This window comes from Crinia signifera, chromosome 7, assembly GCF_055691185.1.
Source record: "Crinia signifera chromosome 7, ASM5569118v1, whole genome shotgun sequence".
Classification (NCBI taxonomy): domain Eukaryota; kingdom Metazoa; phylum Chordata; class Amphibia; order Anura; family Myobatrachidae; genus Crinia; species Crinia signifera.
In genome coordinates this window covers 53,879,770-53,943,220 of record NC_139223.1, presented here as the reverse complement: position 1 = coordinate 53,943,220, position 63,451 = coordinate 53,879,770, and the positions used below count along the sequence as shown (strand labels likewise).

Here is a 63,451-nt window from a genome sequence, read left to right as displayed (position 1 = left end):
ATTGGCCACTAAATCGCATCCGATTTTTGCATGCAATTTGTGGCCTATTTGCGGCCAATTTCGCGGGTGCCGTGATAATACACAAGTACCCAAGTACCTAAATTTGACTTCTATTTCTTAATTCTTTAGTACTCTTGTAGATATTTTCAAGTAACTTCCTTTCATACTCATCTAAATTGACATACTATATTGTGAAGGGATTGAGGGGGAAATTTACTAAGAATACGAATACAAGAGGGGTGTGGCTTAGCCAAGCAAGAGAGCGGACGCAGGGTGCGGGTGCTCCGTTAAAATCCGGCTAAATATCCTTACCACTGCAGTTTGGGCACCCCAGCCCTGCTCCTACGCACCCCTGTTGCTCCTCTGCATTTGTGGCGCTGATTTGGGACCTGGTGATACTGCGGTGACCCGTCCTGCTTGGTGTGCGCTGTCCCCTGGACTGCTCTGTACCGGTGAGCGGGTGCCACTTCCCCGGCCGCCTCCCTTTTCTTTCTCCTGGGTGCCCCTGCTCTCCCTTTGTGCCTGAGGTGTTGGCCGGTGCCCACCTGGAGGACCCAGCGCTCCTGTGGGGGCTCCCCCGGCCTGGTGCGTCTTGCTGGGCTCTGGTGTGCTCGCTGGCGGGCGCCATCTTGGGAGCTGCATCCGGAGGTGCGCTCCCCCAGCCGCTGCCCTGTTTACACAAGCCTGCCAGCGATCAACTCCTGGATGGACAGACAGGTGATATCCTGCTGCTGCTACCGCCCGTCGCGGCTCCGGGCAGCTAAACTGCTGTCCTGCGTCATCCTGCCCTGCCAAGTCATCTGCTCCGGCTGCCTGCTCCGCTCCCTGGACCCTGGTACACGTGCATTGTGGTAGTGAGTAGGAGGCCGTGACCGTCTCGACCTGGGGGGCCCCAGTGTAACAGGCACCATTACATTTATTTCAGCTGCTCAGGCCTGGGACTGCCCACCTCTTATGTATATAGCGGTGTTGAATATGAGTCTGCACTCACATTAGAAGGGACACATTACCTCAATAGCCAAGAGTTCCTACTTACTCACTGTTAACTGCATTGCCATTGACAATCTGCACAGGTGCAGCTATTCAATTACTAAAAAGGCTACATTGCATAAGTATAATTTATCTATGTTCAACGGCTGTGTCTCTCTCCCTGACGTGCTGGCCGGGATTCGCGTCATTCTATACTCTTCTGTTTCACAATAGTGGTGAGTTCTGGTGGCGTGCTAGCCGCTGCCACCTCGCTACTGACCTGCTGCTTAGATTGAATTTGGGTCACATCTTTCCAGCCCTATGAAGAGCCATATACAACAAATCCTGTTTGCCATAACAGCCTCGACCCAGAGGCTTCTCCAGCTGTTTGACACTATTACACCAAGTTGGCTGGATGGGCAGTGCAGTGATGGGATTGTCCTGGACTTACACTCAACGTCTGACTCTGTTAAGCTAACTACGTCTGCGGATAAATATGCTTTCAGTCCTCCGCTTTCTATGCCTGTGCTTATAGATGAGTCTCTTTGCTGTTACTATCCTAAATGTCCTGATGAAGCCGCAGTCCCTTTAAAAAATCTTTTTTGATTGTACCTAATCCATACGAGCTGTTCACTATATGTGCTGGATACCCTCCCGCTTATTTTAATGCAAGGTGGGGGTCATGCTGCCTTTCTGACATTTTTCTTTAACGATACAGAATATTGGCCAGAAATAGTCGTACCTACCTACCTGACACACGCTGACACTTGGCCGGACTAAACTAAATGAATATGCTAAACATTCTTGCCGAACTGAAGCAGAGTTTAAATTCTGTTTCACCTATTTTATTTTTATTTTTTTCTGGTATCCTACAGTATGTAATGCTTATCGCATTGTTTTTGTGTCTGTTGGGTTCAGAGGAGCTGCTTAAAGTAATTTGATCCTGCCTTATATTGCCTCTGTCAGGCATTTGTTCTGTTTATCCTTCCTATATTTGGGGGGAGGGGGTTTAGATAGATATTATAGTGTAGAGGGTAATTGGGTTAGCAAGAGAGGTAGGTTAGTATTTTGCATGGCTAGGTTAGCTACTATAGTTGGATCTAGGGGGTAGGTGTGTACTTGCGCTGCTGACAATTTATTTGAAGAATTTAACACTCTTTTTTTGCCAGACAATTGTGCAGAGAAATGAATGGAGGACACACTGCTTGAATGGTACAAAGTTTTATATATGAAAAAGATAAAAAAAAGCTTACAGTACACAATACATAAAATAATTTCACATATAGAAATAAGCAAAAATAAGAAAATAAAAATATATAAATATATGAAGACAACAATAAGATTAATATCAATATAGTGGGCTTGTTGGAATTAACACCGTATAATAGGGTTTTGAGAATAGAACTGGACGTATAGTTTGGGGGCTCCGCTTTTTGAATATATTTCAAATGCGTTTATAGCAGCAATTGTAAGAGTCCAAAAGTTTATTGTATGGTGATGAATTAGTGGATTAGTATCCAGATAAAGTTATTGTTAGTAATATGAGTAGTTGATAAGCTGGATGAATGGTCGAATTTAGCATGTGAATTTACATGCATCCAGAGGTAAATAGTCAAGCAATGATGGTAATTGCGATGATATAATAATACAGAGCGGGGCTCTGGTTGTATCTCACCCCTTGTAGACAAGTCGTCAGCTGGTTGCTCCTGATCGAGGGGGCGGCTGGAGTAGGTATCGTGCAGGGCGCTTCAATGCGCCGTCAGCCAGCGCTAACTCCTCCGGCAGCAGGAGCGTCCAAGTAGTGCAGACGCTGTGGATGATGTTAGGGCGTGAGCCCTGCAGGGTGAACGGGGTAAACGAGAGCTGGAGATGCACAGCGATCTTGTATGCGGCAGCCTGTAGCCCAAGTGCGTCCGTGGTCTGATGACGTCAATGCGTTTCGTCTCCTGAATCAAATGGAGACTTTCTCAAGACGGATAACTTGCTGGTAATCCAGGTGCTTATTTATAGGTTGGAAGCCTAAGTTAATTAGTCCATTGGTTTCCATTTGCCCAATTAATCAACCAAAAATTATAAATAGATTTATAAAGAAATAACAAATGTATATATCTGAAGCTTAGATAAATATATTAATTCAGTTTATAACAGAGATAAGCAGTGTGTCCAAGAACTTATTTCATATTTAGTCTAGAGGTATATTATCAGAGATAAAGGGGGAAATTTACTAAAGGAAATTTGTAAAAAATAGGTGTATTTGTATCCAGAAATACACTTATTTTTTACATTTACTATCCCGAAAATACGGCAATTCGTAGTCGTATTGATGTGCTATCAATACGAATAGCCGTATTTTCGGGATAGTAAATGTCAAAAATAAGTGTATTTCTGGATACAAATACACCTATTTTTTACAAATTTCCTTTAGTAAATTTCCCCCAAATACTCTATTAATTACTTAATTGGAAGATTTTCTTTATACTTGTATCGTTATTCAGAGAGGTTGTGTCTAGTATTTATATGTATCCATGAGGGTGTACAAATTGCTGTCTACTAGGCGGTCTTATATAACAGCATAATTCTGCAGAAGAGTGTGAGATAATCAGCAGTAGCCATTTATAGTATTTTTATGATCCTTCAAATTCATAATGAAAAATAGGAAAAAGAATATATATATATATATATATATATATATACACTGGTAGAGAAATAAATGAATATAATACATGTATAGAGCACCAGACTCCAGTATATATTATGTCGCATTCCAGATTGATCAGACATAGTGCATCATGCGCCTTATGTATGCAGACTTATTTATACAGGACTAACAATAATAATAATAACAGTAAAATATACCAAGAATAAGAGAAATTATGAAAAAGGTTAAATAAATAAATAAAAAATAAATAAATAAAAAGATATAGAGGACTATATATAAAAAATACGTAATAAGGGTAGTGAGAATTATATGTATATAGATACACAGAAGCATGTATGTCTAAGAGAATTTGTATGACCATGCAGACCATTGGTCTGACTGACCTTAAATTTATAAATATAGTCAATGCTTCTGTATTTTTATTATTATTATTCGCACGTGGAAAAAATCCAGATAGAAGAATTTATTTCTGTGTCGACCCCTTCAGACAACTATTTCAGTATTGAATTCTATGAAATACATATTTTCATGTGCGATAGGTATTCCCAAAAAAAGGGGGAGGGGGGGGAGGGGGGAGGGGTACTTGTGGTGGTGAGAGAGAGATCTGCAAACCCATCCTGTCACACACTGCGCAGAATGGGTAGATCCCTGTCTCCTCACCCCATATATAGTAGGTTAGCTACTATATCTATAGGCCACTAGTCTGCCTTGTCCTGTAACCTATATTAGATAGTGGGGGGGGGGGGGATATCTTTAGGGATCCAGGTACGCCTAAGTTGGGGATGGGTTGTACAGGGTGGGAGGTTTTCTGGGCGGTTTGATTTGGCTTATGGGGGGGTGGGTTTAATTATGTTATTAGAGTTAGTGGGCTTAGGTCTCCCGACAGCTGACCAAAACTTTGTTACGCTTCTCATGTATAGTCTGGTAGTACCATTTATAATATTAGCCTGCGATTATGACCCATCATTTTTTATTGATGTGTGTGCCCGGATGGCGCCTTCGGGCCACTGTACTATATCCTTAGCAGCAAAAGGGGATCAGTTTTGCCTAACTTAATTATACTCATATATTATCCTGTAATTGTTCAAAATACTACTTAGTACTATGCAGTATTTAATTCCTACGTCTCTGTCGGGATTTTGTACCTTGCTTATGTGTGTTATGTTATGAAAATGCAATAAAAACTACTTAATTTAAAAAGAATACGAATACAAAAAATTGTATTCGTATTCTTGATACGAATGAATACGACTGCATACGTCGTATGCAAAGTTGTGTTACGGAGGGGAATTTACAAAGCAGTCAAATACGACTGCTTTGTAACCCTCCGATGTCGTTTTAATTCGTATTAACGGCCGTATATACGGCCGCTAATACGAATTCCTACAGGCAGGGCCACTGCGCAAACGCCTTGGTAACTATCACAGTCGCAGAGGCGTTCACACTGGTAGGGGGCTAGTGTTTTATGGGCGTCCCCATGAAAATGTTGGGAACGCAGATGGGTTGATGCCTGCTCAGGATTGGTGGCTGTGGTCAAATGACGTCAGCCCCCGCCCCATCTTTGGCGATCTGCAGAGGAAATAAAAGACAGTTTAGACTGACTTTTATTTCCGAACGCTTCAATCGTACTCGCTAAAATAAAGAAAAGATTTGCAAAAAATTGTTGAGCCCAACCATTTTATCTATGTACACTAAACTCCCATACACACTAGGGGGGTTATTCCAGTTGATTCGCAAGGCCTGGCCGCCACACATTTGCAGCTTGTGTTCACACGCACTGGCTGCGAATGAATGTTTGACACGCACATTGTCACAACTGAAGGGCTGGATGAAGTCGTGTGGTGTGTAGCAACCAGAGGCGGACCAGAGGAGGAAGGATTAAATCGTGCAGGTTTAATAATAGAATTCATCAATGGAAACAATACACACTTGAATACTTTCTTTAAGTGGCAGTTAGTGGTAAATAATACTTGAGCCAGCAAGGCACTTTTAGAAGAAGAAAGTTCATTTGAATAATGACAGTTCAATAGCACAGGACGACATGCAGGAGTCTTAAAGAATAAGAGGATCCGGAAAGAGAATGTACTTGATGGTAAATGAAGGATCCTTGAAGACTGGAAGAAGATGAATGATGAAATGAAGATTGCAGAATTGCTTGGAAGCAGGAGACTTGAAGAGCTAGGCCAGGAAGCTCAGGGATACAGGCAGAGGCCAGACTGTGGAGAGAACTGGCAGCGATGGGGTTAAGCAGTAGCCTAGACCAGCACAGAGCACGAGCAAGGCACCAAGGTCAGGAGAGGTGAGTCAGAGAGCCGGAGTCAGCTGGGAGCTGTGAACGCCTCGGGAGACTCTTTGTACTGACACTGAACAGCCCTAGGCAGATCCCCTATATCCCAAGAGGGCGGCTGCCATTGGCTGTCAGGTCAGTATGGGCGGAAACCTCAGACCTGGGCCAATCTGCTATTTGACCTTAACCAAGATGGCGGCGCCGGCCTCCCGACGCCATTACAGCACACACTGCTACGCCTGTCGGCGTCCCACGCTGCCTGCTGCCCACCAGACTGCCGCTGCCCGCTGCCGCTGACCCGGAAACCACTACACGCTAGCCGACGGCGGGCGCGAACGGGTGAGTAATATGCCCGCCGCGCACCGCCGCGGCTGCGTGTGACAGTACCCCCCTTTTTCTGGGTGCCCCTAGGGCACCTACGCACCTTGTGTGGGTTCCTTTGGAAGAATTGCCTCACCAGACGGGGAGCATGAAGATCTGCAGCATCAACCCAGGAGTTCTCTTCAGGACCGAATCCAAGCCATTCTACCAGATACTGCAGATGGGCATTGCGACAATGTGAGTCGATGATGTGCCTCACCTCGAACTCTGTCTCTCTCTCTGAGCCAATCTTGGGCGGTTTGGGCACCTTCTTCTGATATAAGTTCAATCTCAAGGGCTTTAGAAGAGACACATGAAAAGAATTTGAGATCTTCAGGGAAGAAGGAAGCTGTAGTCTGTAGGCGACAGGGTTAATAACTTGAGTAATTGGGAATGGCCCGATGAACCGGGGACCCAGCTTCATAGATGGTAACCGAAGGCGTATGTGGCGGGTAGACAGCCACACTCGATCTCCAACCTTCAATTTGGGAGCCGCTCTTCTTTTCCTGTCCGCCATCCTTTTGTATCGAGCGGATGCTTTGAGGAGAGCGGTATGAACGTCTGACCAGATTTTCGCAAACCGTTGTAAGGAAGCAGCAGCTGCAGGAACATCGGAAGAAGATAAGTCTGAGAAATCTGGAGATCGGGGATGTTTGCCAAAAACAGTAAAAAAGGGAGTGGTGCCGGAGGATGAATGATAAGAGTTATTGTGCGCATATTCCGCCCAAGGCAGAAGGTCTACCCAGTCGTCTTGAGAAGAAGAGATGAATAAGTGAATGAAGGCTTCCAAGTCTTGGTTGACGCGTTCCGTCTGCCCGTTGGTTTGTGGGTGGAAAGCGGTGGAGAATTTGAGTTTGACTTGTACAGCGGAACAGAGGGCCCTCCAAAACTTTGCAACAAACTGCACTCCACGGTCAGATATAATCTCTTTGGGCAACCCATGAAGTTTGAAGATTGTGGAAATGAAGAGCTGAGCCAAAACTGGAGCGGATGGGAGGCCTTTCAATGGGAAGAAGTGCACCATTTTTGAGAACCGGTCAACTACCACCCAGATTACCGTATGCCCTTTGGAGGGAGGAAGTTCGCAGATAAAGTCCATAGACAAGTGGGACCATGGTTCTGTGGGTATGGCTAGAGGTAGAAGAGGACCGGCAAGAGACGTTCTGGAGGACTTATGCTGGGCGCACTTTACACAGGAGGCGACAAAGCTGGTTACATCTCGACGAATGGTGGGCCACCAATATGAACGTAATAGAAACATTAGGGTCTTCTGTGCACCAGTATGTCCTGCGAAACGGGAAGCGTGTGCCCAGGACAGCACTCTCTTGCGAAGATTGAGGGGAACAAAGGTTTTGCCCGGAGGTGAAGGTTGGACCGTAACTTGAGCAAAAACCAGAGGATCGAGGATTGGTCGAGGAGGAGTCTCAAGGTCTGCCGGAGTCTCGAAAGAGCGTGAAAGAGCATCGGCCTTGGCATTCATCGACCCGGGTCTGAATCTGATCTGGAAATCAAATCGTTCGAAGAACATGGCCCAGCGGGCTTGACGAGCAGTAAGGCATTGGGCGTGCTTGAGAAAAGAGAGATTCTTATGGTCAAAGTATACAGTGATCTTATGTCGTGCCCCTCCAGGAGGTACCGCCACTCCTCCAACGCTGACTTGACTGCCAGTAACTCTTGCTCCCCAATGGGGTAATTCTTCTCTGCTGGAAAAAAACTTCTTGGAGTAGAAGGCACAAGGGTGAAGTTCCTGGTCCTCCTCTTTCTGCGACAAGATTGCCCCGACTCCCTCTGAGGATGCGTCCACCTCGAGAATGAAGGGTTTGTCGAGATTTGGCTGAAGAAGAATTGGAGCGGAGACAAACGCATTCTTTAGTTGTTGGAAGGCTAGAGAGGCCACTGACTTGGATCTACTCCCTTACGGGTTAGAGCAGTAAGAAGTGCAGCAAGGGTGGAGAAGTCCCGGATGAAGCGACGATAATAATTTGAGAAGCCCAGGAACCTCTTGATGCCTTTGAGCGTGGTAGGCGCTGTCCAGTCAAGGATGGCTCTTACTTTCTCTGGGTCCATCTCTATCCCAGTGCTGGTGAGGATGTGGCCAAGGAATGGAATGGAAGTGACCTCGAAAACGCACTTGTCTAGCTTGCAGAATAATTGATTTTGGCGTAGACGCCGCAGGACTTCAGAGACGGTTTGACGATGGAGATGGAGGTTAGGGGAGAAGATGAGGATATCATCGAGATACACCACGACGGAATGATACAGTAAGTCCCGAAATATGTCGTTTACAAACTGTTGGAAGACGGCCGGGGCATTGCAAAGACCAAATGGCATCACCAGGTATTCGTAGTGGCCATCTCGGGTGTTGAAAGCCGTTTTACACTCGTCACCGGAACGAATTCGGATCAAGTTGTACGCCCCTCTCAGATCCAGTTTGGTAAAAATAGAAGCCCCTCTGATCTTATCGAAGAGTTCGGTGATGAGGGGTAATGGGTAGCGGTTCTTGACAGTGATATCGTTTAGACCCCTATAGTCGATACATGGCCGGAGAGTTCCATCTTTCTTTTTTACGAAGAAAAACCCCGCTCCGGCTGGCGAAGTGGATGGACGAATGAAGCCTTTATTCAAGTTCTCACGAATGTAGTCAGACATAGCCTTGGTCTCGGGTAGAGATAAGGGGTAGATACGGCCCCGCGGTGGGAACTTCCCGGGTATCAACTCTATCGGACAGTCCCAAGGACGATGAGGGGGCAGAGTATCGGCACCTCCCTTGCTGAATACATCCGAAAAAGAATGGTATGGTGTGGGTATAGACATGGGTGAAGCTGGTGAAGATGGAAGACTGGGGCCTCCTTCTTGAGGATTAATTTGATTGAGTGGAAGGATACGAGGCATGCAAGTGGTTAGACAGTTCGTACCCCATGCTTTGATCTCCATGCTGGTCCAATCAATATGAGGATTGTGTTTAGCGAGCCATGGTAGGCCCAGGACCATCTGGTGTGATGACTGAGGAAGGACTAAAAACTCTAGAGTCTCTTGATGTAAAGCACCGACTAGCACTGTCACTGGATTGGTTTGAAGGGTGATTTGCCCACTACAAATACGACTCCCATCCACTGCAGTGAGAACCAGGGGATGGACCAAGGGTTGTACTGTCAAGGAGTGTTGAAAGACGAAGGATGAAGAAAGAAAGTTTCCTGCCGCTCCGGAATCCAATAGGGCCTGGACTTTGATTTTCCCTTGAGGATACACAAGGGTAACTGGAATGGTGGAAACAGTTGAGGAGGGAGATGAAAGCAGGACTCCTAACCGGGCCTCCCTCTGGGAGGTTAGGAGCGTCCGTTTCCCGGACGCAATGGACAAGAGGACAGCAAATGGGCGGAAGAACCGCAGTACATGCAAAGATTCTCCCGTCGTCTACGGGACTTTTCTTCCAAGGAGAGCCGAGAGCGATTGATCTGCATGGGTTCATCAGGGGGTGTAGTTGTGGAAGAACCTGATCTAGGAACGGGAACAACATTGGTGGTAAAGCGAGGGCGGAGGCGATCGGATCGGTTTCTCTCTAGTTGGCGCTCCTGCATCCGTAGATCTACTTTGTTGCACAGGGAGATGAGCTCGGCCAAGGTAGCAGGAAAGTCACGAGTAGCTAATTCATCCTTGATACGACCTGCCAGCCCATTCCAGAAGGCGGAGACGAGAGCCTCTTCGTTCCATTTTAATTCAGAGGACAGGGTCTGGAACTGCACAACATACTGTCCCACAGATTGGCTACCCTGGCGAATCCTCAGGATTTCAGTGGCAGCAGAAGACACTCTGCCAGGTTCGTCGAAGATGCGACCGAAAGAGGTAATGAAAGCTTCATAGTCATTGAGCAGGGGGTCAGAGCGTTCCCAGAGAGGGGACACCCAGTCCAGAGCTGACCCTGCCAGGAGAGACACAATATATGCCACCTTTGCCTTGGAGGTTGGGAAGTGAGACGACTGCAGGGTGAAATGAACATCGCATTGGTTCAGGAACCCACAGCATCCCTTTGGCGAACCATCAAACTTGCTGGGAGTTGGTAGTTGCATGTGATAAGGAACTACGGATCCTGGTGTGGAAACAGGAACTTGAATCACTGGTGCGGGAGCCACCGACACTGAGGGAGCCGCCTGGGGCGGGGACAAGGCCTGAAGAAATTGAGCCACTTGGCGTTGGGTAGTTTCCACTTGTTCAAGACGAGCCACGATGCTTTGAAAGACGTCCGCCATGGAAGCCTGTTCAACACCCGACTCCATCGGGTCAGTACAAACTGTCACAACTGAAGGGCTGGATGAAGTCGTGTGGTGTGTAGCAACCAGAGGCGGACCAGAGGAGGAAGGATTAAATCGTGCAGGTTTAATAATAGAATTCATCAATGGAAACAATACACACTTGAATACTTTCTTTAAGTGGCAGTTAGTGGTAAATAATACTTGAGCCAGCAAGGCACTTTTAGAAGAATTAAGTTCATTTGAATAATGACAGTTCAATAGCACAGGACGACATGCAGGAGTCTTGAAGAATAAGAGGATCCGGAAAGAGAATGTACTTGATGGTAAATGAAGGATCCTTGAAGACTGGAAGAAGATGAATGATGAAATGAAGATTGCAGAATTGCTTGGAAGCAGGAGACTTGAAGAGCTAGGCCAGGAAGCTCAGGGATACAGGCAGAGGCCAGACTGTGGAGAGAACTGGCAGCGATGGGGTTAAGCAGTAGCCTAGACCAGCACAGAGCACGAGCAAGGCACCAAGGTCAGGAGAGGTGAGTCAGAGAGCCGGAGTCAGCTGGGAGCTGTGAACGCCTCGGGAGACTCTTTGTACTGACACTGAACAGCCCTAGGCAGATCCCCTATATCCCAAGAGGGCGGCTGCCATTGGCTGTCAGGTCAGTATGGGCGGAAACCTCAGACCTGGGCCAATCTGCTATTTGCCCTTAACCAAGATGGCGGCGCCGGCCTCCCGGCGCCATTACAGCACACACTGCTACACCTGTCGGCGTCCCACGCTGTCTGCTGCCCACCAGACTGCCGCTGCCCGCTGCCGCTGACCCGGAAACCACTACACGCTAGCCGACGGCGGGCGCGAACGGGTGAGTAATATGCCCGCCGCGCACCGCCGCGGCTGCGTGTGACACACATCTAAGGTTGCTCAGAGCTAACGTTAGATGTGCATGCACATTCTGAAGGAAGTAGGCAGGCAGCTACCCGCCCCTGGCGCCCACGTCTCTGCGCGATTTTCATGGGAACGCCCAGCATTTTCATTTGAACGCCCATGGGAACGATGTGCGTTCCCATGGGCGAGCCCCCCGGCCCGCTGCCCCCCCGCCCACTGGCACAATGTTGGGTGCGTGCACCAGGCGAACAATCTGTTTGCCGTGGACGCACGCACCCGGCAAATTCGCATGTGAGCATACGTATCCTGAATACGGTCCTAGATCAGAAAGCAAAAGATATCTTTTAAAAAATGCCTCGTGTACACTTAATACCATTAATGACACCCCCCATTTATTGAAAATGCAGGTTGACGTTGGCTAAATAGCCAATGACCCTCATGTTCAGCGGGTCCTATTGACGTCACTGAACAATATTGTTTGCTGATATGGTACAGTGTGTACACTCAGTGTTGTTTGACCAGTGGTACCGCCAATATAGTGAACTATATCAATGGTGTCCCTAGTTGTGTATTCTGTACAGGGTATTAATCCCTAATGCTGCCATCCTGTAAATAGAGGATGTGCAAAAATATGCTAATGCTGTAATTGCCTGGAAATGATGCCCACTAGTGCCATTGCAGATCCAAACAACCAATGGTTTAGCTATAATGGGTGCATTGTGTATGGTACAAATGGGCAGCCGGGGGGCATGGGGGGACCACATTGCACACATTGCTCCCAGTGCTTCTAAACTTTCCTCTTCAGAGTCCTGGGCTGGAAGCGGCAGCGCTGCCGAATCACCAGGAAAATGATGCGGTGGCAATTTTCTTGGCATTTTCCTCAGAAAACGGTGCTTCTTCTAGTAGACTTTAGCACAAAGCTAGACTCTACTACCGCTTACCCACACACTGCTGCCGGCTAGAGAGGAGGGGGCCATGACAGACAAAAATGGCTGTGTTTCTCTTTTATTTAGCATTACATGGGTTTCTGTTGGCTCATGCAGGAACAAATGAACAGTTTCAAAAATGTTCAAGATACCGTTTGAAACCATTTACCGGAGAACCTGTGCACGTTCGTGTGCGGACGACCAGTGGGCTTCATAAAATACTTAGAGGATGACTTTTCCATATGATGAAATTCTGTGGGCACCTTGGCGACTTTGACATGCAGTCACAGAGGATAATGTCAGAGAGGTGTAAGTCATTTCTCTACTTCTTGTGGATTAACAATGTAGGTTCCATCATTTGTAACATAGTCTGCTGGGCCATCCTCAAATATGGGAAAGTCTGGAGAGAAAGAGGGATAGACCTCACTTAAAAATATTTTCTTTGGCTGATGTAATACAACAGAAGATTCTGGAGAAACAGTCTCGTCAATCAAAAGGTCATCTTTTTTGGGAGGAGGTGCTTCAAGCGTGATAGGGGATATCATGTCTTTCGGAAAACATAAGACAGTAGAACTGTGGAGATCTGTATCCGTGGTGGTGCACGATCGTCTTCCCTTCTTGGTTTTGACCCTTTTATTTGGATGTTTAGTCCACTCCTAAAACCCCAAAAATATTTTCAGTAATTAAGCCATCTCTTACATCTCTTCAGCATCTCTTCTAATACAACTACATGAGCAAATGAAGGAAGGATTTATATATATATATATATATATATATATATATATATATATATATATATATATATATATATATATATATATATATAAAGAATAATATAATATATATATGGAGAATAAAGAAGCTGTTTTGAGAAAGACCTGTCAGTGCCGTGCTTGGGACATTGAGGTTACTGGTGTTCCCTACCTGCTGGTATATATATATATATATATATATATATATATATATATATATATATAGTCAGAGACAGAGTTAGAGATATGAACTTATTGTCATATACAGGTATGTTTGAGACAGCAGTCCCCTCATATCACAGGAGCATGACATCGTCAGTCTGTGCTTTCATAGGTTTCGGATCTATCAACTATCTAACTCATTATTATTATACCATTGTCCAGGTAACATACAGATCTGCGCTCACTGATGTGGGCAGGTCATCCACAATATAAGAACACAGTCTCCTGAAATAGTTAATAGATCTGACAAGCCACACCCAGGGATGACACTAGGAATTTTGGGGCCCGGGAACTGATTTTTAGTCAATTAGAGCTCACATACTGTTAGCCAATCAGAGAGGCTGCTGTACCGGCTCTGATTGGCTGTGGCGTCCAGGGGTGAAGAAGCCTGCCCTCCGGGAGCAGGGCTTCGATCAGTGCACTGAGCTCAGGCAGCACAGCTTAGGCAGTCGCAGGGCGGGTTGGGGTTGCAGTGGGCAAGATGAGTTGCCTGGGCCCCCTTCCCTCTCTCTCAGAGGCCGGGCCTGGGACAGCTGAACCCACAGCATCCCCTGATGGCGGCCCTGGCCACACCAAGGTTCTTAGGGACCTATTTGTCAAAGGAATATATACAGATGACCGTGGTCTCAGACCATTCAATGCCAGCATCTTGATACAGGGAATCTGGCAAGTATACTTACCTTCCCACTGCCCCTCCCCCCCATAACCCTCCCTCCATGCAGCCTATTTTCTCCCACAGACTTAATCTAGTGTGTAACCTAACCCCTGTACCCCACAGTCTAACCATAGCCAACTCTTATAAATGCCTACCACTCCCCGAAACCTAACCAACCCGCCCCCCCCACCCCCGCAGCCTAACCCTAAGTGTCCCCCATAGTACCTAATTGTAACTCTTCCCCTCCCCCTGTCCTACCGCTAACCCATCCCACACATTTATGTTCGAGATTCTGGAGCTCAGAATTCTGGTGTCAGTCAGGGTCTTCACCATGTACCTTGTCAAAATAATTTGCTCTTTAAAAGTTGTACAAACAATTCATTCCACACATTCAGGATTAATTATCTCTGCCAGTTACCAAGGTTTGAAAGCAAGAGATTTACAAGATAGTGCCAAGATTTAATGACAACCCCTCTCTCCCCCCACTTTTCTATTACTCTTTCATGGAACTGTTTGCAAGCTCAGAAAGGGCTAGCTTTTTGCATTTTGTCTCCATAAGCCAGGGGTCATGGAACTTTTTCACCTTTTATCCCATAATATATTTAGATAAGCCGACGTTACCCCCTTGATTTTAAAGGAAGAAAATCATATAATTTTAATACACACTGTACCCCCAGAAATTGATGATATAACCTGCTAGTACGGTACACAGCCTGGCAGCCATTGATGATGATGATGATGAGGATTACCATGTATGGCTGTGTGTGGTACAAAATTTGTACCACACATAGCCATACATGGTAATCCTCATCATCATCAATGGCTGCCAGGAAGTGTGTGGTATAGCCATATGACGTCCAGGCAACTATTAGTGTCAGTATTTTAAGATGATATAGTGACATTCTGTGCAATGTTATTCCCCTAGACTAGAGATGGGTATACCTTCACAGGAGCCTATAACCAGGCAAAGAAACTCGGCACCACAGCGGCAGTACAGACTGTGTGCTGCCGAGATGGCGCAGCAACTAGTTGACTCTACTGAGAAAGCAGGCGGACTTGGAGGCGGGACCTGGGGCATCACGTAGGGAAGTGTGTTATACACAAGGGCCTGATGCACTGCACTGTATCAAATCCTTGTACACTACAGTACTGTAACACACACAGCCGGGCATGCATATATACAATCTATATGTAGATTCTATATGCAATGAAATTCCTGGGGCTAATGGACGGTCACGTTACCGAGACACAGCCGGGCATGCATATAGATTCATATGCATGCCTGGCTGTGTCTCGGCAGCACGTCCATCCATTACCCCAGTAATTTAATGTTTACCTCATTTGAGGTAGCTTACCCCTGTTCCCTGACCACTGCCATAAGCTAACATCTATGATTTTGTGGAATATTGAACAAAATACTTTTTTCGTTTGTTCTCTTTCCTTCAAGGTCATTAGAAAGACCCGGGCTTCACAAATGATCAGAGCCATCACTAGGCATATGTGTAGGCATTTGGAAAGTTTAGGAGCCTTCATTGCAAGCCTAGGGATGGCTCAGAGGCAGCTTGACATAGCAGGCAGAGGCGTGATGGGTGGAAGACGCTGGGCGCTCCGCACTTGCTGCCCTACCACAATCTAGGTCGGCCTTCTCAGTCAGGAGCCACTTGTATGGCAGAGATGGATTGGATCTGAATGGGGAGGGGTGGCCGTGCTGGAGGACAGGATAGTTAAAAGGTTGGATGAGTCTTTAAACTAGATATGGGGTCAGGGGCGTAACTAGAACTCTGTGGGCCCCATAGAAATACATACATATGCCCCTTATGCTCATGGGAAATAGAGAGGAGAGCGAGGGCTTAATGGAAAAGGAGGGAATGCTGACAGAGAGAGGGTGTCAGAGAAAAAGGAGGAGTCACAGGGAGGGATGTGAGAAGGAGAAATGAAGGGAGGAAAGAGAGAAGGGGGAAGCATGAAGAAAGAGGAGGGGATGAGAAAGAGACACTAGCTGCTGAGAGATGATGGTGGAGAGAGATATGAGAGAAAGAAGGCGGAAAGAGAGTGTTAGGAGTCAGTAGTATGATTCCTATCTGTCTTGCCTGTCATGGGTCAATTTCTGCCTGTTTTGGGAATTGACTCTCTGGTGGCCTCCAGTGGTGAGTCTGTGCTATTTCAGCCTAGTCATTTGTGTATTAAGTATGCACAAGTGTGTTTTTCATCAGCCTGCTGGCCTGAATGGTGCACAGCTGCCCTTATCACCTGACGCCTTCATAAGGCATCCTCACCTGCTTAGTAGAGATGAGCGGGACCGGATCTCCGGGATCCGACAGATCAGAATATGGTGATGCGAGTCAGGATCCAAGTCGGCTCGGGAGTTCCCGCCTGAATTCTGGACCGAAAACGAGGCAAAACGTCATCATCTCGCTGTCGGATTCTCGCGGAATCTGCATTCTATATAAGACGCAAGCACGCCCCGCCATCTTCACTCCATTATAGGAGAGGATGGTTGGGATCTGTGCTCCATGCTCTATGCTCTGTGCCCCGTGCCCTGTGCCCTGTGCTGTGATTTATTTAGTGACTGATTTTGTATTTTGTTGTAAACTAGGTGCTGCAGTGCTCACACGCAGGGGCTGCAGTGCTGCTGACTGTACACTCAGTGTACAGGGGCTGCAGTGTCCATAATACAAGGGGCTGTGTCCAGTGTACAGGGGCTGTGTACAGGGGCTGTGTCCAGTGTACAGGGGCTGTGTCCACTGTCCAGGGGCTGTGTCCAGTGTCCAGGGGCTGTGTCCAGTGTCCAGGGGCTGTGTCCATTGTTCAGGGGCTGTGTCCATTATTCAGGGACTGTGTTCAGGGTGACAGGCTGTATCCAGTGTCCAATGTGACGGCCTATATCCATTGTCCAGTGTGAGGGCATATATTCAGTGTCCAGTGTGAGGGCATATATCCAGTGTCCAGTGTGACGGCCAGTGTCCAGTGTGACGGCCTATATCCATTGTGCAGTGTGACGGCATATATCTAGTGTCCAGTGTGAGGGCATATATATCCATTGTCCAGTGTGACGTACTATATCCATTGTCCAGTGTGACGGCATATATCCAGTGTCCAGTGTGACGGCATATATCCAGTGTCCAGTGTGAGGGCATATATCCAGTGTCCAGTGTGACGGCCTGTGTCCAGTGTGGCGGCCTATATCCATTGTCCAGTGTGACGGCATAAATCTAGTGTCCAGTGTGAGGGCATATATATATATCCATTGTCCAGTATGACGGCCTATATCCATTGTCCAGTGTGACGGACTATATCCAGTGTCCAGTGTGACGGACTATATCCAGTGTCCAGTGTAACGGGCTGTGTCCAGGGGCAGTGACCAGGGGCAGTGTCCAGTGTCACAGGCTGTGTCCAGTGTAAAAAATAAGAAAAATAAATAAAAGTATTTAAAAAAACAAACAAATTTTTGAGAGATGATGGAAGAGGAAATAGTGGGAGATCATCAACCTGATAGAAGTACTGAAGCTGCTACCACCAGTTAGATTCATGATGGCAAGGCCGATGCTCAAAGGCCTAGAGGCCATGTAAAAGCAAAGCAGAAATCTCATTTCACAATGGTCCATAAAAAAAATTTTAAGTCACCTGCGGAGAAAAATTAAATTGGCAATATGCCGTTCACCACACGCAGTGGGAAGAAAAGGCTACGGCCTTGGCCTTTGTTTCTGACTGATAGTACAGCGTCTCAGAAGAATGATGGTAGCCCTTCTGCTACTACAAAAAAAAGAAGGAACGTTTTTAAGACAAAGGCGAGTTCACCAATGTCACAAATCCCAGAGGAGAGTGCACAATCAAGCCACATAGGGGTCTTGGTACTTGTTTTAAGGTTCTAACAGAGGAGCGCAGCTACTAGTAAAACTAAGGGTGGGTGGGAGGGCCCAAGGACAATTTCAACTTGCACATCTTTGTATTCTTTGCTCTTTTTTTTGGGGGGGGGGGGGGGGTAGTTTATTAAACTGCCGCCCTGTCTGCCCCTGCAGTGCCGCTCTGCTTCCAAGATGTGCCAGGTGGGAAGTGTAAGGTCCACATATATGTAATGCCAACTGCTGTTGCCTAGCTTAGTCATCCAGCTACCTCGGTATAACCTTTTGGCCCAACTACAGTAAATGAAAACAATTTTGTGAGCTGTGAAGTGATCAAAATTGACAAGAAATGAGTGGAAATTAATGTTGTTGAGCTCAATAATACTTTAGGGGCAAAAACAGGCCCAAAAATCTGTTATTTTATAAATTTTTAGCATCCCCCCCAAGCAAAATCTAGATCCAAAACCCGCAAGGGTGGTTCTTGCCAAAACCAATCCAGATCCAAAACACGAAGGGAGATCCAGATGCAAAACCAAAACCCGAAAAAGTGCCTGCCGCTCATCTCTACTGCTTAGCCCTGCCAGTTATACAATATGCTGGATTTAATCAAGTGCTTGTATCTAAGCTTATATGTGAGCTGTGCATGCCGAAAAAAATGAGAAATAAAAGTCAAATAAAAACAACAATAAAAATAAAATAATTAATACAAATGTATCAACATGAAAATATAATTGGCAAAGCAATCACTTTCAATGTTTACAGCTCCTTTTGGAGCAAGTGGAGTTTTTTCCTGTGGGTTTATATACGTGGAGCGCACTCAGATGAAATAGCGGGGTTTGTGGCCCGGAGGTTGCCGTAGGTAGTGGATGGTATTCGGGAGGTTGCGGAGGCCCTGTCTATCCCTAATCTTACCTCTCCTTTAGATGTTTTCCAAGTATCTGCGTTTTTCTCTGTCCCCGTCCCCTTGTGCCGTTAGCACGCTGCTTTTCCGAAACCGGAAGTCGCAGTCCGTGCTTCCGGTATGGCGGGTGTGCTGGTCTCACGTTTCCCTCTCTCCAACGCGTTTCAAGGCAATAGCCTCTTTGTCAAGGATGGTGGCTGACTGTTTGAGCCTTTGATTTTATAGCGTTGTAGCTATGAAGAAACTTTTTTCTTTTGTTCATTAAAAAACTTTATTTGTCAAAAAAACGGAAGTCAGTCTCACTTGTTGCGGCATGCACATGGTGTAGAATAAAATAGGGTTTTCAATGGAGTTATGTTTAGGGCGATGTATATATGGATAAGATATTATTTTATGGATAATATATATTGTTACAAATTTGCCAGTTATAGTCTCATAGTCTGAGCTCATAGTCCTGTGCTGTGTGCATGCTTGTCAGTCATAGCTCCTGGTTCCTGCCTTGTTCCAGCTCACCTGTTTGTGGAAGCGTTTGGTCTCCTGGTCCTAGCTGTGCCTGATCTCCAGAGACGTTCCTGGTTCCTGGATATCCTGCCTGTCAGTCCTGTCTGGTCTTGTGCCTTCAGGTTCTTCTAGCGTTCTCCAGTTTGCATGCAGCTAAGTCAGGGGTTACCCTGCTGTATCCTCTGTTGAGCTTATTATATTTCTTTATTGGTCACCCCTGTGCATTGTTTCGCCCACGCTGTGTGTTATTCCATCCTAATCACCAGTGTATCCTATTTCATTTTCATTTGCCCACACTGTGTGTCATCTCTTGAGTATTGTTACTCCCCTGGGGTTTCTGGGATTTCCCCATCTCTTGCGGGTTTTAGTTAGCTTGTCCCCTTGCTATCGTCCGGCCTTGATGGACGCGTTGTCAAAACATAAGACCTGACTGCAATGGAGTCTGGGCGGATCTAATAAGCCCTTACAGCCGGGGCGGTTAAAGGCGAAGACTAGCTCTGCACGCGTCCGTAAACCCCAGTCTGAGGCAACAGAGTCAGGGGTTGGCGGGGATACTCCCAGAGCCCTAACAGAGAGAGAGGGGAGATAGTCAAAGAGGAGAGTCAGTGAGGAAGGAGGAGAGAGGAGGAGAGGGGGAGTGTTAGAAAATGAGAGGTGGGGGAGTCAGTGAGGTGGAGGAGGGGAATGATAGAGAGGTGGGTGTAGAGGGAGAGAGAAAAAGAGAGGGAGAATGAGAGAGAGAGAGAGGTGGAGGAGGGGGAGAAAGGTGATATAGAGTGGAAAGAGGGTGAGAAAGCCAGGGGGCATAGGTACAGAGGGGGACAGGTGGAGATAAGTATGATGGGAGATGGGGGTGGGAGTACAGAAATAAAGAAAAGAGATGTGACCAGGAGAGAAGTGGAGGAGGAATAGGGTTGTGACATGTAGCACATTATACTTACTAATCCATCCACCATCAGCAAAGCTAGCACTGTGCCCCCCCTCCCTCCCATCAGGACAGGTAGCGCTGTCCCCCACCCTCCCCCATCAGGACAGGTATGGTAGCACTGTTTTTCCTCCTTCCCCCATCAGGACGGGAGTGGTTTTAAATCCCGGCGGTTGGAATCCCGGCGTTCAAAATCCTGAAGCCGGAATCCCGACCGCCGAAATCCCGACAAGGTGGGGACGTGGATCGCCCCCCCGTTGCAGGCTCGCTGCGGGCCCGGTGCATCGCTACACTTGGCACACTCATTTATTCTCCCTCTATGGGTGTCGTGGACACCCACAGAGGGACAAAGTGTCGGGATTTTGGCGGTCAGGATTCCGGTGTTGGGATTCCTAGGGGGAACCAGCTAAAATATTGCCTAGGGCATCGGAATGGTTAGGTCTTCCTCTGCAAATGATAAATTAAGCTTGTTTAAAAAAAGACATAAAAGAGATTAATTTCCAGTAATAACTATAGAGACGTGCTTGTTATTACATTACTAGAGAGTCCAAATGTCATCTCCTTGTGACAGCAGAGGAATATGCTCATCTTCATGTGTCTGTGGTGCCAGTTAGATTGTGAGCTTAGTTGGTCTCTGAAATAAAATGTTTGTTCTATAGAAAAAAAATAAACACGAAGCCCAGCATTACCTGAAAATTGCCATTATGCACGCGGTAGAGATCCTGAAAGAATGCATCTGCCGTGGGAATGTCATGTAAGAATGGAATTTTTATCCTGTGATATTCAATAGAAGACAATAAATAAGAATAACCGAAATAATCACCATATAAAAAAAAGACAAGTTTGATGACTGTGCCTAAACTTTATTTAGGGGCTCATGATTTCTAAAAATGTATAAAGACAATGGAGTCGGTTTTTTTAAGGGGTGAGTTGTCAAAGCCACCAGTGTCTTTCTGAATCACCAAATTCTTCTTGTATCCAGAACTAGTTATAAGAGGTCATTTTACTAAAGCTTCTAGAAATGAAAAGAGGTGATGTTACTCATAGCAAGAATCTGATTGGTTGCTATGGGCCCTACATCGCATCTTTGCTTTTTGACAATACCTGTCCTCTGACATGGACCTTGGAGGGTGGCTCGGCCATTGCTGGCTCCTGTCGGGGCCGCGTAGTAGCCAAAGGGCCGAATTAAAAGCCGGAGCTGAAAATGTTCAAGAACCGATACAGAGAAGGGGAGGAGTTGTGGCCAGTGCTGTGTGGGTGTGGCCAGAGCCAAGTAGGCATATACAATTATACATTATCACCCTGATGGGCAGATTTACTAAGCTTGGTGAAGTGATAAAGTGGCAGGTGATAAAGTACCAGCCAATCAGCCGCTAACTCTTAAGTTACAAAGTGGGTTAGAAAAATGACAGTTGGGAGCAGATTGGCTGGTGCGTTATTATCGGACACTTTCTGCCCCTTAATGTCTCCATAAATAAATAAGAACTAAAACAAAAAAAATTGTAAAAAAATTAGAAATACAACTGTTAAAATGTATGATTTATGGCCGACTATGAAGCCAGCTAGGCCATGATGATGGTCCTATTTTTATGTGAGGACCTGAATCTGTTCCATTGTTACTCTGGCTCTGATTGGCTGCATCCTTTGAAGAGGAAGTAGTTCCGCCCGTGGCAATATTTTACCTTCCTCTCGATCAACATAGAATAAATGAAGGGTTGAAGCAGTGTTTTTTTCTAAACTATATTTACCATAGCATTACATACCATATACCCCTGCAGCATCTCTTCCTACCTACCTGGTAGAGAGGTTGGAAAAGAAAACCAGATACAGCAGTAGCATTATCATTATCAGTAGGGCTATTAAAACAATGATGTGACCGATGCTGGCAGAACTTCTGTCTTCTTCTGAAAGATAGAGAGAAAAAGCGTTATACAATATCAATGGTAAAGAGAAAAAAAGCACCTTTTACTACTATTCCAACATGAACCACAAAACTAATGTGGTCAGGGGCTGTGAGGCAAATGTGGACATTGATTTTACTAAAAATAGAAATTTAAAAAACAGCTTATTTATTACTAGTTATTTACATAGCGCACACATATACCGCAGTGCTGTACAGAGAATATTTGAACATTCACATCAATCCCTGCCTCCAGTGGAGCTTACAATCTTTATTAACTACCACATGTACACGCACACACAGACATTCTAGGGGTAATTTTGTTGGAGCCAATTGAGGCAGTAATAATAACCATGCTCCCAAACTTATTAACCTTTATGTAAGCACAGTACTGAACATGTCCAGCATCCACACCTGACAGAGTTCCGGTAGACCACTTTGCAGTGCGCACTTTCAGTGGGTTTCCTTCTGTACCACACCACCCAGTCGCCCTTTTCACCCAACGCATCTGGTCATATCTGCAACCACCTCAGGGGTGCAACATTGAAATGGGGTGCTTGTTATCAGTCAAAACTGACACTGGACACATGGAGGACACATGGAGGATGCCATTGAATGTTGACAGTAAACACATTGGGTACATTGACACCAAACATAAAACGCATTAAAAAACTCATGTCAAGCTTTCACTTTTGTCGCTGTTGGCCTAGATGTCAACCATTTTTGTTAACGTGGAACTAGTGCATATTGACCGTTTGATGTCACATATTAACTGTCTAACTAAAACATACAAACTTTATTTTTATTGTCTTTATTCTGTACTGCTTACACTTGATTTTCGTTTAATGTTCATTGTATGTGGGCATTTTATGACAAATAAAGATATTCTTATTATTAACTAGACATTGGGCCAGATGCACTAAGTGATAAAATGGAGAGTGAAAAACAACCAACCAATCAGCTCCTGCCTGACATTTTCCAAACACAGTCTGTGACATGGCAGGTAGGAGCTGATTGGCTGGCTGTTTATCACTCTCCATTTATCTCTATTGAAGCTTAGTGCATCTGGCCCATTGTCTGTGAGCTATATCACACCCCTCAGTGGCTAGTAACTTGGATCCAGTTTCCTTCTCTGCATCCTAGAGTGAAGATCCTGCTAATCCGCTCCTGGGGGCCTGATTCAGTGATGGACAGTTTCTTTTGAGAACCTCCACTTGCTATTAAGCTCTTACGCACCTGAGTATCGGGTATCATTGATAAATAAACCTATTATACTAATCAAACAAGTTTCCTCAATATTAGATGGTTGCGTTTCCAAAAACCATGACAAATTTCTATTACCCGGTGTGTGAATCTTTATCACCGAACTCCACTCACTCCACTGGCTTTTATAATGTTCTTGGTTTTCTGTCTTATGGCGAATTCGGACATCGTAGACTGAGCTCTTCTCAAAACCCGATGATAGGATCTCCATGTACATATCTGAATGAACAGAATTAGGAATACTTGTAGACTTCCGTATTGCTTCCTGTAACACAATAATAAGCAAATCATCTTAGAACATGATGGTGTCCCAGAGCAGACTATACTATAATTCACCATCATACATGTCACAGAAATGGCCACAGAATTGGGACCTGGGGCTCACACGGGGCCAATATGTTTGCTTTGCGCATTTCTGGGCATGTGCCTGCACTGGGTGTGTGCGTACAGGGCAAACACACTGTTCACTTGGTGCACACGCCCATCCTTGCGAACAGTGGGTGGGGGGTGGCAGTCGGCCCAATACCATATGGAAACGCCAAGCATTTTATGGGTGCTCCCATGAAAACGCTGGGCGTTCTCATGGTAATGGGCCAATGACGCGGGTGTGGTGGGCCGGCAGCTGGCATCACCGGATGTCAGCTGCCCGCCCACTGCCCTCCGAATGTGCACGCAGATCTAAGGTTGGCGACCATCGAATGATGTGGGCGTTACCCCGCAGGCTGCGAATGGATGTTTATGTAAAACGTAATGGCGTAGCACCATTAGCAAGGCGGGGTCTGGTTCACTCGCAAGGGTGCGAATTCGCATCCGAGCGAATCAACCAGAATAAGGTCCTTTGTGTCAACATGTCTTGGATAGCACATGATCTATCAAAGAGGTTTATTCAGAACGGATTGCATGGCTGCGAATTCACAGTGCATGCAGGAGGGAGGCTGTCCTGTGTATGTTTGCAGCCTAGGGTTCAGGTAAACGCCGCCTGCCTGCACCCTGCCGCACATATCCCCTCATTAGCATGCGAGGGAATGTGTACACAAACACATCCCCTCACGTGCGGGCGAAAAATCATTTGAAGGACACTCACGGTCCAATGATTCTTCCTCTGTTAGTAATGAAAAGTCAGCCTGGACAGACTTTTCATTTCAATGCTGTCCTCTGAATTTGGGGTGGGCACTGACATCATGTGATGTCAGCTGCCCACCCTCAGCTGGCATCGTTTGCAGGGGAACGCCCAGCATTTTTATTGGGGCGCCCATAAAACATCTTCTTCCCTGTCATCTGCTGTTTGATAACAGTGCCCACCCTTGTCCTCCATCCAACCATCCCTCTTATCCATCTCTCCCTTCCTTGGTTTAACTCACCGCAGCTTGCTTCTTTATTCTGGCTCTTATGTGGGGACAAACAAAAGAGCCGGGACCTGGGAACCAGCACTGCTGCCTCTGCCTGCGCCTTTAGTGCACTTTCACCAGGGTAATGGGGGTGGCACAGGAGGAGCAGAGTATGTGGGAAGTAGGCCTGCTTGGATGCACTGACCCTGCAGGCAAGACCCTAGCTGGTCCCCCTCACACATCCCACGTACCTGCTCTCCTCGCCCTTATCATGCCTCGGGGGGTGAGAGGATGAGGCTGCTGCTTTCAGCCTTCCCAGTGCAGATATGATTGCTGACAGTCTATGGCTTCAAGAGGCATGATAAGGGAGAGGAGAGAAATCCACCACTGTGAATGTATGTTGCTGGGGACTGGAGCAGGTTCCTCCATGTGGAGTTTCTGAAGCAGCCAGCGCAGGGTCTAAGGAGCATAGTGATTGCCCTCTTTTGGAGGCGGGCCACATGCTGTGTAATTCTGGACTCGTCCATTCAGGGGAAGGGGGAGGGGGAGCCAGAGAGGATGTTTGAAAATCCAGAAAAAGCATACAGGCAAGTATGCGGGGCAGAGGTGGGATTCTGCTGTGCAAGGGTAGGCAAGTCTGTGGAGCTGGGCTGTGACTGGGTGCACTGCAGGGGGAGCTGCATGCCCCATAGTAGCTGCACCCCCTGCACTCTCCATAGTTACTCCACTGCCCTGCACCCTCCATGGTTACGCCACTGCCCTGCATCCTCCATAGTTACGCCACTGCCCTGCATCCTCCATAGTTACATCAACTGCCCTGCATCCTCCATAGTTACGCCACTGCCCTGCATCCTCCATAGTTACTCTACTGCCCTGCACCCTCCATGGTTACGCCACTGCCCTGCACCCTCCATGGTTACGCCACTGCCATGCATCCTCCATAGTTAAGCCACTGCTTGGGGCTCACTTCTTCATGGGAGCTGAAGGGAAGAAGTTGTCCCAAAATGAGTTGTTGCATAAGCAAGTGCTGTGGAGATGATGATGATGATGATGTGGAGCATGGAAGCATTCACTGCAGAGGCCAGGAAGATAATAAAGGGCATGCTGCATCTGCGGGTGTCCAGAATGCTTATATCTGTGATATTGACCCATCCGCAGATTTTTCCATAGAAGACCAAGCAGATATTTTCCTGAAAATCATTTCCAGCCCACCAGCGTTTACCAAACGTACAGTCCGGAAGTTCAAGAGAAAGAGGTATAAACCTAAATTATACTCTATTTACGAAGAGACGGAGCTGGACGAACTGACCAGTGACAATGGTGGAGATGACGTTATTGACATAGCGCAGGACACAGAATAGGAGTCCTCGCCTTTTTACCCAGATGAGGTTTCTGTTCTGATACTCATTCGATGGATAACCATGCTATACACATTGTTCTGGACTACTGCAGCTGAATAGCATGAGGAACGAAACATTTCTATATTTGTATATAGTTATATATAGATAGATAAAATCTCTCTCACTGTCTTTCGATCCAATTTGTAATTAAACAGTTTTGCTCATTTGCATATACAATTACATTGAATTAGTCATTACTACTACCTGAAACTCTATGTCAGTGGCGTAACTAGAGGCTTGGAGGCCCCTGACAAACTGTAGCTGGGCCTCCTATGTGATCTCTATTAATCCTTAAGGAGCCCATACACACTCCGTTGTGGCCTTGATAAAGCTGCCCCTTCAGTGACAGTGAAACGCGTTGGTGACCAAGTTGGACCTCTTGCAGACATTGCCCCTTACCTGCTTAATTCTCTGGGACCCTATCTACAAATTGCCATACCTACAAACCAACTAGTCCAAATTGGACCGGGACAACTCCAGCGACTTATTGGGATTATAAGATCGGACTCCAGTGCCCCATTCTATTCTCCAACTTGTTGAGGTCTACCAGAGCAGGTTATAACAATTGGTCCACTTGTTGTTTTTAAAGTGATCTTCACTTACAGTTTTATTGTATGTTATGTATTATTAATTAAATAATGTTTTTTACTTATTTTGGTTGACTCATTAAAATATATGAGCGCTGCAACAATCTCTCTTTTTTCCATATAAATTTTCTAGGGACCTGACTAGTCCCCAGTTGCAGCTGCTCACCTAGAGCAAACCACCTTGACCAGCGCTCTACACAGTTTTTCTTTATTTCTCTACACTCCGTTGTGGGTGTACGTTTTGTACTTAAATGGTACACATAGCATTGCATCGCATGGCTTGTGCATGCATTGTGCATGCAATGCGATGCGATGAAAAGCTAGTACAAAAATTATGTGCAGCACATACTTTTTGTACTGTACGATGAGATGCGCCGGAGCGCGCATCTCAAAGTACAAAACAGAGCCACCGCGGGCTCCTTCAGGGCTACATGTACAGCTGCGACTGAGTAGGAACACCCAGGGGCTAGGGTACCACAATCGTATGCAGCAACATGTCATTACATTTTCTGAGAAGGGAGTCATATACTAAGACTTCACGCCCGGAGAAGTAAAAAATGGTTATAGCAGGGTTGCTGACCCTCTCCTTCAGGGAGAAAATGCTCTGTGCCTGGACTTCCCTGGTAATGTATGATTGCCATCACCTGTGGTGAAACACCTTTCTTATCAATTACCTAGCTCCCCACAGGTGATGGCAATTATGCATTACCAGGAAGCCCAGGAACAGAGCATTTTCTCCCTGAAGGAGAGGGTCATGTAGGCAACCCTGGGTTACAGCAACTGGGGTGGGCTAGCAGGGGCAAACGCAGGATTTTCAGAAGGGGGTTTCCAGAGGGGCGGAGCAAAGTCGGGTCAGTTAAAGTATTATAGATAGACCAAATGTATATAAATAATAATAATAATAATAATAAATATATATAGTGGAGTGGGCTTATTATTCATCATTTTCTGGTGGGAGGACAGCTTGCTTGACTGCAGATATCTCCAGTTCCCAAAAATAGATTTCTTAGATTTTAATGGAATTAAAAACTAGAGAATCCCACCTACCAAATGATACTAGGGATTAGGGGATCAGAGTTCAGGAGGCAGAGCAATATGCCAACGAGGATATAAAACTACATACCAAGTGTGTGGAGCTGGAGCAGTAACCAGCTGTTGGAAGGCTGATATCTCTGGTTCTGGGCAGAGTAGAGACAAGCTACTAGTGTCGCTCAAATGGGGAGAGTCCCAGCATTTGGAAAATACCCTCAGAAAAACTCTACGACAGACAGAACCTGAAATATCTGACTGGGAAAAGCAATTAACAGGCTTGGATGGGGATCACTGCTTTGAAGTCAGATATCTCCGGTTCCCAAGGGCCGATTTTTAAAATTCTTGTACCCATGGAAAGAGGGGACCCTCAACTTTCAGCCCAGGGCCCTTAGTCTCCTGGGGGGGTTTCTGGGTACTCAGAAACCCCCCCTGCGTGCGCTACTGGCTAGGGGGTCACATGCAGGGCCGCCACTAGTAATTTTGGGGCTCGGGACTGACCTTAAGTCCGGGCCCCCCCTCCCCTCGCACTCCCCCCCCTTACTTACCTACAGTAGCTGTGCCATCCCACGTCTCCTCAGGAGCGCACACTGCAGTGCACAGTACAGCCTGTAGAGCGCCGAGCCCCTCTGTGTCCTAGGCTCGGCGCTCTGCAGGCTGCACTGAGTATCGTGCATGCCTGGCTGGGGGGCTGCCGGGTGGGGGGTGTCGCTGTGGGCAGCTGCCCGGGCCCCTCCAGAGGCCGGGGCCCGGGACAGCTGTACCCACAGCACCCCCCTGTCGGTGGCCCTGGTCACATGCCCCGGGTGCTGGATGTGGTACCATGAGGGCGTGTGTGGGGGGGACTGAGTTGAGCCCAAGTAAGCAGTATGATGGGGAGAGATGGTGAGTGCCACATTGCACGTGTCCCCCAGGTGTGGCCTGTTACATGGGGAGAGATGCTTATATATGTGTCCACTGCGTACACTTTATCTATGTAATTATGATCGTGAACACACAGCCCAAGTGCCGGCAGCTTTGGATGAAGCCTCATTTACCCTGAGCCAGCTGCCGACAGTGATCCCAGCTGGTCACCTCCACAAATATCAGGGACTGTACCTGCTCATATGGGCAAAGCGCTTGGGGGCAGTGAGAAGTCAGAAATCAATTAATTTAGCTGATTATGAGATTAATACCAATTTTCCCTGTTAAAGTCTCTTCAGACTATGGGTCTAATTCAGGCTTGATAGCAGGGCAAATGTGTTCTCAAAATGGGCAAAACCATGTGCACTGCAGGTGGGGCAGATGTAACATGTATAGAGTTACATTTGGGTGAATTAGTTTGTTTCTGTGCAGGGTAAATACTGGCTGCATTATTGTCACACAATTGTTACAATTTAGATTTCAATTTCAACACACCCCACCCAATCTAATGCTGTGTACACACGGGGGCGATAGGGGCTGAAATCGCTGGAAATATGGTCGCTGGCGACCATATTGCCAGTGATTGGGAGTTTGCCCCGGCGATAAATCGCCGGGTGCGCGCTCCCGTTTTCAGCCCCATTCTAATCGCTGGTCGCAGGAGCTTGCTCCTGCAACCAGCTAATTACCTCTGCGGCTCCCCCAGCAGAGGTTCCTTTTCATCAGCGACCATCTCTGGTCGCTGATGCAAAGGAGACACTGGGCAATATATTGCTCAGCAATATATTGCTAGCAATATATTGCTGAGCAATATATCTCCCCCCGTGTGTACGGGGCTTAACTCTCTGTGAAACGGTATCAGTGGCAGCAACACACTCAATTTTGGGAAACAGAGCCCATAGCCTCCGCTTCCCTGTCCCCTAAATGGCAGCAGACTGTCAGTCACTGACTGTCTGCTGCCATCTTATGTCCTAAGTCCCAGGACCCTTTCAACCACTTGCAGAATGCGTCCTGCACATGCTCAAAGTACCGATAACTGATAATCTATGAATAATCCATTTCACATGTTGGTCACAAATAAAGATAGTTATTGAAGTGCTACCTGCCAGGATGAAGCTTCCTTCTTTAGCTGTAATTCATACTCTAATTCGGTTTCAGCCCCAAAATTTTCAATACCAGTCCAAATGATCCGGTACATACTGCCATTGACACTGTAGGACAGTCCAGAAGGTGGATCTAGCCTGACTGCAACAAGAAATTATGAATTATTTCTCCATCTTCATCCTTAAATTAATTTGCTGCCATTTATTTTCCATTTAAATAAAATATAATAATAAATAAAAGACATTAATGGGGCATACACACGGGGAGATTTTCACCCCATTTCTAAGCAATCTGACTAGATTGATTAGAAATGAAGCACATATCGCACAGATAGTGCTTGCGCTGTTTCCTGCTGGATCTTTGAGCTTTGCCTATAAACGATAGGCAAATCGACGCCCTGCACCGATCGCTCCGCACACATCGCAGTGTGCATCGTGGAATTTGGGGATGGAACAGGGACGTCACTCAGCAACACTCTCTAAAACAGGACCGTGTTATCTCCATTTTGAAGGTGTGACAGGTTCAGGGTACTCGTCGTCGCGCTCAGACTTCCTGGGTCCCGGAATCCAGATCCTACAGTCTGAGTAAGCTTCAGCTTTGGCAGGCTGGCTGATGACTGTAGCCACCATGAATTGCGATCGATAGTCGCGATAGTGATCCATGATAACAGGAGGTGTCGATCTGTGGGACTCACGGGGCGGGGCCCTGGGCGCACCACTCCGTGCGCGTACTCACCTCGCTGCGCTCCGTCTCTTACCTTCGGGCCTGCGACGGTCCCGGTACCTTCCTCTTGCTCCACTAGTTCCCAGAAGCGACTGCACCTGTAGGGGAAAAAAAGGGGGGAGAAACCCCCTAAGGGGGGGAGGGGATGCTCATCACAGGCACTATTGGCCTCAGAAGGGTTACACCCGCTTGTGGAACACGGCAGGTGTAACTGGGGTGGGGGAACGCTCCGGGGAGGGGAAGGAGCACAAACAACAGGACAACAGATTCAATACAATCTCTACTCACCAGTCGTTTACTGGTCCGCCGTCGCGCTTCCAATGCGGATACCGGCACCTGAAAATGGACTCACGTAACCTCCTGCTCCCTAGGGCAGGGCAATACACCAACGCGCCTGCGACTTGACGCCCGCGCACCCTGCGGCCTGAAGCCGTCTTACGTAACTCGCGACCTAGCGCTGGATCCTTAGATGCCACAGCCTAGCGTCGCGCAACCTGTGACCTAGCGCTGGATCTTCCGATGCCACAGACTAGCGCCACGCAACCTGGCGCCTAACGCCCGCGCAACCTGTGACCTAGCGCCGGATCTTCCGATGCCACGGCCTAGCGTCGCGCAACCTGGCGCCTAACGCCCGCGCAACCTGAAAAGAACACAATCCGCACAGGGCCACTATTGGTGAACCCAAGTACAGCATACAGTACACGGTGTCAAGTAAAACAGTACAATGTAAAGAGACAACACTGCACCAACACCTAGCGAGGGCCTACCTCCCTCTGGCTGTTCCCAGCCTTACCACAATAACCCTTGTGGCGATACCTGAACTCGCGGCCTGTCGATACAGGCCTGTTACTTCTACGGAGAGGCCTCAGCCCTAGCAGGGTCTGGGCCTCGTACACAACCAGGGCCTTGCGCCCTGCAACCCAGATGGGCCTGGTGCCCAGAAACACAGATGGGCCTGGTGCCCAGTAATTTAGATGGGCCTGGTGCCCAGAAACACAGATGGGCCTGAGGGCCGACTATGGGGGGGGGGGGCTTAAGCCCAGGGCAGCACTGGGCCTAGTGCCCGATACACACAAGGGGCCTAATGCCCAACAACACGCAAAGGGGCCTAATGCCCAACACACCACCTGAAGTCCCCACGGGCCTATTGCCCGACTCTGGTCCCGCAGGCCTGATGCCTGAATTGGGCCCACGGGCCTATTGCCCGAACACCTGGTGGTCTAGGGAGGGGACCCACATGTGGACTTACCCGTCCTAGGGCCTTCCGCTGGACCAAGCCTGGTCCAGCCACGAGGGTGGTCCGTCTTCGCCGGAGGTGGGATGCTTCCCACCACCTCCGGGCTTCCTGCAGTCTTCACCGGGGCAGCGGGGGCCGGGGCAAGCTCTTTTGCGTTGCACCCCGCCGCACCCGGGCTTCTTCCGTCTTCGCCGGCTGTCCCCGGCACTGTGTCCTTCGCCCGGCGGGCGGCAGCGTGTAGCAGTCCTGCGCACACAGCTGCCGCCTCTCGGGGCTTCCGGCGGCAATCCTCTCTCCGTCAAGCGCTCTCTTCTCTTCTCGTCCTCCGTCGCCGAACACCCTTTCCCGCCCCCGGCGCTGGTTAGTTCAAACCAGCGCCCGGGGGGCGGGGCTTGTGACGTGGCGAGCCATGATTGGCTCGCCGCCGCCGCTTCCCATTGGGCGCCAGAGCGAGAGCCATGATTGGCTCTCCTTTGGCGCCGTATTTGAATTTCCTTTGTTCGTGGGGATCAGCGGCGAAGGCTCGCCGCTGCCCCCACACCCGGCGTCACTGGAGGGTCTGCTTCCGGCTTCCTGGGGTGGCGCCAGGCCACCCCAGGCCAGGAAGCAGGCGCCAACCAGCAGCAGGGCCAGTGACCGCACGAGTACACTGGTCCTGGCTGCAGGGGGCGGCGCCACCCGGCGGCGGCCTTGCCCCTTTCGTCCCAGTGCTACTGCACCGGGGCGTACTTCTACAGATCTCCTACAGACACCTCCTGCTGCGTCAGAACTTTAATTAGATGGAGTTGCACAGCCGCGTCCTTGCTGCAGTACAATTCCATACAAACTTGAATCCGGCATTTGTCAAATTCATTTTTGATTTGTGGCAATTCATAGCATATGCTAATGTTGTATCCTGTATAATAAAAGGCTAACGTTGCTCCTCACCTCTATGGGGAGAATTATAGTGTTGTGTGTCTCGGCCGCCACTAGATGGTGCTTGACAGGGCAGTTCAAGTGTTGCTCCATTCGGGCACGCACAGCCACCGTTGCTAACATTATTGTTTCCAGTGTCTAGGTCCTTGATGGCTAACCATGACACTCCAGATGTTGTTGAACTACACATCCCAGCATGCCCTGCATCAGTTTTAGCATGGCCAAATAGCAAAACTGTAGCAGAGCATGCTGGGATGTGTAGTTCAACAACATCTGGAGTGTCAAGGTTAGCCGTCAAGGGCCTAGGTCGACCTCAAAAGGTTGACATGCACAAGGTCGACACGGGGTAAAGGGTTTACAAAAGCAGGTTGACACATAAAAAGATTGACATTCCTTTTAAAACTTTTGGGGGTGTCAAATGGGAGATTTGAGCATGGGAACCCCAATCCGTACCCTTGCGTGGCTTGATTCAGGGCCGGCGCCACCACTAGGCAGCTCTAGGCATTTGCCTAGGGCGCCGGCACCTGGAGGGCGGCAGTTCGCCCTCACCCCCAGCATTTAGCGAACGGTACCTGTGAAAAAACGTGCGTCCCCGGCGTCCCTGCTGAGCGCTGGAGCGTGCAGGGGTGTCCGTGCCGCCGGGGGAACCTGTGGCGCTGTTATTGTGTGTAAGCTGGCCGCGGACGGCGGGGTCCCTACAGTGAATAGAAAATAACTAGCGCGGGAAGCGCTAGTTATTTTCTATTCACTGTAGGGACCCCGCCGGCCGCGGCCAGCTTACACACAATAACAGCGCCGCAGGTTCCCCCGGCGGCACGGACACCCCTGCACGCACCAGCGCTCAGCAGGGACGCCGGGGACGCACGTTTTTTCACAGGTACCACCCCCCCGGCACCGGGGCGCCCCCACCCCGACTCGCCTGGGGCGCTCCGGTGCCTTGCACCGGCCCTGGCTTGATTCAATTGTCATGCTTCGGGCCAGGTGCCGCGCTCTGCTACCGCTGCACTCGGCACACATTACTGATCCCAATCATAGTCCACGTGCATGGTAAAGTACATAGAAGTAAGAAAAAAAAAACCTCCTCAATGGCGGCCTTTTCATGTGTCAACAATTGCCATGTCAACCTTTTGCAAGTTTTAACATTTTGTTTATGTCGACCCTGTAAATGTTGACCATATATGTCAACCTATTGGCTGTTGAACTAGACCAGGCATGTCCAACCTTCGGCCCTTCAGCTGTTGTGAAACTACAAGTCCCATCATGCCTTGCCACAGTTTTGCTATTAGGCATACTTGCCTACCCTCCCGGAATTGCCGGGAGGGTCCCGCAAATTGGGTTCCCCTCCCGGCGCCCTGGGAAGGTGGGTAAGTCTCCCGCATTTTGACCACAGCCACGGCTCCCCCCCTTCCCTGAGGTATAAAATGCAGATTTTTGCGGGTCCGCAGGAGGAGGCGGGGCTAAAATGATGTGATTTGCATCATTTCGCATCATTGTAGCCCCTCCCCCATCCATAAACCCACAATTTAATGCGGCTGCTTCTCGTGGGGCGGGGCTATGTGACGTCAGCATCACTCCGCCCCCAAAACTTTGCCTCGTCCCGCCCCACATTCACTCCTCTCCGGGCTTCTCCCGGAGAGGAGTTTTTAAAAGTCGGCAAGTATGCTATTAGGTAATGCTAAAACTATGGCAAAGCATGCTGGGATGTGTAGTTTCACAACAGCTGAAGGGCCGCAGGTTGGACATGCCTGACCTGGACATTGTCGACCTATCAAAAGGATCCAGGTAACTGGTCATTGTAGAATTCCCTGCAACTACTGATCTAGATATGGCTTGTTACTATGGTCACATTTGCAGCATTCATGTACAATGATATAGATGCATCTCACTCACTGTTGCACTTCGGTAGAAACTCTTTAATCTCTGCTAAAGTGATGCCAGCTGAGTCATGCACCGTTATGTGATATTCATCCATTTCTTCAGCATAGAAATGTGTAATATTGCAGCTGGATGTGTTCTCTTCATATGACTTGGTTATAAGATCACACGTCTCCTCCTCGTCATCATTTTGTGCAACGCTGTAAATAAAACAGATGAATAATTAAAAAGGGAAGCATTTACTTTTTCTCACAAAGAGGAGAACAGAGAAGAAATGAGCAGGAACAGGAAGGTATTGTATGTGGACCGTTAGGTGTCAGCGAATTGACTGCCAACCTAGACACTGAGGGGGACATTTGGGAGTTCTATTTCACATGGGATGTTGCTACGGGCAACCAATCAGAATCTACTTATTTATTTAGCACCTTCTAGAAGATAATAGATAGTATCTGATTTGTTGCCCTTAGCAACATCCCATGTGAAATAGAACTCCCATTTTAGTAAATTTCCCCTATCATCTGGATACCCTCAAATTCTGGGTCAGCTCTCACACCCCTGGAACTCCTATAACACGACCATGGGGCCTGATTACTAACTGATCGCATGGCTGCAAATTCTCAGGCAGGGCGGTTAGTGATAGACTGCGCAGGCATGCAGCCAGTAGTACACATGTGTGAGGCCTTCCTGAAGTAAAATTTGGCTAGTTTTTATTATCGCCGGCCATTCGCAAGGTGATTGACAGGAAGCCAGCATTTGAGGGGTGGTAACCAGCCGTTTTCTGGGAGAGGCAGGGAAAATTATTATTATGGAGGGAATGGACAGCTCCACTCATTTATAATTCATAAGCTGTGCAGAATGACTATCCTAGTGGCAGGGGAAAATGCAGATGTGCCCTGGCGTTTTAGGGGAAGTCATGTGACGTCAGCTCCGGACCCAATCAGCCTGTTCCTATCGCAGCCACTGAGTGGGGCTACACACAGACTGTACACCGTTAACAATTTGACGATGAGCATCTTGCGAAGGCATTTGCAGCTATTTGTGGGCCTGCGATAGTTTCACAAGTTTCTCTAAGCAATTTGCAGGCTTGCATGGGGCGGGATTTCACTCTGGTGGGGCGGTGTTATCCTGACCGCTGAGCTTTGAAAATGATCAGCTGTTTACGCCATCGCATTCGGCCTTCTTCCTGCTTCCCCCTAAAAATGCCTGTATGGATTGCAATGGTCTTTCCAGAACCTTGTGATCGCGGAATCATTGCCAATGATGCCTCAATCCCTGGCTCGCACATGTGCACACTTTCCTTGTATTTCACGCAAGTCCAGGAGCAGACCTTGTATTTCCTAATACTCCGAACAACAATATGTACTTACAGTCTAAATGGTCCATTTCCAGAGTGTGATCCTCTGTACCAGGTGCAGCTCATGTAGTCAACATAATTAACAAAGCAGGAGAGGTTTTCTGTTTCGTTAGCTGGATTGGTGGGAAAATGAAAGACAAATCAGAAAAGGCTAAAGGGTCCTAAACCAGTGTTGCCTACGTGACCCTCTCCTACAGGGAGAAAATGCTCTGTTACTGGATTTCCCTGGTAATGTAGGATTGCCATCACCTGTGGTGAAACACCTTTCTTATCAATTACCTGGCTCACCACAGGTGATGGCAATCATACATGACCAGGAACAGAGCATTTTCTCCCTGAAGGAGAGGGTCAGGTAGGTAACCCTGGCCTAAACACTGGGAGATTTGCTGAGTGCTCTGAGCAATGCTAGATCGCTCAGAACGTTCAGCAAGATCGCACAGTGATGTGTCGGCGCTGCGTGCTGAGCTTTCTGTCGGGGCCAGTGTTCTCCGGTGAGACCACTGGCCCTGCCCGGCGACATTACTAGATTTATCCAGCATGCTGGATATTATTCGCTGGGCTACAGCAGCGCATCGCTATTACTATGGCCCCTACACACGTAGCGATGCAGGAGCAGTTTCTAAGTGATCTAGTGAGATCGCTAACAAAATGCCCTGAAATGTGTAGGACCCATGAGATCACCCTAAAACATATATATTTTTTAAACAGCTCAGTATCCATAACAGTGGGTTATCGTATATATTATTTCTAGAAGGTGACTTTTGGTGATGATCCCTTTTTCTCACGTCCTACTTTACCAAAATCGATAAATGAGATTCCATTTTAAAAATGAAGGTCTCCACTTCTGACGAATTGTTCATTTAGAATTGCATACTGGATTGTTTGTTTAAAAATCAAAATGAAAAATGACTTTTGGCCCTAGAGTCTTTTCCCTGGATGAGTCGATACGGCACGGCTAAAATGATCAGTTTTACTCGGCTCCTGGAAATGGCCACAAATGAACCGGTTCTTCTTTCATCCTTCTGCAAACCACCAACCTCGCTATAAACGTAATCATATTTTATTTGTACGCAAAATTTTCGCATGGGTTACCTAGTATTTACTTAAAGTCGATTTATATGTATTCAAATTTATCCGAATTGATGTTGTGTTTCTGGGGCTTAAACACACACGCACACGCACACACACGCACACACACGCACACACACGCATGTAATAACATTTAAAAAATAATATTAAAATAATCTGTTAGTATATGTGGGTTATAGCCCATGAAACTCAATACTGGGTTTCAATCGATTTTGAAATCGATAAAAATCGACCTTTAAGCAAATCTACCCCCAATTATTGTTTATGAGACAGCCAGCCAAGGGAGCAAAGCTGTGTGGTGTACATGTTACTCTAAAGATGACGTTAGCTACCTGTTCCAAGGTGCGGAATGCTTCACATTTTGGATCTTAGTAAATCCAGCAATTAAGCCACAGAGACCTATAGGCAGGGTCAGACTGGCCCACAGGAATACAGGGGAGTCCCCTGGTGGGCCACACTGCCTGGGCACTCACACACTCCTCTATGAGTCAGATTGCAGACTCTGCACTTTAATTATTCATATGTTACATTATAATGTGTACTGGTTAAAAGCCTGTTCAAAGTATGGCTTTTGCACTGTGACAGTTTTTAGCCCACAAACTCTCCACCCCACCACCAGTCCCTATCTGGTCCTACCTCCAATCTCTGTCTTCACAGCTCCATCTCACTGTAGGCAACAAGTTTGAAACAGATCAGTGTCCCCACAAAAAATGCTTTCACTTTCTGTTATGACATCTTTTAGCACACAAAGGAGTAAGTTAGTCCGTCAAGTGGCCCTAAGTGGTCTCCCACCCTGCAAATGACCAGCATCGGAGATCCGGTGTTTAAGATCCGGGTTGACCCTTTCACACAGGTGAAAACCATGTGTAATAGAGAAAATGACCGGGTCAAAATTTTAGACCTGAAGATCTTCAATTGCCGTAATTGCCGGGTTATTTGGCCGCCGCTGTCTGAAAGCGGTATAAGAGCCAACTTCAAATGCCTGCAAGTTGCTGCACCACCAAGATGACTTGATTTAAACAATTTATTGATTGGCTAAGTGTTAACCTATTAGGTTATGTTTGGCTATATACATTTAGGGGACATTTGAATCAGGGTCAGCCACTTTTGAGTTTGGAGGTCCTGACCACCCGCCCAAAGCCTTTGCTATTATTTGTTTGTCTTACTAATTCTTTTTAATAAAATTAGGCACAGCTAAGAAAGCGGAAGGTGCTACCAGCCTGCAGCCACACAAGTTGTAAGTGGCACTTGCCCATTTGAAGGACAGCAGTTGTGTCCTACCCCTGTGTGGTGGGGAGAAGGTGTTTCTCTGTGGGACCATCCATACTGTGCCATAGTAAAGGGTGGTGAGTCGTTCACAGAGCAGGTTATGTGTATATAGATGGGATGCATTTTAGTTGCCTCCATTTTTAAGAGGGCTGATTGGCTAGAGATGGTTTTGGTAGACTCGTAGTTGCCATCCTCTAAAAATTAAAATCTGGTCATCCACTTGCAGTGGGGCAAAAAATAATTTGGACAGCCACCGATTGTGCAAGTTGGCCCACTTAAAAAGATCAGAGAGTTCTGTAATTTCCATCATAGAGGGAGAATAGCCGGTGGCCGCTGGGACCCCGAGTGTCGAGGTTTTGACTGTCGGGATCCCGACGTCGGGGTAATGACTGTCGGTATCCCAATTGTCGGGAAACTGTCCGGCACCCACTAACGAGTGGCTCCGTAAGAAGCATTTCAAGGTCCTGGAGTGGCCTAGCCAGTCTCCAGACCTCAACCCAATCAAAAATGTGTGGAGGGAGTAGAAAGTCCATGTTGCAGGACGACAGTCCCATAACATGACAGATCTAGAGATCTGCAAGGAAGAGTGGGACAAAATACCTGCTACATTGTGTGCATACCGGGTCAAGAACTACAGGAAACGTGTGACCTATGTAATTGCTAACCGAGGTTATCTTATAAAGTATCGAGTTTAACTTTTTGATTGTCCAAATATTTATTTTCTGAAAGAATATACAAATAAATTGTTATAATTTTTTTTTTTTTTTTATTCCACATTATGGGGGGAATTTACTAATATGAAAAACCGAGTTTTTCGTATTAGTATTTCCCCTACGACTGCATACGACTGTTTGAGTCGTATGCAAAGTCGTGTTCCGGAGGGGGATTTACAAAGCAGTCATATATGACTGCTTTGTAACCCTCCGATGTCGTAGGAATTCGTATTAGCAGCCGTATATATGGCTGCTAATACGAATTATTTGTAGGCAGTCTGCACGGATCAGTCAGATCCGTGCAGGCTGCAAGGTGTAAAAAAAAATTAAATAAAAAAAAAAAAACGGCGTGGGGTCCCCCCCACAGCCGAAACCAGCACCAGGCTGACAGAGCCTGGAGCCGGTAATTAAAAATCAGGGAGCCCGACAAATAGGGGTTCCCTGATTTTTAACAACCAGCCCCAGGCTCCTGCTCTGGGGCTGGTTCCCAAAATACGGGGGACAAAATGACTAGGGGTCCCCCGTATTTTAAGAACCAGCCCCAGGCAAAACCAGCCAGCAGGGTAATGCCACAGCCGGGGGGAGACTTTTTATGCAAGTCCCCCCGGCCAAAGCATTAACCCTACCGACCAGTCAGCCTGGCCAGGGGCCCTGGGGGAGTGGGGACCCCCCCAATAAAGGGGTCCCCCCCCCTCCAGGACTTACCTGACCAGGCTGAAGCCTGGTGCTGTCCTCGATGCCCCTGGGCGGTGGGCATCCAGCTGATAGTGGTGTAAAAAATAGAACAAACTATTGTTTTTTACTGTGGCACTACAAGTGCCAGCAAGCTGGGACTTGGAGAACCACAAGTCCCAGCCTGCTGGGCATTAAAGGGCCCGCTGGGTCTTGTAGTGCCACAGTAAAAAAAATAGTTAAACAAAACACACTGACACCCATTTTAAATAAAAGTTTAATACACACATTACACACATACTGATACTTACCGTGTCGGCGGCTCCGGTGTTGGCGGCTCCGGTGTCGGCGGCTCCGTGGTCGGCGTCCTGTCCGAGGATAATCCATGTTGGACCTGTGGAAGGAAATCCTACTCACCCAGGTCCTCCATGGATGGTCTTCTTTCTTCATCTGTTGACATCCAGGTCTTCTGGCAGCTGCTGACGACTTCCAGCAGCTGCTGGCATCTCCTGCGACGCTCCCAGGCTTTCAGAGCCGGAGAGATCCTTCCTTTTCGGCGTCTGGGCTCAGAATGAATTCTGGCCAATCAGGAGCCGCCTAGCCGCCTAGCGGCCAATCAGGAAAGGTATTTCCTGATTGGCCGCTAGGCGGCTAGGCGGCTCCTGATTGGCCAGAAATTATTCTGAGCCCAGACGCCGAAGAGGAAGGATCTCTCCGGCTCTGAAAGCCGGGGAGCGTCGCGGGAGATGCCGCCAGCTGCTGGAAGTCGTCAGCAGCTGCCAGAAGACCTGGATGTCGACAGATGAAGAAAGAAGACCATCCATGGAGGACCTGGGTGAGTAGGATTTCCTTCCACAGGTCCAACATGGATTATCCTCGGACAGGACGCCGACACCGGAGCCGCCAACACCGGAGCCGCCGACACGGAGCCAGCGACCTACCAATGGGATCAAGATAGGTAAGTATCAGTATGTGTGTAATGTGTGTATTAAACTTTTATTTAAAATGGGTGTCAGTGTGTTTTATTTAACTATTTTTTTTACTATGGCACTACAAGACCCAGCGGGCCCTTTAATGCCCAGCAGGCTGGGACTTGTGGTTCTCCAAGTCCCAGCTTGCTGGCACTTGTAGTGCCACAGTAAAAAACAATAGTTTGTTCTATTTTTTACACCACTATCAGCTGGATGCCCACCGCCCAGGGGCATCGAGGACAGCACCAGGCTTCAGCCTGGTCAGGTAAGTCCTGGAGGGGGGGGGACCCCTTTATTGGGGGGGTCCCCACTCCCCCAGGGCCCCTGGCCAGGCTGACTGGTCGGTAGGGTTAATGCTTTGGCCGGGGGGACTTGCATAAAAAGTCTCCCCCCTGCTGTGGCATTACCCTGCTGGCTGGTTTTGCCTGGGGCTGGTTCTTAAAATACGGGGGACCCCTAGTCATTTTGTCCCCCGTATTTTGGGAACCAGCCCCAGAGCAGGAGCCTGGGGCTGCTTGTTAAAAATCAGGGAACCCCTATTTGTCGGGCTCCCTGATTTTTAATTACCGGCTCCAGGCTCCGTCAGCCTGGTGCTGGTTTCGGCTGTGGGGGGGACCCCACGCCGTTTTTTTATTTATTTATTTAATTTTTCTATTTTTTTACACTGAAGCCTGCATGGATCTGACTGATCCGTGCAGGATTAAAGCAAATAGAACAGGAAAATGGTGTTCTATTTTCCTGTCGTATTTGCATGCCTGTTTTACACCACTAAGCAGCCGTATTATCAGTACGGCTGCTTAGTAAATCAGAAACCACCATTCTTTTGAATGGTGATTTCTGTCGTATCCTATCGATGGTGTAGACATTTGTATTTGTAAATACAAATACGAATGTTCCATCTTTAGGACTACGAATTGTTGTATTTTTGGGATTGTAAATCCCGAAAATACAAATTCGTAAAAAAAAGGTGTATTTCTCCCTACGAATACACCTTTTTTCTACGAATCCATTTTGGTAAATGTCCCCCGATATGTCTCTCACTTTTGAAGTGTACATATGATGGGAATTGCAGACCTTTTAAGTGGGTCAACTTGCACAAATCGGTGGCTGCCCAAATACTTTTTCTGCCCCACTGTAATAAAAGCTGTCACCTGAATCAAACGCAGTAGTGTCAGTGTCTTTATTTGAAGTTGATAAGTTAACGTAACCACCGGTTTGGGGCCAGGCTACGGAGTTACATTAATGGGTTTTTTATTTACACCAAACCAGTGGTCACTGTGCCATCTGCTACCATGCTGTGAGCATAGTGTTGAGGTAACTAAAGTTACTATATGCAGAAGCAGAACTTGTGGGTGGTGAAGTAAATAACGTTACTATGTGTACACGGACAAATCAATATACAGGGAGATTTTTATAATTAACTCTACACTCATTGGTTATTTATATCCACTTACATAAAGAACATGTATGACTGAAATGGTACTGCATCAGATGTACGCAAAGCAGCAGACACGGGTGCACAGTGTATCTTCTCATTCTCAGATACAGCCTGAAAAACAGAGATAAACACATTAATGATATATTTGTATATATATATATATATATATATATATATATATATATATATATATATATATATATATATATATATATATATAACCTTTGTCTGCTGTTGTTCAGTTTTGTCATCTGTGTTAGAGTGCCGGACCCCGCTGGATCTATCTATCTATCTATCTATCTATCTATCTATCTATCTATCTATCTATCTATCTATCTATATATATACATATATACATATATATATATATATATATATATATATATGTATGTATGTATGTATGTATGTATATATATATATATATATATATATATAAAATACATATATTTAGATGACACTTAGACCCCCACAATGCGCTTAGGGACAAAGGTGTGTTTGTGTGTGTGTGTGTGTATGTGTGTGTGTGTGGTGGTGGTGTGGGGAGGATTGCAGCACCTCTAGATGAACCTCTGGTTAGTGAGGGATGTGGAGGAAAGGTAGAGCATTAGCAGAGGGCGCAATGATGAAAAATAGAAAAAAACACCCAAGACTATAGGACTATAATAAATTATTATTAAGTACCACTTAGAATAAAAATAGACACAATGGTTTAATATTGATAATCACAATAAAAATTCAATCAAAAATGAATCAAATAATCAATAGTTCTGTAACATCAGTAGAGTACAATGCATTTTTTATGACAATTGTCGTTGTTCACATCGCTAAACACAAGAAGATTGTCGCTGTTCGACATCAATACCCAACGCGCTTCGTCTTGCAACTTCATTAAGGGCATGTTGACTAGAAGAATTACTAAGGTGAATGGTAGTATCACTCTACTTCAAAATGTATATACCCAATATTGGGTCCTTAATATCATATGAAGATAAAACCAGGGCATACCGGTATCAGTTAAACCCGATAGCAGACTCCTCCACCAAAGGGATGAATGGATGCGTTTGAAGACTCATCAAAAGAAAAAAAAGCATATTTCCTGCCCTGTAGTACATCATGTGAACAAGTGTGTAGCTTACGCCTAAATATAGCGCAAAGTTGCAGCTTTTATGTGTTAGTAGAAACTGCTAGGAGCACAGTACTTATATCTTGTACCTAGGAAAATAATACTTCCCAAATGTCCCGATTACAGCGGGACAGGCCCACTAATTGGAGACTGTCCTGCTGTCCCTCCCACATCTGGCAGTGTCCCGCGGATGGGGGAACAATTGGGGGGAGCTGGAGTTCACTGCTCGGGAGCGCTAGACATGGCCCCAAAGTGACAAAACAGGAGTCAGAGTCCTAGGCCACACCCTCTATCCTAGGCCACACCCCGGCATGTAGCTCAACCTCCTTTTTGGCTAGCCGCGTCTTAGGCACTGCAGGTCCCAATTTCAAAGAATCAAAAGTTGGGAGTTATGATAATGTCATAAAAATTATTTGATGGCATCTACTTTCTCTGTCAAACTATGTGAAAGCTATCCTATATAAGAAAAGGCTAAAGGTGCCCATACACTGCTGCGATGTCTCACAGCAGTGTACGGACATCCATTGTGATGGATCGCATGCGTCCCTGGTTCCCGCCCACCTCGCCGCCAGGAGGGAGGTCCCAGAACGGGTGGTCGGACGACCAGCCAGTCAGACCACCTGGTCGGGTCCGATGCGCACGGGACCACGTATCAGACCCGACTGCATGTCATGGAGAGAAGATTTGGTCCAATTAAATGAGCCGATTCGTCACAATCGGCCAAAATCGGACCAAATCGCCTCAGTGTATGGACACCTTTACGCTGCTTCTCACCCACCTCTATATATTTTGAGTGCCACCGGCCACTGCATGATGCCTGACTTTTTATTGTTAAATTATTTTGTTATTGGAATAAAACTTATACAAACCATATTTCACTATTTATTTAAAAATCCCAATGAGATTGTTTTAAATTTTTAATTATGGTAAAAAAATCAGGGAAAAAAAAATCAGTCAAACTTCTTTATGACTGTATAAAATCATACTTTTAGCAACATTTATAAATAATTCTTAAAGCAACAATTTATTCCTATAAACATATTAAAAGCATTACTCGAATCATTCATCTTTCAATAACGATTCAATAAACCATATCAATAAAGTAAACTGCTCCTCAAGGAGTTAAATCATAGGATGGATGTGAACTGAATTGGCCAAAACTTCCCTTAATTGCTCACAATGCAGTGCAAACTTATTATTATTATTATTTTGTATTATTATTATTTCCAACATGTTACAATTTCGATCAAATGTCACCAGTTTTAAAATGACTGTTATTACAACTTTAGTATTTTTGTCTCGGTTGAGTTCCATCGTTCTACAAAACACGTTGACAGCAGGGCCGGATTAAGCCTTCGGGGGGCCCAGGGGCACTTTAGACAGGGGGGCCCCCTCCCACTTGTCATTACTGGCCGCAAACTGCACCGGAAAATATGACACTGTCAAAACACAGTAAAAGCATTATAAACTTGGTTAATGGGTATCTGCAGGGGGGGGGGGGGGGGGCAGGGGGATTACTGTACCTTACTCTGTAGGAGCCCTGACAGCCTCATTGTTGCCTCTGATTAAAAACCCTCCCATGACGAGGCTGCTGCTGCTGCTGTCCTCCATGGGCCTGAGAAGCATATGATGAGCTCCACCAAGCAGAGCTTAGCACAAGCCTCTCAGCCTCTGACCTTTTGTGCAAAGTCTCATGGAACTTAGGCAGCTCCCAGTAATGCACTGCACACTTGTGCAGTCAGTGTGCCTTGGCTCCCGATGCTCAACACCATTAATCATTGTCACATTGGCAGATAGGTGAAGCTGCAGCACTACCACACTCCCATGCACGAACCTTTAGCTAATCCGTCCCTGGTTGACGGTCATACTGGCTTGAACATAGTTCAACTTGGTTTTTCCCTAATTGATCGAAAAATGTAGAAAAGTTTGTCAAATTATAATTTTTTTCCCCAATAATTTGTCCATTGGAGTAAACAACTACTAAAGAGCTGTGCTGTAACACAAACCCCTACAGGTAAGTTATGTAGGTTATCACATGGTCACATTAGATGGAATAGGCATTGTTGCTTAGTACTTGTGGCTTTGCACTTGCCTTAAGCTCATGTTAATATGAAGTGAAGATGCCTACATTTAAAATGTCAATCTTCAGAATGTTGACATCCATAATGTCAATATCAGCAAAGTATTGGCAATGACAGAATGTCGACAACAAAAATGTTGACATTATCATAATGTCAAAATTTCCAATAGGGACCATTATTTTTAGTTAGGGTTTACTGTTTCATCAGGGTTAGGAATTGAAGTCCACTCAAGTACATTATCCACATTTCAGCAAAGTCGATATTACATACAGTAAGTGTAGAGATGCTAAATGTTGATATGGTCAATGTCCCCCCCCCACCCGCGTGTGTCCATTTCACCTATTTTATTCTATTGACACTGGTCTACCAAGCTCATCTCTAAAACTGGGTGCACACTATACGATTATCTTGAACAATATGCACGATAAAGATATCGTTCACGATAACATCATGCCTATCGTTCAGTGTGTACCCACTACATCAGGCATGTCCAAACTATGGCCATCCCAGCATGCCTTGCCATAGTTTTAGCATTCCCTAATAGCAAAACTGTGGCAAGGCATGATGGGACTTGTAGTTTATATGCTTTTAGGGGAAAAAGGGAAAGGGATGGTGACTGGTGCACAAGCGGTTAAAGGTGTTCAATTAGAAAGAAATGTATTGATCCACAATAGCAGGTAGAATTAAAGGGAGAGGTAAGCTCCCTGATTTGGAATAATTTATGTAGTGGAGGTGCACCCTGGAGAGTAAGATAGGTTACTGAAAGGGAAGAAGAAAAGACTCTCTCTTTGTAGGGGCACTCTTTGATGATTTAAAGTTTAAATGTTGGTGTAAAAATATCACATAGATGGAGGATGGGTGAACCACACAAATCACTCACCGCTATGTTGCCCAAACGGCATTGAACTAAAAATACTAGACAACAGTGTTGACAGGAGGGCAGAGTTGGGGCTCCCTAAGGCGGGGCTCCCTCTTGGTCCTGTCTATGTAAAAATAGAGTTGATTAAAATATAACTTTTAATAAGCACTTAGTAAAAATTGCTAGACAAACATGTAAACAAGAGAAAGAAGGAGAAGACTCTCTCTTTGTTGGGGCACTCATGGCACACTCATGACTCATTGATAATATCGTATGACACATTGTTACAAATTTTCGATTACTGAATCGTAATCATTTTCAAAGAGTGCCCCAACAAAGAGAGAGTCTTCTCCTTCTTTCTCTTGTTTACATGTTTGTCTAGCAATTTTTACTAAGTGCTTATTAAAAGTTATATTTTAATCAACTCTATTTTTACATAGACAGGACCAAGAGGGAGCCCCGCCTTAGGGAGCCCCAACTCTGCCCTCCTGTCAACACTGTTGTCTAGTATTTTTAGTTCAATGCCGTTTGGGCAACATAGCGGTGAGTGATTTGTGTGGTTCACCCATCCTCCATCTATGTGATATTTTTACACCAACATTTAAACTTTAAATCATCAAAGAGTGCCCCTACAAAGAGAGAGTCTTTTCTTCTTCCCTTTCAGGGACTTGTGGTTTCACAGCCACTGGAGGGCCACAGTTTCGACATGCCTGCACTACATGGTTCCCGTGGATCGATAACAATTAACTCGATTATCTGAACATGCAGTCCAATCTGACGATATTGTCAGTGACTGCATATTTGTGGTGACAGCACCGAACGATATGATTTCTCCTCCATTCGGCCGCATGCAAGGGGATGTGTAAGTGACAAAAAAGAGAGTTTGCTCTACCAGAGAGCAGCGAGGGCGCCTATAGTATGTGGTGTATCTCCAAGCAGCTGCTGGGGTGCAGGGGAAGTCACTCCCTGCGGGTAGTATTACAAAAATTATTTTCTTGTAAACAAAAAGAGGGTCGATTGAGCAGCGCTGAGTTTACAATGAAAGAAATTAACCAATTAGCATTGAATTGATATTTTATATAGAAAATAAAATAAATAATACATACAATCACATATAATATGACATAATAAGAAGATATAAAATGTATAAAAATTCTCACTCTCGGATTGGATCAGAATCTGTGGTGTTCAATGTCCAATGGGATGTCAGTCCAAATGGAAAGTGCACTTAACCATAAATCATTCTGCTGAGTTGGGAAAACAAAAATCAGGCGTATAGTTGGAAGGAAATCCACCGGTCCTCTCTATTGATGCGGATAGATGTTAATGCCGCTGGAGGAGTCGATGGAAGAATATCCGTATTATATCCCCAGGGATTCCTCTATCAGTTAGATGGAAGACGTCCTTTGGCTCAGGCCCAATTTGAACACCTCCTATTGATGGTAGGGGAGTCACAGTAGATGTTACAAAGGAGGGTGGGCATCTGTTCTCCAATCTTGACTAGATTTTTTTTGGGGGGGGGCAGGACTCTCTGACAGGTGGCTGGGATGGTAGTCTGCTCACCCGGAGGGATACACTGCCAGTAACCCCAGTCGCTTATGATGGAGACGGCCAAGTTCTTAGTGCAGAAACACTAATCTCAACAGGTGGCAAAGGATGGCGTGGCTCACCTGGAGTTAAGTGTGCTGAGGGGAATCCTGGAGGGGAAGTTGAGATGAAGGTTCCCAATTGGAAGCAGCAGTGGACTGAAAGTGGTTGGAGGTCCAATCTGATGAGAGTGAGAGGCTGCAACTAACGCGTTTCGCCACTAGCTTGTGGCTTTTTCAAAGGTGAAAAAGCCACAAGCTAGTGGCGAAACGCGTTAGGTGCAGCCTCTCACTCTCATCAGATTGGACCTCCAACCACTTTCAGTCCACTGCTGCTTCCAATTGGGAACCTTCATCTCAACTTCCCCTCCAGGATTCCCCTCAGCACACTTAACTCCAGGTGAGCCACGCCATCCTTTGCCACCTGTTGAGATTAGTGTTTCTGCACTAAGAACTTGGCCGTCTCCATCATAAGCGACTGGGGTTACTGGCAGTGTATCCCTCCGGGTGAGCAGACTACCATCCCAGCCACCTGTCAGAGAGTCCTGCCCCCCCCCAAAAAAAATCTAGTCAAGATTGGAGAACAGATGCCCACCCTCCTTTGTAACATCTACTGTGACTCCCCTACCATCAATAGGAGGTGTTCAAATTGGGCCTGAGCCAAAGGACGTCTTCCATCTAACTGATAGAGGAATCCCTGGGGATATAATACGGATATTCTTCCATCGACTCCTCCAGCGGCATTAACATCTATCCGCATCAATAGAGAGGACCGGTGGATTTCCTTCCAACTATACGCCTGATTTTTGTTTTCCCAACTCAGCAGAATGATTTATGGTTAAGTGCACTTTCCATTTGGACTGACATCCCATTGGACATTGGCCAACCCAGATTCTGATCCAATCCGAGAGTGAGAATTTTTATACATTTTATATCTTCTTATTATATCATATTATATGTGATTGTATGTATTATTTATTTTCTATATAAAATATCAATTCAATGCTAATTGGTTTATTTCTTTCATTGTAAACTCAGCGCTGCTCAATCGACCCTCTTTTTGTTTACAGGATGTGTAAGTGACGCAGACTAGCGAACAGGTAATTTTCTAGTATACGTTATGAATAAAGTTGCTATGCTATACAATATGCATGCCATAAATATATGTCATATGTGGGACAGAAACATGTGACCGATAAGACCCAAATCTGACAAAACATCAGCATTATCAGCAGCACCCATCTTAGGTGCGGAGGAAATACCCTTCACATAGCAGCTAAACAAGTAAACAACATAATATCGCAAGGCTTATATGTTTTTTAAAATAATACATGTAACATTTATCTGTGAGCATTTTTCTAGCGCGCCTCCTACACTTGCCCAAACACCGGATGCCATTCAGACCTGTTTGCACAGCTGCAAATTCACACAGCGGGCCATTATCGATATACTGCGTATGATATGGTAATGCGCTCCACGTGGGGGGGGGGTGTTAATAGGGCCGGGTGAGGTGATGCGGCGCATTGCTCCACAGGAAGGGGGGAGATTGGCGCTCACCTCCAAGGCCCGGCTCACACCCGCTCCACCAGGGGGTGGGGGTTGATGCGGCCACCGCTGCATCGCTCCACAAGGGGGATGGTGCCAGGTGATGCGGCGCGGGCCCCACCGCATCACTCCGGGTGAGGGGGGGGAGAGTTACCGCTCACCTCCATTCAGGGGGGGACCTCCTGCTTCTATCTTCCACCCTCCAGTGGCCGGCGCCCTAGGCAATTGCCTAAAGCTGCCTAGTGGTGGCGCCGGTCCTGGCTGTCAGGGAAAAGTCAGGCGTGCCCTGTCTTCATCAAGGAAGTTCCTGGCTCTTCCTAGCTTGTGATGAGTGGTGCCCAGTGGAAAAAAATGATTTGATGGTGACTGAAGGCGTCTACCTGATCACTGACCGCTGCACACTCACGGCCATGCGACCAGGTCTGAATTACCCCCACTAGAGGAGAGAGTAAAGGATATCACTGAGAAGGGACCTCCTGAGTGATATATTTTACTGTCTAGTGTGTACACTCAACATCATTAACGATGTCCGCTCCCATGCATCGTTAATGTTCACCTCCCTCATATGAAGAAGGCCAGGCTTCAGCATCGCACCTTTCCCACCGACATCGGCAAGAGTGTATGTGGAGATAATTGATGAGAAGGTGTTTCACCACAGGTGTTGGCAATCATACAGTAAGAGGGAAGACCAGGAGCAGAGCAGTTTGTACCTAATGGAATGGGCCATGTTGGAGGGTATGCATTTAAATAGTCATTCTCACTAATTGCGCTAAAGGTGCCCATACACGGTACGATATTCCCATGCATTTTGAACTAGATCGCATCGCATGCGATATGCGTGCGATGCGATTGGGACCTTGTTCAAAAAGCACTGGCTGCACAGACATTATGTGCTGTGCAATGGGATGCCCGTGGGAGCGCGCATCACATCGCACAGCACCCCCGCACCGTATGGGCACCTTAAGTCTAATCAGCTTATACTGTGCTGGTCACTAAGCTCATCTTTATTATATTATTATACTTTGTTTATGCCAACCATATAAGATAATGTATTATGTCCCATCAGTGAGAATGTTTTTTCAGTTGTTGCAGCTATTCAAACTCCCTAACCCATTATTGCACAGCAAGTAAGTAGGGTTCCGTCTCAGAGAGAAGAGACCACATTACTGTACAATATTGGAGGAAGGTTGAAACTGCAGGAAGGGTATAAACTCTCCTGGCAAAATAGACATCCGGATATATTTTACAAGCAAAAGGTTGACATGGAAAAAGGTCGACGAGTTTTTCATGATCTTTTTTTTTAACCCAAGCCATGCACAGTAGATTAAACAGTGTCCATGTCAACTTATGTCGATCTAGACACCAAAAAAAGTGAAAACCTCATAATGATCTTTTCCCATGACGATCATTTGCTTGTGTCTACCTAATAAATTTTTAATGTGTTAACTTTTTGACTGTTGACCAATAGACCTAGGTGTCTTTGGCAGCTGACCCCTGGGAAGACATGGAGGTAGAGTTCAGCCTCCCCATTTGGTCTGGACCATTCCAGTTTCTACCCCATCCCGCAGATATATCCCTTAAGGTGCGTACACACAGGGGCGATTTTTTGCCCCTGTGGTGATCGCTGGTCGCAGGAACATGCTCCTGCGACCAGCTGATTACCACTGCCGGGCTCCCCCCCGGCAGTTTCTTTTTCATCAGCGACCATCTCTGGACGCTGATGTAAAGTAGAAACTGAGCAATATATTGCTCAGCCATATATTGCTCAGCAATATATGGCTGAGCAATATATCTCCCCCGTGTGTACACAGCATTACAGTACATCAGTTTTATTCTTCATAGTAAGATGTAACCTGACATGGTAGACTATAGGAACTTTTATAATGGGATTTATGGATTTCATAGTTTTGCTTAATGGGTCTATAAAAAAGCTCAGAGTAGGACAGAGAAGTGATAAAGTGGAAGGTGATTAAGCGCCAGTCTATCTTTATCAACATCTCTATCAACTGTCAAGCTACAGTTTGAAAAATGTATTGGCTGGTGCGTTATCTCCTTCCACTTTATCACTTCTCCAGGCTTAATACATCTGCCCCTGGAGAGTGAGGCAGCTGTACTTAGCCTGTACTAAGCCTTGAAGAGAGTTAAGTAAAGTACCAGCCAATCAGCTCCTAGCTGCCATGTTACAGACTGTGCTTGAAAACTGACAGTTAGGACTTTGGGCTTGATACAGACCTGATCGCTATGACTGTTTGGAGTTCATTGATCAGGTTAACACTGCCACGACAGAGTCCCCCCTCCCCCCATCACCCCTGTGCTGGTCGATAATGCATTCGCAGCTGTGAAATCCATTTGTAATCACCATCGAATGGATTTCCTCCTGTTCATCAGCAGCTTTCCCTCCCAACAGCCAGACAACACCTGCTGTTTCCGGGGTACTCCCAGAAAACACTGGCGTGGCGCCCCCAAATGCCCCGTGCATGTCAATCAACTTGAGAACAGCCAGCGATTGCTAGCCATCCTGGTTTTGTTTTTAGGGGGACCCTGCACATGCGCACTGCGGACCGTGTGCATGGGCGGTCATTCGATAATCGGCCTGAATCAGACCCTTAGTTAAGCTTAGTACAACTGGCAGTATGAGCAGGAGAACAAAGCAATGTGCTATCAGACTGAATGACCTCTGAAATATCTACATACCTCTCCCTAAAAATATATAAAAACATATGGAAAAACTTAAATGAAAGTGATATGTAAAAAAAAAAAAAGTTACAAAAAAGGACACACTGCACTGATCTCAGCCAAAATGCAAACCTAAAATTATACTACATTTTAAATGTAAAAGTTATTTTGCAGCTGTTCCTACAGAGACTGTAGAACGCACAATGTCGTAGATGACTGACAGAAACAGGGAGAAACGGAAAGCCAATTGGAATTCACAAAACAAAAAATACTGTAAAAAATAAAATTCACTGCAATTTGCATATTTGGAGCCAATGTTCAACCACATCACAGTGAAAACATTTCTATGTTTCTCTACAACTTTGATCATGCTAATCCGCATATAACCACACTGGATGCTGTTACCTAATTCCACATAAATCATAAACTACTAAATGCTACTGTTGCAAGTTCTGAAAAGTTGTTCTAAATGTAATACATATTTATACTATATCAAAGAAATGAGAATGAAAAGAAAATGTTTTACTTATTCAAAACAATATAGTGTTTGATCATCGGACCTGTAAATTTATATCTCTTCTTATCTGTATTAAGTTCTACGTCTCAGCAGGATCATTTTTATTTTTAATTTGATACATTTATTAAGTTAGAACTCAATGAACCCTTTCCTCTTTGTAAATCTTTCTTTTGGGACTTAAAAACATAAAAATGAAGAAGATAAAATGTAACACTAAGATGCGTGCCCAGTACCTGCCAGTAGCATGGTCCTTCGTGAGAGATGTTTTCTCCTGCTTTTCAGACATATGAGTGGGTGAGCTATATCAGAAAAGTACATTATTATCTCCAAGAAAATCACTATTACATTTCCTGACCAAGAAGGGTGTAGATAGGTTGATACTTAGAAATAGCCGATTTGTTCTGTTCTCCAAGGACCTATTTTGACTCAGAAAAATAAGTTTGCAATAAACTGAATGACAGGGAAATAGGGCCTTATTCTGGTTGACTCTTAGAGGCAAATTCCTTCTCAAATTGACAAAACCATGTGCACTGCAGGTGGGGCAGATGTAACATGTGCAGATAGAATTAGATGTATATGGTCACATCTTCATTGCTTAGTACAGAGCAGTGCATCTGCCTGGTACAAATGGGAAAATTTATATCCCAGTGCGGCAATGAAGCTGTCTGCATCTATTCAATTGCACCCGCTGTAAACCCCCGACTGGCTATATAGCTTCACACTTTTCCAGGGGTGACAGCAGAAATCTCACCCAACTAGTGTTTTGGGGCCAGTAACAGTGTTACGTTGTGTGCAGTGGTGGTTGCAGATGTGGGAAGGGAGCCACATCAACTGCCCCCCCCCCCCCCTCCCCCAATGCTACAACATTGCCAGCCAGGACACACTGTCAGCATGAATGCCACTAGGAACCAGGTGGAGTAGCAGCAACCAAGATATCCAATCCGGCATTCCCCGGATTCAGCTATCAGCGTATCTCTATAGGACCATTCACTATCCTCCACTGATCACCACGGTCATAACTGGGCCCATAAAAACCCGCAGGCATGACACTCGCTACGGCCTGGGTGTCAAGGGACAGAAAGGGTAGCCCCAGTTGGTTACAGGATTTGGTTGCGAGAAGGGGTCCCTGGCCCCCCAGGTTGGTTACATGATTCAGTGGCATTAAGGGCAGTGTCATAGGGGGTGGCGGAATTAATGTAAAATCCCATGCGCTAGAACAAGGGGTGGTCCATATATTATGTATATCAGCAGCCACTATGCCAACCTCCACAAATAATACAGCAAACAGAGATCTCAGTATACAAAAAATGAAATAAAACAGTTTATTAAAGAGTTGACAATTGAGTAATCTATATTACTACCGGTTGGTTGCTCAATTGTCAACTCATTTAATAAACTGATTTTTTGTATATGTATTAAGTGCCACAAAGATCGGTGTTTGCGGGGGGTGGCAGGCCTGATTTATAGAACCTGGCATTGGCGGGAAGCAGTACTCTTCAGTGGCCTCTATATGTGCAATAATGGTTGGCTAGATTGTTGCTACCTTTAAGGGTGGACCTGGCCACCATCACTAAGGAGGGGCTAGTGCTATACCAAACTGAAGAGGAGTGGTACCGCTCAACCCAGCTGCGCAGGGGTGGAAGGAATTCCATCCCATTTATGAATTTAAATATCTATTCGTGGCTGTTACCGAGGGTATGATCTGCTTCTTCTTGCCACCTTGGTCCATCAAGAGGGGCAAGATCCCTCCTCATAGGACCTGATTCTGTCCCTAGAATGAGTTAAAAGCAGTTGTGACCTTCCTTGTGCCTTTTCTGCAGTTGCATCTGTGACTTTATGCCTGTGTGTCCACATGTGCAAGGGACACGTGCTACACTACAGATGATGCCATTATGCTCTGGGCAATGTTAGACCCCACCATCAGTTTCATCATTGACACTTTCATCATCCCTATGCTAGGTGCATGCTGAGTATGGCCTCCAGTATCAGAGATTCATGGAAGGGAGTTCTATTAACCAATCAGATGCTATCTATTATCTTCTAGAAGGTGCTAAATAAATAAGCAGTAGATTCTGATTGGTTGCCTATAGCAACATCCTATGTGAAATAAAACTCCCATCTTAGTAAATTTTGGCCATTGCCTGTATATACAGCCACTTTCGGCAACACACCTATGCTACGTTATATCTGCTTCTGATTAACCAACCTCCTGGAATGGCCTAGGAACAGCCAACACATTTCTAATATACTTCTTGGTGCCTTTTTCTGAATCTGTACTGCAACCCTGTACATGTAAAAATGACACATGCATGGTGCATCTCAGACGCACACGCAGACGAAAAACATTGCACAAAAATATAAACACATCGGCCCCCATAGTAAAAAACTAACAAACAACAACACACAGAAAACAATTATACATATTATTCCCCAAAGGAAATGAAAATGGCCTACACAAGAAAAAAATGAATTAACCACTTAACTGCCAAAAAAACCCACACTGGCTTCAATAGGAAAAATATAAAACACATTGGGGTAATTTACTAAGATCGAATGGGTACGAATGCACTCAATCGTACCCATTCAATGTGATATACGGCAGGACCCAGTGCCCGACAAATTTACAAACAGCTGAATTTGGCTGATTTTACATGTTTATGAACGACAACTTCAGCCGAATTCGTCTGTACGAAGGAATACATGATGGATAGGACTCTGCAGTATATGGCCATAGAATTCTATCTGATTGGCTAATTTACAATCATTCAATGGAAAAATACATTTAGCTGAAGCCTGCAGAATTTAATAACGAACGCTATCCGCCTGGCTACGCGGAAGCGCTTCTGTTGTGAAAACACTGGCCGCACGGCGTGCAACAGAAGCGCTTCCGCGTAGCCAGGCGGATAGCGCTCGTTATTAAATTCTTATTGGCTGCAGGGACCCCCCGCTGCCGCCGCCGCAAGCTTTATATACACAGCCGCAGGACAGGTACCCCCGCGGCACGGGGGGGGGGGGCGAAATGCTGCCCTCCAGTGGCCGGCGCCCTAGGCAAATGCCTAGATTTGCCTAGTGGTGGCGCCGGCCCTGGAAGCCTGTCACTATAGGGGTTTTGGGGACCCAGTCGTGGCTGCAGTGAACCAGTGCTGGATACCTGAGACAGCCCTTAGGGCTGTCGATTACCAGCATCTACAGTACCTTCTGTCCATCTGTGGTAACTACTCTAAAGATGGACTCCAGATAAGGCAGCCGGGAGCTGTCATTTGATATAGTCATACTGTGGTGGCCACCCCATAGCATCTGGATATTCTGGCACAATTCAGCGGTGATTGCAACAATAGTGACCAGAAAGGAGTGGTAAATATACCAATGAAAAGCAATCTTTTTAATATAGTAATTTGCCAGTACTGTGCACATTTTTTCTGAGTTCTTAACCTAAGGAAAAATCCATTTCTACAGCTATCTATAAATGGGACTCTATAAGGTTTATTCACTAACAAAATAATCATCTCTCCAACATTAGAGACTCCTTTTTTCCCATCTGCATGTGACTAACCTAGAAAGTTGGATTTCCATACCATCACTAACCCCTATGAACATACCAACATCTATCTGAAAGTACTAATAGAACACTCTGGTACTAACTAATATTAGTTGTGTTCTCTTTTTTTTTTATTATATTTTTTTCCAGTTTTTTTCATATGTTTATTGTATTGTATTTGCATTTTTATTAATGTATTATATATTTTATTAAATTAGCATATTTTAGCACAGTCCTATTTTTGTTTTTCTGTTCGATCGTTTATTCACATTCAGGTTCTGGTACCAACCAAGAAGAGGGTGGACTCGAAAGACAGGCAGAATTTGAAGCAGTAGGTACGAAGGGTGGCTCTCCATTTTGGCTCATGGACCATGTCTGCTGGTCAAGTAGAGGATAACAGAGTGAGTGCTCTCCCCTCTCTCTCTCTCACACACACACAAAACAGTAGCAGCTGCACCAGCGCTTCCGCAGTGGGAAAGGTACACCCAGGGAGTGGACACTGCTAGCCCTTTACCGCTCTTCACATCATCTGCATGGTACAGGGGAAGGGCAGATGGAGATAGAGATGGTGGCGAAGCGGCAGTTGACTTATGCTCAGAGGGTGGAGCCATCAGTGGTGACCCATGGGCTCCACACTTTCTCTTAATGCTGCCCTGATCACAGCAGCTTAGAGTGTCTCAAAAAATTTGGTACTCTTTACCTAGAAGGGCGCCCATCGCGGGCATCGCATGTACATCGCATGCCATTATAATGGCATGCGATGCGACCGATGCGATGCCCGAGATTTTACATAGAAATACATGTTAAAATGAAAATCGCGTCGGTCGCATCGCATGCGCGATTTCCGCGATTTCACAGGGAACAATGTTAAATGGCCCAATTGACCTGATTTGACATAGGGAACAATGTTAAATGGCCCACAGAGGCCAAATAGCCACCCTCAAGTGTGAAATGGCCCCCCCAATTGTTAACGCCACCCTACGATCAACGTCAACCCGAAGTGTGGCGAGCGGCGGCGGTACGCGTCCTACGACCTTTTCATACCCCCACTATCCACGTCGGCGTGGAGTTGAGAATAGAAAGTGCGGCGAGCGCAGCGAGCCACCGAGCCCGAAGCGTGGCGAGCGCAGCGAGCCCCGCGTGGGGACGCGGATACCTTCACAGGTATCCGCGTCCCCTCGCGGGCTTCACAGGTGTCCGCGTCCCCTCGTGGGGCTCACTGCGCTCGCCACGCTTCGGGCTCGGTGGCTCGCTGCGCTCGCCACACTTTCTATTCTCAACTCCACGTCGACGTGGATAGTGGGGGTATGAAAAGGTCGTAGGACGCGTACCGCCGCCCCTTGCTTCGGGTTGACGTTGATCGTGGGGTGGCGTTAACAATTGGGGGGGCCATTTCACACTTGAGGGTGGCTATTTGGCCTCTGTGGGCCATTTAACATTGTTCCCTATGTAAAATCGGGTCCATTGGGCCATTTAACATTGTTCCCTATGTGAAATCGCGGTAATCGCGTCGGTCGCATGGCATGTAATTTTTTGTTCGCATGCGATGCAACCGACGCGATTTTTTAACTTGCGATGCCCAAGATCAAAATCGTGGGCGTCGTTCTAGGTAAAGAGTACCAAAATTTTTTTTCCAGAAAACTCCTGCTCCCTAGGGTTTCCCATTTCCCATTCCTCTTGTTCCTAAAAGTGAGTATACGAAATTTGAGCTTCATAGGTGCAGGGAAAAGTTTGACCTTAGGGACCAAAAGTTTAGAAAATTCAGCTACTTTCCAGTATTACCTCCCCATTTTAGGGGGGAACTTTGGGTAGGCTTATAATACATTTTAAACTGTTATTATACATTGGTAACAGTACCCTTAAAGTAAAAATTACCATTTCCACCTTCCCTGATCATCCAAAATGCACCCAAAATTTATTGCAAGATAGTAAAAACGGTACTTGTTTTCTAGCACGACGCCCACTACGGCATTTGCGTAGTGGGCTATTCAGGGTAGTGAAATCGCATTGCATGCCTTTATTGTATGGCATGCGATGTAATGCGATGCGATTTTCCTATGTAATGTATTCACTGCTCTCTGTCAGTGAATACATTACAAAAATCGGGTCCGATAAAAAATCGCATCGCATGTCATTATTGTATGGCATGCGTCGCGATCAGATATCGGTTCCGATTTGACATATAATAATGGCATTTAATGTGCTATACAATTAAATGACATATAATGTAATTTATTAGGCCCCCACTATCCACGTCATCCCGAAATGCGGCGAGCGGCGGTGGAACGCGTCCGCCCAACCTTTTCATACCCCCACTATCCATGTCGGCGTGGAGTTTAGCTTACATATTGTGGCGAGCGCAGTGAGCCACCGAGCCCCACGAGGGGACGCGTAATACATGTAACATAATACGTGCCCGCTCGCCATGCTTCGGGCTCGGTGGCTCGCTACGCTCGCCACACTATATAAAATCAACTCCACGCCGACGTGGATAGTGGGGGTATGAAAAGGTCGGGCGGATGCGTTCCGCTGCCCCTTGAGGGGCTCGCTGCGCTCGCCACGCTTCGGGATGACGTGGATACTGGGGGGAGTGCGTAAATAAATTACATTATATGTAATTTAATGGTATAGTACATTAAATGACATTATAACAGGTAAAATCGCATCTCATCGCATCGCATACCATATAATGATGCGATTTCACTACGTTTCCGTACGTAGCGAAATCGGGTGCCATGCTAAGAAACAAGTACCGTAAAAATGAGCTAATTTGACAGAAAAGTTTTATATCGCACTTCTACACTTCAGACTTTCTTAAAATTTTTCAACTGATTTATAATTTTTTTAATACAGATTTCTTGAAACAAGAAATTTTCTTTTGATTTTCATCAACTGACTGCAGTAAGTTCTGCCGTTGCTCCTCATCATTCGTAATTCTTCCAGAAAAATCTAGCATCATTTTGACTCCACTTTATGCAGTATCGTTAACTACTTTCCAATTCTCGATGAAAAGTTTTATTACATGACCTCACCAATCACCATCATTACTACTGCTGCACAGCTGCAGATGCTGTGACTGATTATGTATATGTACAACAGTACGTGCGTACAGTGGTGGTCAAATGGTGCACACACACATTTTGTCGTTCAGTTGAGACATTCAGGCAGTGAGCGAGTGAGATTGTTCATTGTGTTCAATTGCCGAAACATGAATATTTTGTAGGACGTGCTTCACTGTTTCTGTTAGATGATTTGCAAGAAGAAGGCTTACTTAATAACCTTGTGTTTCTTAGTTTTACATTTTTTGACACACCGTTAATCGTTATAACTGCTGAAATGTGCTAAACTTTGATGTTTGGCTACTTGGAACTGTAGTGGATAAATTACCCCTTGCACGTATTCCAACAAAAGGGGACGTGTTTAGATACTTTTGTTTCTTAAAAGATGATGAATTTAAGTACTCGAAACATGGGGCCGGTAGTGGAGTGATCGCAGAATTTGTAACAGAAGAAGTTTTACTTCAGTGGAGGAAAGCTGGCATTCCAACTCAAAGGAAAGACAAAGTAAATTGTACAGTAAGTTGCTTGCCCGTTATGATGAGTACAGATCATTGCAAAAGCATAAAAATGAAGGTTTCAACAAAAAGAAAGAGGCTATTTTCGTTGATGGGTTCAAGCAGTACATTTACATTGATGATTAGAATGTGTCACAAAAAATAATGAATGATAGGTTAAGAAATGAGGAACAAAGGAGTGAGGACCTTAAATTTTTGGAATTGATCAACCATGGGAAAAAGGCTGCCGTTGCAGGTGAAAGGCTGCCGTTGCAGGTGACAGGCTGCCGTTGCAGGTGACAGGCTGCCGTTGCAGGTGACAGGCTGCCGTTGCAGGTGAAAGGCTGCCGTTGCAGGTGAAGATAAACTGTACATCCAAAAAGTGGCTGATAAGGTCAAACGCGAAACAAGTTCTGCAAAAAGAAAATTCAAATGTGAAAGTGAAAGGTCACTTTCAGTTTCACGCTGTTCTAATACTGTGACTGAAGCTGCAGATGACTGTGGAGATGGGATACGGTCTTTGGGTCACCACCAAGTAGGTCGACAAGCATTAGGTCGACACCACTAGGTCGACATGCAGATAGGTCAACATGAGTTTAGGTTGGCATGAGTTTAGGTCGACATGAGTTTAGGTCGACAGGGTCATAAGGTCGACATGAGTTAGGTTGACAGGGTCATTAGGTCAACATGGGTCATTAGGTCGACATGTTTTTTTTTTTTTACTGCTTTTTTTGAGCCGACATGTGCCGACAGGCGGTATTTCATGCCCTACTATCCAGGGTGTGGTGGGAGAATAAAATAGTGTGCTGAGCGTAGCGGGCACTGTGCCTGAAGCATGGCGAGCGCAGCAAGACATGCAAGGGGACCTGGTGGTATGTTTTAGTGTCCATGTCAACACAACATGTGCCGACAGGCGGTATGTCATGCCCTACCATCCACTAGGTAAAAAAAACCATGTCGACTTTTTCACTGTCGACCTTACCCATGTCGACCTAATGACCCTGTCGACTTTACCCATGTCGACCTAATGACCCTGTCAACCTTATGAACCTGTCGACCTAACCCATGTTGACCTAGACATATGTCAACCTAAATGCATGTTAACCTAGTGGTGTCAACCTAATGCCTGTCTAATAATTTGCTGGTGACCAACTGATCCACACCCGTGGAGATAATGTACCAGTATCATCTATATGTTACGATACTTTACCAAGTACGAGTGTGCCCAATCCGGCCAATCCCATTGACGCCCTGATTTCAATTTGCCTTCAACGTCATCAACGAAGCCTAAACTAATCACCATTAAAGTGCCCAAAGATCCCTTCAAAAGCCAAAAGGTGGCACAAATGGCAGACCGTTTACAACTGTCATTGAACCAAGGGACTGGTATACTATCATCTATAGCTATGGAGGGTGGTGCAAACCTGGACAATCTGTTTCTATGTCTAGAGCATGGACGGGGAACCTTCGGCCCTCCAGATGTTGTTAAACTACACATCCCAGAAAGCCCTGCAATAGTTTTGGCATGGCCTAATAGCAAAACTGTACCAGGGCCTGCTGGGATGTGTAGTTCAACAACAGCTGGAGGGCCAAAGGTTCCCCATCCCTGGTCTAGAGAGAGTAACGAGAGCAAGCAATGCGCATCGCATGCGATTTATTGCATGTATAATTTGGCACAACAAGTAGCAAATCGTAAGCAGCCTCCCTGGGGGCTGCCCGGGGTCTTTCAAGGGCAAACTGGTCCAATTTGTCCTAAGGACAAGTAGGACCCAGTGTATGGGGGCCTTTACACACAAATAGACTGGCAACATTGTTGCTATAATATAGCTAGTTAGTTTTGATATGCAATACTTTGTTATATAAATTTGCAACAACGTCAGACTGCAGTTTTCAACACACACTAGTGGACGATTTCTATGATATATACCCACTAGATATCACACACACATCTTAATGCAGTGATTTTCAACCTTTTTACCTTGTGGCACAATAAATAAGATTTTAAAATTGCCAAAGAACACCATGAGATCCCCACAGGGCAAACACATTGGCCCCCACAGGAAAAAAACAAACCTATTGGCCCCCAAATAAAAAACAATCACACTGGTAACAAAACAAAACAAAAAATGTTGATCTCGGGTTTTAGCTGGGGCACAGATCAGCTCAGCTCACAGACCCACTTCATAGTGCCCCTTGGACCTGGGTAATTCCTGGGTCTGCCCCGTTCACACCAGTTCCCGGGTCTGCCCTGCCAACAAGGGTGAGGAATCTAAGAGCAGCTTTTAATGGCTGTTGAAAGAGCAGCTTTGATTGGCTGTTTAAAGAGCAGCTTTGATTGTCCATATGGGCACCACCACTCTTCCTCTGGTTGAGATCATGCACCTTGGAGTACTTCTTACAAAGTGCTTGAAGTTTGTTCACAACCTGTTGCTGGGTTTTATGGATGCCGCGGTCAGACAATATATTTGATATGTTGTAGTACACTGTTGAATCCTTGACAATACCATACACTTGCTTCTTTAGTTCCTCCTCCCTTCTCACAGCTTGCAGCTCCAGCACCTCCTCATCCCTCTACATGTCACCTGATCTCATTCCCCAATCATCTTGCTTTTTCACGTCCTGTGTGTAAAACCCGGGTCACGCCTGTTCACACAGGCAGACACCCGTGTAATTCCCAGGAAAAAAACTGTGTGCAATTCCTGGGGCATTACACCCGGGAATTCCACTCACACCCATTCACACTGAGACATGACATGGGAAATTACTGCTTGTGCTGGCAAAAACCTGGGTTTTTGCGTCAGTGAGAACAGGGTATAAATGGTATAGTTAATAAGGTTTTTTTTCATCTGATAGTTGTCATATATATATATTTTAATTGATATTAGCATCAGACATATCAGGACAAGTCTCTGTGCTGGTATTGTATAGTAGTAATGTCTATGTTTGGTGGGTAACTATATATGATATAAGTATATATAGTATTTGTATACCAGATAAAAATTGTTAGACAATTAATATATAATGTTACTGTACAGTGTCTTATCTGAAGCACACTTGTATGTTTATTAATGTGTGTCCATACAATATACAGAATATCTCACAGGTACTTTAATATACTGATTGTCACCTTGTTAGAATTACAAGATGCTCATAAGTGTTTCAGATTATATAGATATCTTACTCTTTCAATATGAGATTAATTGCATATACAGGTTGAGTATCCCTTATCCAAAATGCTCAGGACCAGAAGAATTTGGGATAATGGATTATTATATGGTGTCAGTGTGTATTTATTTAACTATTGGTTCTGCTGTGGAACTAAGAGTCCCAGCAAGCCCATTAATGGGCAGCATGCTGGGAATTGTGGTTCTCCAAGTCCCTGCATGAAGTGCAGGCTTGCTGGGACTCATAGTTCCACAGAAATACACAATAGTTTAATTCTATTTTTACACAATCATCAGCCCGGTGGCCACAGCCCAGGGCCACCAGGGACAGCCCTAGGCTGGGTAGGTAAATTCTGGAAGGTGGGACCCCTTCATTGGGGGGGTCCCCACTTCCTTAATGCTTTGGCCGGGGGAACTTGTAATCCCCCCCCCCCCCTCCCCAGCTGTGGCATTACCCTGCTGGCTGGTTGGGCCTGGTGCTGGTTCTTGGACGGACGGACGGACACACCGTTTAATTGCCGGTAATTGGCATCCGTATATTACATACGGACGCTTAGTAAATTAGGAATCACCATTGTTTTGAATGGTGATTCATATTCTTTCGACGGCGTTTACATTAATATTCGAAAATACGAATACGAATGTGTCATGAATAAGAATTGATGTATTTTCAGCATAATAGATGCCGCAATACAGATACGTATTAAATAGGTGTATTTTTGTATACAAATATGCCTATTTTCTACACATTTTTGTTAGTAAATTTCACCCAATATGTTGTAAATCTAATATATATTGATTAGCTAAACAGTCTATTGTGCCAATAAAAGAACAGCAAATGTACTTTTTTGTGTTTCCTTGTACGGTGAGTGCTATGCTCTACCTCCGTGCATCAGCCGATTTTGAATGCATA

The 63,451-nt window shown here is 46.1% G+C and overlaps 1 protein-coding gene across 1 annotated transcript; it reads right to left on the bottom strand.

Moving 5' to 3' along the window:
* Positions 1-12,366: 12,366 nt before the first annotated feature.
* LOC146021182 (interleukin-21 receptor-like) lies at positions 12,367-42,794 on the bottom strand. The gene is made up of 8 exons (XM_083154982.1): positions 42,759-42,794; positions 41,913-42,007; positions 34,406-34,590; positions 29,639-29,781; positions 23,371-23,557; positions 21,925-22,033; positions 20,819-20,903; positions 12,367-12,987 (listed from the first exon to the last, which is right to left on the bottom strand). The coding sequence occupies exons 1-8, from the start codon at positions 42,792-42,794 to the stop codon at positions 12,646-12,648; spliced, it is 1,182 nt and encodes a 393-aa protein (XP_083011108.1). The 3' UTR covers positions 12,367-12,645.
* Between the last annotated feature and the right edge of the window lie 20,657 nt (positions 42,795-63,451).

Excerpts from the sequence above, each read along its gene's own strand:
- LOC146021182 (XM_083154982.1), bottom strand. The coding sequence starts at position 42,794 with ATGCCCTTAATGAAGTTGCAAGACGAAGCGCGTTGG. Across the intron at positions 42,008-42,758 it reads TGCAAGACGAAGCGCGTTGG|GCTGTATCTGAGAATGAGAA; the intron begins GTATTGATGTCG and ends TCTGTTTTTCAG. Across the intron at positions 22,034-23,370 it reads GATAAAGATTCACACACCGG|AAGAAGACAGAAGTTCTGCC; the intron begins GTAATAGAAATT and ends TCTATCTTTCAG.